Source organism: Nycticebus coucang, chromosome Y (genome assembly GCF_027406575.1).
Source record: "Nycticebus coucang isolate mNycCou1 chromosome Y, mNycCou1.pri, whole genome shotgun sequence".
Classification (NCBI taxonomy): Eukaryota; Metazoa; Chordata; class Mammalia; order Primates; family Lorisidae; genus Nycticebus; species Nycticebus coucang.
This window is the reverse complement of record NC_069805.1, coordinates 4,609,619-4,681,707: the sequence shown is the minus strand read 5'-3', so window position 1 is coordinate 4,681,707 and position 72,089 is coordinate 4,609,619. Positions and strand designations below refer to the sequence as shown.

The window sequence follows — 72,089 nt, the reverse complement described above, 5'->3', positions numbered from 1 at the left end:
TCCTCTCAATTAATTTGTGTGCCTCTGTTTCTTGCTGTGTATCTGTTCATTCTCTTTTGCATAATTAAGTGTGTGTGTGTGTGTGTGTGTGTGTGTCTATTGCATGCGAATGAACAACAGCTTTAGAGATTTAGCCAACAAGAGACTTCAGAAGCCTAACTGGCCCTGGTAAATGAAGATTCTGAGTAGCAGGAAAGATGTGACCTTAGTATCAGCATACAGACTTCATCCCAACTCACTCCTGCCTGCCGCTTTGGAATTAAATCCCTGGAAATCAAGTCTGGGGTGCGTCACAGGGCCAAGCAGTGAGAGTCTGATGTCTATAGGGTAGATTCAGACATTGCTGTGTGGGGCTTGTCATCACTTCAGGAGTCATAGCCCGACAGGCCAGGCCTTTCTCTGCTGGGTACCCAGATGTATGAAGTGTACCAGACCCCACAGTTACTGTAGAGCACAGGTTCTCAACCTGTGAGCTGTTACCCCTTTGGGGGTCAAACGACCGTTTCACAGGGGTCGTCTAAATACAGCCTGCATATCAGATATTTATATTACATCATAACAGTAGCAAAATCACAGGTATGAAAAAGCAACGTAAACAATTTTATGGTTGAGTGTCACCACAACATAAGGAACTGTATTAAAGGTCGCAGCATTAGGAAGGTTGAGAACCACTGCTGTAGAGGGTCCCTTAAGTCTCAAATAGGCCAGTGCATACTATCAGTGGACACTCACAAAGGTAATGTCATTCCCAGAACTGTGATCGAAAGAGGAATGCCAATCTTAGCCTGAGCCAAGGAGCCCCACAGTGGCCCATTACCTGCTTTGGTGTGGCTCCTCTCTATGCCCACTTATAGGTGGCAGGATATGCCAAGCCTCGCTCACAATGGGATGCTGGGCAGAGTCCTCTCCCTACCCACCATTTCGCAGCAGAGTGGCACCAAGGATTGAAAAGAGGCCAAAAAGTGTGGTGGGGAAGTAAACACAGGTGAAGGAGGGAGAAAGTGGGATGATGAGTGTCCATGGAGATATATGTCCTGCACTGAGACTGGGACAAAGTCCTAGGGCCCATGATAGAAATGCCCACCTAAGCTCTGGCAGTGTTGAGCCCTAACATCTCCAGGATCATGGTGTTTTGGGGAAGTAGCTCCCTACTTGAGGAGGAACCCCACAAAGCCCTCAGCTCACCAGGAGTAAATCTTGTGACCCCCTTGCTTTTTCACCTGGATGCTCCTCTTCCCTTTACCATGAGATGCACAGTAAACATGAAGACCCTTTTTTGCACTGGCCCCTTCCAGCCTCACACTATCCCAAGTACCACAATTCTGTGGTGAATGAGGGTGGAAAGCCTACACCTGGATACCTACCACCTGGGCAGAATGGCATGCTCTCTGAAGCTGCTCCTCAGAAGACACTTTCACAGGGCCCACTGGTGGCAAGCCCCTTCCCTCCCCACCACTGCCTGTCTGCATGTGCAGCTCCTGTATAAAGGCCACATATACACAAGGAGGCACAGGGACCCATGCCTCAGCAGATAACTGCCACTTCCTGGCAACTCTCCTCACCACTAACTCCAGAAGGATAAAGCAAGGAGGCCTTTCTCATTGTCCTCAGGAACTTAGCACTTGCACATCCAGAACAACAGCTACTTGGAAGTCTGTCCTAAGGTCTTGGTGTGTGGGACATGGAGGCAGTGTATTCCACATCCCTCTGTAGTACCCCAGTCCCAAACCATCCATATTTGTTTCTTTGTTTGTTTTTTTGTCCTGTCAGCCCTGTGAGAGATCCAACTCTTGATCCCTATCAGAGTACTGAGCAGTTCCCAGCAACACTTAGGGCTGTCACAAACTGCTTGACTTCCAGCTCCCCATGTGCAGTCTGCAGAGGGCCAGTGCCCTGGTCAGTCTTTGCCTCACCCACCTACACTTCCCATGTTAGGCACAATGCCAGCATCTCTGCACAGTATGCTCTGCTGGGCCCAGGGCCTCCACTTTGTGGCTCCCTTGGCTTTACAGAGGGATTCCTACAAAGAAATCAAAAGTTTCAAATGCTTTCTTTCATTCACTGCGTCATTCCCAGACCTCACATTCACACAGGGACACACAAACATTTGGTAGAGTTTATTGCCACTCCACATCTAGGGAATATCCTCTGTGCATTTTACACTAGACAACATTTTCTCCATTCTGCCTCTTGGTTATTAGAAACACACAGAAACTTCATTGCCCGCAGCCACTGAAGTCTGTCAGACATCCGAGGCCATCATGCAGAAAGCTGTGGTTCAAGTACAGACAACACACACAACACACCACACACAACGTTTCACATAAGAGAATGAACACATACACACCAAGACACAGAAGAACACATACACATTGAGGAGATACTGTGAGTCTCTGAACAACATGCAAACCCCGGGATGTGGATGCTGACATTCATCCCCTGGGCAGGCACAATGTCCGTTGACATTTCCCACTCCTTTCCAATTATTGCTCCTGGGCTCCCAAGTAACAACCCCAGTTCTTATCAGGACACTGGCCAAAGTTGGAGCTTGAAGTATAGATACAAAAAGCCAGATGGATGGAAACCTGGGAGGGTAATAAGTGGCATAACAATTCTGCAAACAATTATAGATGTATCTGGAGGCCCGGACAGGGGGATGAAGGAGAGGAGCCCCACTGAATGGGTGGGAGAGGCCTAAGGGTGGCTTGAAAGCCAGCACATGACCATTCAGGGAAACACACTGACTGAGCCTTGTTACCTCCCCAGTTATTCTGAACCTCTGTTAGGCTTGAGCTTCCCAACATGACATTTGACCTTCTCACTTTCCTTTCACTTCTAACCACAGGCTGACCTGTGGTGGCCACTCTACAGACTAACTACAGACAGTCACTCTACAGACTAACCTCCACTATGCCTCAGACACCAGACAAGCAGGTGTCCAGGCCAAATTCTGAGCTGCTCACCTGACTGCCTCTCTCTTCTTGGTCATGGTTCCTTCCTCTCGGGTAGTAGTCCAGGGGATTGAGCCACAGGTCATCGAAGATGATCTGGAAGCAAAAGAATTACACGCTGTGCCCTGAAATAAACCCACATCCCAAAATCTTACAAAGGCTCGCCAGTCACTCCTAGTGATGACTAAAGGGTTCCCACCTCAGCAATCTGGTTTGACCCAGGGCAGTTATGTTTTGACAACCAGCTGATGAAGCTCCGGACACTGCTGTCCTTCCTGATGTAGGGTGCTTCGTCATCATCAGCCCAGAACCACTGGATGGCAGAAGAGCAAGATGCCTTGTACCCTGGAGGAGAGGCAATTAGGGAAGGATTACAGCAGCCTAGGAATCATCACTCCCCTTTCCCATCATCCAAGAGCCACATCCCACCAGCAATAGTAAGGAGATAATCCTTGGCAATCACTTCATTCTTGAAGTAGGGGTTCAGATGGAAGAAAAACTTCAACCTCCAGCAGTCTTTTGGAATGGTGACTTCTTCCACCTGCCAGGGAACAATGGGGGATAGCACTGAGAGGAAGGGAGATCAGTCCTGGGTGAGCTATGGTAGGTAGGCAGGTTGCTGGTGGTTGGGTCACTTCTTCACAGCACTGCCCCTCAAATGCCACCACAACTACCCATGCCAGGCCAAACTCAGCCTCTCTGGCCTACCTCCAAATTGGTCATGTAGGCAAGCACATCTTCATCTTGCTCTGTGATTATAGTCAATATCTGAGGATGGTTCATTATCTGCCTCAGGTTAAGGACCTTTTCCTAGGCAGGGAATAGAACTAGGCACCATGACATGAACCAGGTCTGGGGGGCATTGACAGTGTGGGAGTTTGGGGGTGGGGCACCCCAAAGGATTCAGGCTTCCACAGCTCACATGTGTACCTCAGACCTGCCTTTTGTGAGACATGCTCAGGCCTAACCTTCCACTGTGGTTGTATGAACCAGTGACTGAGGGACTGAATTGTGGAGGGTGGCTTTCCTAGGCCTCCAGTATCCCAGATGGAATCTTGGTTCTGCTGTTGTACCCACACTTCTGATATCTGGGTGATCTCTCCATTTTCTAGATACCTTTACCCCTGCTTCCTCTGAAGTGGGTAAATTGTCTCTTGAACCAAACACTGTGCTGTACAGGATGCTTGGCTGGGCCTGATGCTTCTAGAGCATCTTGGGCTGCAAGTGAGGGCATATATCCCTGCCTCTGGGCTGTTTGTCTAGGACAGCAGCAGCTTGTCAGAAAAAAAGGAGACTCTGGGGAAAGCTAGTAACTTTCAGAGGACAACAGCTAGTGCAACACCCAGGGCTGGACAATCTTGAGTGTATGTGGCCAACTCCTACAACCAGGCACAGTCTTTATATCACAGGATTGGCATCATGCCAGTCATCCAAGGCCTTCTCCAAGAATGTGCCTTCAGAGTTATGCTGTCTAAGAAGGGCCCTTTTTGCATCTGTCCTTTTTTAGAGCCATAACCATTGTCCCCAGTTCCCACCACATACTCACTCACTACCAGCAGGTCGCTAAGATCCCTACATACTGACAACAAGTGGCTATGAGAAAAGGGCCCTAGTATTACCCTGAATACTATTATCTCTTTTGCCATGGGCATAGTCTTACTCCCTTCCGTGTGCTACCCTTTCCCTTTGTCCCCAGCCTTGCCCAGTACCAGCCTCATGAAGGAGCAGCAATAAGGATACGGCTTTGGCCCTGAAGGCAGGGATGCTCCGGATGATGGTGCTTCTGTGCTCAAGATGTGCCTTCATCCTCTGCTGGACCTTGCGCTTCAGCCAAGCATAGTCCATGCTGCCTCGGGCACTCACTCTGCTCAGGTCCTGCTGGATCTGTTGCAGGGCTCCCAGAGCAGGCTGGGGCCTGGGGGCCAAAGGCCCCTCTGCTGCCTGCCCATTCTCTTCCTCCTCCTGGCCATCCTCTTCATCTTCATGCTCATTATCTTGAGCCAGCTGAGGCATCGCCTGCCTTCCCTCTATGGCCTCCTCTATCTGCACCATCAGGATCACTTCGGCCACCACTCGCTCTGACTCCATCCCCAGAAACACCGAACCCTCCTGCTCCGCCTCGGTAAAGCTCTCTTGCACAGCCTGCTGCATCAACACCCTGGCTTCCTCAGCGAGCCCACGAAGCACCACATGAACTTCCCAGCCAAAACCTCTGTAATCACTGTCCTCTGGAGCCGGCTCCCCTGCCAGCCCCTGAGCCTCGCTCTCCAGAAGGGCATTTCCCTGATCTAAGTCCTCTAAGGCTTCCTGGGGAGGCTGAGCACCACACCGCTCTGCCTGGCTCGTCATGAGGCCCTCCCGTCAAACTGTAACTGCGGTTTTGTGAGCAGAAGGCAGCGCTGGTATTGCACACTTGGGCCAACACACACAGCACCTGAAGACTGCACACTCTACCTGACCGCAACGTGCCCCAGCTCCGGCTTCACTCAACTGCAGCAAGAGCGGGCGAGGCTCTTTACGCACGCGCGCGCGCACACACAGCACAGCGATACCTAGCCTTGGGATTGGCTGGAGGGCGTTAGGGCCGCTCACAGACCTCCCCTTTCCAGCACAAAAGCCAGCAGCTGAGAGGCTCAGGGCACAAACCCTGTGGGTTCGCCCTCTGGCGGCACAGGAGGAGGCAGCATGCCCCAGTCCTCCCAGCAGGCCTCTGGTGTTGCCACATGCTGTATGTCCTTGGGGAACATTAAAAGTACACATCTGCTCCTGCCTCTCTTGTTGAATCCCTGAGAATGATACCTTGAGGAGCAGGAGAGAACACAAAAAAACTTTCATGATAGAAAGGAACAAGAGTCCCCAGCACCATCTCATCTACAGCAGGAGCACATGAGCATGAGGATTGCCTCTCTGCCCACAAGTTTCTTGAGGGCTTTGTAAGACTAACGTTGACTAGGCGTGACAGCTAGCAGGGCTGCCAGGGTCAGGATCAGGCAGCCCCTGGGTCAAAGGTGCCAGTCAAAAAGGCTCACCACGGGCCATCCAGCAGGATCGCTGATTGTTCGTGTGCACAGCTCTGTGCAGCCAAGTCTCCAAGAGGAGGAACGAGTGAGGTAGAGGAAGATTGCTAGAAGATATGGGTTCTGGTTCAAGAAAACCAATGGTGTCACTCTCACCTGGGGCTGCCTTGTAAAAAACTGGTCCTAATCAATAAGAGAAAGAGACACTACAGCTTCTTTTAGGTGTGTGCTATTAAAAATAGTGAAAGGCCAATGTCTATAGAAATAGGAATGAAGAATTTTATGAATACAAAGCCTGGCACAAAGAGAGCCCATGCTGTGGAGAATAGCTGAGGCACATGCCAGAGGTAGGAGAAGATCTGTCCCCATTCTCAGTGTCAGGCTGGCAGGCTGAAGGATGAGGCACTGTGACAGTGGCAGAGGCAAAGGTCAACAAGGACAAGACAAGGACAGAATGAGAAGGGCAGCGGAGAGTGGAAGAGGGATAGAGGGACACAGACAGCTCCTCCCAGCAGGCTACAAGTTGGACACAGTTACTATAGTTTTCTTTGACTCCTGGTGGCCATGAAAAAAGGTAGGGACCAGACAGCAGCCTTCACAGGGGCCCACTGTCTGGAGCACATTCCGGGGATGGGAGGTTAATATACCAAGCATGCCCCTGGGAATGGCAGTGGTTCATTCTGCATGCCTCCCTCACATCTCAAGGAAGACCTGCCTCCCTGTCTTCTGCAAAGCTGGGAGGCTTTGAGCAGAGGACCAGGGGCAACCTGGTGCTGAATCATCTTGAATAACACTTCAGATGCCTTCACTAGAGCAAAAAAAAAAAAAAAAAAAAGGGTGGGGGGAGAGTATTTTTAGCACTAAGGATGTGGGAAATCAAAACACAGATATATACTACGGATGGGGGATGCACCCTTCCTCTTGAACAACCTTCGACAGGAGGCACATTCAACAACCAAGACCATCCCCCTGGATTTCAACAGTGAGTTTAAGTGTGTTAGGAAATTTTGGTTGTTCTGGTTGTATGATTGTCAGTTCCACATATGAGGCGTGTTCTTCATGCCCCCACTTTCTGGCTCCTGTATTTCCCCTCTGTCCTCACATAGGCATAGAGGCTATTGAGCAGAGTTACAATGGTAGTGGCATGGCCTGGATGAACTTTGCCTAACTAGTGTTATCGCTGATGTGCCCCCATGTTCCAGGCAGAGAGCTGGCCTGTCCCTCACTAGTTGTGGATATTATATGTCTACACCTCCATGGACACAAGTAGGGAAGATGAGTTTTCCTTTGACAGGAAGAGAAGGTACAAGAGACCTTGTCAGCCATGGTGGGAAGCTGAAGGTACAATCTGTCCATTGACTTGTTGCCAAATAGCTTCACCTTGCTGCTTTGTGCCTGTTCACCAGGACAGGGTTACAACATAAAGTACACACATGACACTATTGTTGCCTTGCAGATCCTTCTAATCTCAGAATAGCACCCCGGACAGGGCCTGCAGTTTCTCATATCACCTTTTTCCTGGTGAAGACCTTCATAATCATTATACCTCTTCCCAAGAATCCCTGGAAACATCCTCCTGCCTTCTGTGTCTGTCAGCATCACTCCCCATCTGAGTCCTTATCTTCCTAGGATGCCAGTGAACCAACTCTCTGGACACTTCCCACTGGATCCAGGGAAAGCACACTGCCAGCTGGCTGGGTCAGTATCTGACAGGGAGAGTTGGGGAAAGTGTGGCCTTGCAGTCCATGGAAACTACAGATCATTTGAAATGGTGAGAACTTCAAAGGAAATGTCCACCTCTATCCTGAGAATGCATAAAGAAAATCAGAGACATCAGACTATGGCCCTTCTATGGAGCCCTGTCCTCCCTCCTCCAGGACCCTCAGTGCTGATTCTTCTACTTAAAGCCTGTAGGAGAATGCTCCATGGAATGCTCGACATATGCTTCCTCTCAGGTTTCCCAGAACAGCAACTCCATTTTCCTGATAGCAATATTGAGGATTTTGTAGGCCATGACCCAAAGCTTAGAAGCCCTAGTAGCATACCCTAGACAAAGTAGCACCTGCAACAGTTAGTTTAACTGAGATAAAAAAGTTTCTCCCTGTGTTTAAAGAAGGATGCCACAACACCTTGATGCTAACAGGGATAGTGGCAGAAGCCATAGCAGCCAAAAAAGGATAATTGCATTAACGCAGACATGGGCACACAGACCTGGATGTTAGCATGCAGGGCATGGAAGACTTCAGAGAGATAGAAGTATTTGTCAGGCCCAACAATAGCTTTATACTTCATGAGAGAGTGGGAGACATAAAGTAATGGAATAGGTAACTGTCACACAGAGTGGTACGTTGTGAGTGAGACACACAGACATGGGGTGTCAGAGGGAGATAACAGATGGAAGACTTGGTTGGGAAAAGAAGGAAAATAGAGAGAGGGCTGAGAGAAGAGAGAGAAATACACAAGGTTCCCTTGAAGTAGAAGGAGACACACAGAGACAAATTGTGGTGGGATAGATGGACGCCAACATACAGAGATCTCTAGAGGCCAAGGGTGAAACAGAGAGTTGTCTGCTGTGGAGGAGAGACAGATAAGGTAGTGTGACAAAACAGACCCAGGGAGAGAGAGGGGGCCTTTTAAAGCAGAAAGACACACAGAGGGAGGTGTTTTGCCTAGACAAACAGAGAACAGTTTCTGGTAGAGAGAGACACAGAGGGAGCCTTCTGGGTAAGCGACACACAAAATGTGGCCAGAAGAGAGACACACACATACAGGACCATGAGGAGAGAGAGGCACATATAGAGACACACTACACAATGGGACCTTTGTATCAGCACACAGATTCCACCCCACCTCAGACCTGCCTATGGCTTTGGAATCAAGTCTCTGGGCCCTTTCTCTGGTGTGGGTCACAGGGCCAAGCAATGAGAGAACGACTTATACAGGGTAGATTAAGGCTTTTTGTTTGAGGCTTGTCACATACCTTCAGGATTCAGGAATGGCAGGCAGGACTCTAGTCCACTGGGCAGCCAGATGGATCAGGAATTCTACACATCACAAGTTTACCCTAAAGCAGTGGTTCTCAACCTGTGGGTGGAGACCCACAGGAACTGTATTAAAGGATTGCAGCATTAGGAAGGTTGAGAAACTTCATTGCTGGTAGCCACTGAGGGCTCTCAAATCTCCATTGCCAGCTTCTAGTTAACCGTGATTCAATTAGGGCCTAAAGGGTCCCTGTAGTCTCAAGTAGGCCAGTGCTTAGTATCATTGGACACTGAGAAAGGAAATGCTTTTCCCAAGACTGTGATAGAAAGAGGGATAGTAATCTTGGGCATGGCCACACAGTCCCAACACTGGTCCATTGCATGCTTTGGTGGGGTTCCTCCCTGTGCCCTGTGAAAGCTAGCAGGATCTGCCCAGCCTGGGTCACAACCAGGGTAGCATGGGCAGAGTCCTCTCCCTGTCACCCTTGTCACAGCAGAGTCTGGCACTGAGGATAGGAATAGTAACAAGAGTGTTGGGGAAGCAAACACAGGTGAAAGAGGAAGAAAGTGGCATGATGTGTACACATCTGTTTTGCACTGACACTGGGACCAAGTCCTTGGGCCCATGTTCGTAGCGCAAATATAGGCTCTGGCAGTGTTAAACCCTAATATAACCCATGCTCAAGGTGTCTTTGGGAAGTGGTTCCCTACTGCAGGGGGAAAACACCAAAGCCCTCAGCCTACCAGGGGTAAGTCTTATTGCCCCTGTGTGATCTGGTCAGGATGTTCCTCTTCCCTCTACCCTATTTCACTGTAAGCTTGTAAACCCTTTTCTTCACTAGCCCCTTCCAGCTTCACGATATGTCTGGATGTCCATTCCTCCCTGAGTGATTCCTGACCAGTATGTTCACATGGGAGTCAGTCATCCCAAGTGCCAGATTTCAGGCATCTTTATTGCACAGAAGAGGCAGGGTGGAAGGCCTATACCTGGCTAATTGTCACCTGGGCAGAATGGCATGCTGTCTGAGCCTGGGATCCTCGTCCTCAGAAGACACTCACAGGGCCCCTCCCACCACTACCTGTCTGCATGTGCAGGTCCAGAATTAAGGCCACAGATAACACAAGCAGACCCGGGGACCCACATTTCAATAGGGAACTGCCTCTTCCTGGAAACCCTCCTCAGCACTAACCACAGAGGGAGAAAGCAGCGGGGCCCTTCTCCACTCTAACTCTGTGCTCTGGAAGACTTCACTTGCACAACCAGAACAGGTACTTGGAAGTCTGCACCAAGTCTTTAGTATGTAGGACGTGGAGGCAGACTATGAGCTTATCTCTCTGTAGGACCCAATTGCTGGAGCCATCCTAAGATTTGCATTTATTTATTTTTTTAATATTAAATCATAGCTGTGTACCTCAATGCGATCATGGGGCACCATACACTGGTTTTATAAACAGTTTGACACATTTTCATCACACAGGTTAGCATAGCCTTCCTGGCATTTTCTTAGTTATTGTGTTAAGACATTTACATTCTACATTTACTATGTTTCACATGTACCCTTGTAAGATGCACCGTGGGTGTAATCCCACCAATTACCCTCCCTCTGCACATTCTCCCCCCTCCCACCCCTCCCTTTCCCCCTTCCCCATATTCTTAGGTTGCTGGAACATATTCTTCTTAGTAAAGTGTCTCAAGAATGGAAGAAAAAGTATCCAATGTACTCAACCATACTATGAAACTAATTTATGGCTTTCATATGAAAGCTATAACCCAGTTATAACCTAAGATTTTCATTTTTGTTTGCTCTTTGTTCTGTCAGCACAGTGAGAGATCCCAAATTATATTCCTATTCGTGAGCAGTTGCCACCCACACTTGATAACTGTCACAATAACCTTGACTTCCAGTTCCCCATGTGCAAAGTCTGCAGAAGGCCAGTTGTATGGGCTTTATCTTTGCCCATTGTGTTAGGCACAATGCCAACCTCTCTGCACATTATACTCCTGCTGGGCCCAGAGCCTCCACTTTGTAGACCTAATTCATTTTTACATAATGATTTCCAGAAGAAGTACTAAGTACCAAGTGCTTTCAATCATTCACTGGGTCGTCCCCACCCCTCCCATGCATAGAGGGACACAAAACACTTACTAGAGTTTATTGTCACTTCACATCTAGGATATATCCTGTGTGTATTTTACACTACACAACTTTTTCTTAATTTATTTCCTGGTTATGAGGAACACACAGAAACTTCATTACCAGCAGCCACTGAGGCCGCTCAATCTCTGTTTCCAGCTTCTAGATAGCAGTTATTCAGTTACAGACAACAGACACACACACAAACAAAAAAAAAATGTTATACACAAGAGAATTAACACACACACACCAAGACAGAGAAGAACTCGTATGCATTGAGAAGATACGGTGAGTATCTGAATGACATGGAACCTTGAAGTGTGGATGCCCACATTCTTCCCCTGGGCAGTCACAGTGTTGCTTGACATTTCCTATTCCTTTCAAATCACCACTCCAGTGTTTCCAAACAACACCCTCATTTTGTACCAGGACATTGGCCAGAATTGCAACTTTGAGCATTGAGAAAAAAAAAAAAGCAAAAGAGGCTTAGATGGAAACCTAAGAGAGTGACAAGTGGGCACAATGATTCTGCAGACAATCTGCAAATGTCTGTTGAGTTTCAGAGTGAAGGATGCAGGGAGCCAAACTAAATGGCTGGGAGGGGTCTCAGGATGACCTGAAATCCAGCACATGACCATTCAGGAAAACACACTTACTGATTTAGCCCTGCTTCCTCCTCAGTGATCCTGAACCTCTACTGGGCTTGAGATTCCCAGCATGATATGTGGGTCTCTCAACTTTCCTTTCTCTTCTAACTCCAGGGTGACCTTTGGGGGTCACTACAGTCACTCTAAAGCCTCAAAGACTCCACTATTCCCAAGACACCAATCAGACCTCCAGATGCAATCCTGGGCTGCTAACCTGACCTCTTCTATCTTCTCAGTCATGGTGTCTCCCTCCATCAGGTAGTAGTCAAGGGATTAAGCAACAGGACCTCAATGATTATCTAGAAGCAAAAGAATGACATGCTGCACCATGAAAGAAGCCCACATCTCAGAATCCTACAAATGTACACCAGGGACTCCTGGTGATGACCAAAGCGTTCACACCTAAGCAATCTGGTAAGAACCTGGGGCAATTGTGGTTCAACAACCAGCAGACGAATCTCCGGACACTAGTGTCCTTCCTCAAGCAGGGTGCTTTGTCATCATCAGCCCAGGACCACTGAATCAAAGAGCAACCAAATGCCTCATACTCTGGAGAAGAGGAAATTAGGGAAGGATTGAGACCAGCCTAGGCATACTCAGTCCCATTCCAGATCATCCAGGCAGCCTCATTCCACCAGCTATAGTAAGGACATAATCAATGGTGAGCACTTTATTCTTGAAGTATGGGTACAAATGAAAGAAAAACTTCAACCTGCAGCCATATTTAGGAATGCTGAATTCCTCCACCAGCCAGGGAACAATGTGGGGTGTCAGCGAGCGGATGGGAGACCGGTCCCGGGTGAGCTGAGGAAGGCAGGTTGCTGCTGGTTTGGGCTAGTTCTCTTTCACCACTCTGCCCCTCAAATGCCACCACAACCACCCATGCCAGGCCAGACTCAGCCTCCCTGGCCTGCTTCTAAATTGGTCATGACGGCAAGCACATCTGCATCTTGCTCTGTGATTATAGTTGAAATCTGGTGGTGCTTTTTCTGCTTCTTTTAATGACCTTTTCCTAGTCAGGGAAAGAGGAACTAGGTGCCATGCCATGCAGCAGATCTGGAGAGCATTGACCGTGTGGGAGTGTCAAATAAGGGGATGCCCCAGGCTTCAGCTTCCCACAGCTCCCATGTCTTCTTCAGACCCTGCCTTTTATCAGACATTCTCAGGCCTCTCCTTCCTTTAGTGGTGTGTCAACCTATGATGGACTGCACTGATTTCTGGAGGGTTGGCTTACACAGGCCTTTAGAAACCCCTATGGCCCTGGGGTGCTGCTGCTGGATCCACATTGCTGATATTAAGATGGGCTCTATTCACTCCACATGCTGGCTACTGTGCTCCCTGCTTCCTCCCCTATGGGACATCCTCTCTTGAAACTAACACTGAGCTCTAGCGTCTTCCTAGCTGTTCTCCTAAGGTCTCTTTGAGTATAAGGCAGGGCACATATCCCTGTGACTGGGCTGTATATAGGGTATAATAGCAGCTTGTCTGAACAAAAGGAGGCTCTGGAGAAAGTGAGTGTCTTCCAGTGGACTGAACCTGACACAACGGCCCAGGGTTGGACCACCTTCAGTGTCAGTGTCAAGCTCCTACAACCATGCAAAGCCTTTATATCTCTGGCTTGGCGGTCCTACCACTACTGAAAGCCTAATCCAGGAATGTTTCCTTCAAAGTTGTGCTGCCTGAGAAGGGCACTTTTGGCATCTGTCCTACTTTAGAGAGATTACCATTGTTCCCAGTCCCTGGCACAGGCTCTCTCACTACCTGCAGATAGCTAAGATCCGTCCAAACTTTCAGTGAGTGGCTGTGAAAAGAGGGCCCTAGTGTCACCTGACCCAACTCCTCGTCTGCCTTGGGCAGAGCCCTTCTCCCTCCCATGTGCTGCCCTTTCCCTCTGTCCCTGGCCTTGTCCGGTGCAGGCCTTCATGAATGAGCAGCAGTAAGGATACAGCTTTGGTCCAGAAGCCAGGGATATCCAGATGATGGTGTTCCTGCACTCAAGGTGTGCCTTCAGCCTCTGCCAGACCTCACACTTCTGCCCAGCATAGTCCATGCTGCTTCAAGCACCCACTCTGCTCAGGTCCTGCTGGATCTCTTGGAGAAGTCCAAGAGTAGATGGGTGCCTTGGGGCCAAGTGCACATCCGCTGCCTGACCATTCTCCTCCTCCTCTTTGACATCATCTTCACCTTCATGCTTATTTTCCTGAGTAAGCTGGAGCATTGCCTGTCTCCTCTCTATGACCTCCTCTGTCTGTACAGTCAGCATCACTTTGTCCACCATCAGGTCTGTCTCCACTCCCAGAGACTCTGTGCCTTCTGACTGTACCTTGGTGGTGCTCTCCTGCACAAGCAGTTCCATCAGCATGCTGGGATTGCACACTCAGGCCAACGCACAGCACCTGAGGCCCCACACTCTACCTGAACACAATGGACACCCACTTCGGCTTTTCCATCTTGTGTGAGGGATGGGGTGGGTGAGACTCTTCAACAAACATGCTCAGATAGAGCATGCTATTGTGCCTGACATTGCAATTTGCAGAAGGGCACTAGGGCTTCTCTGAGACCTTCCCTTTTTTAGCATTTAAGCCAATAGATGAGGGATTCATGGCACTAGCTCTGGGGGTTCTCCCTCAGGTGACATAGGAAGAGGCAGTACCCCCGAATCCAGCCCCCAGGGAGTTTCTCCAGACCAGTAGCTGGTGTTGCCTCATACTGTTTTCCTTTGGGGAACATTCAAAGATCACATATGATTCTCTTTCTGGTGTTTCCCTGAGAATGATGCCACAAGGAGCAAGTGGCAACACAGAAAGCCTTTCATGAGATAAGCCACCAGCACTGTCTCATCCACCTCAAGAGTACACCAGCCTGAGTGGTAATACACCCTCAGGTTTTTTAGAGGATATTCTGTGCTAAGATGGCTAGGTTCCAGAACCAACAGTGTTGGAAGGTCTGGCTTATGGCCAGGAACAGGGAGTGCCTATGTCATTATCTCCATCCGAAAACATTCATGGCAGGCCACCCAGAGGAATCCCTGATTGCTGGTGTGCACAGTTCCATGCAGCCAAGTCGCCAGAAGGAGGAATGAACAAGGTAGATGAGGATTTCTAGAAAACATGGGTTTTGGTTTTTGCAAGGCAACAGTGTCTCTCTCGCCTGAGTCTGCCTTGGTGAAAAAGAGGGGCTTATAAATAAGAGAAACATACTTTTTCTTAGGTGAGTGTTGTTGCTTTTGTGAGGGGAATACTGTTATAAACAGCTGCATGCCTAGGTCTATAGAAATTGGGAAGAGGCCAGGTCAGTGTTCATTCTTGATATGCTGCAGATACAGTAAATCCCTGTGAATGCCCTCAGGGTTTTCAGAGGATATTCTAGGCTAGGATGGCTAGGTTCCAGAGCCAGCAGTGTACATAGAAATTCATTTCTGTGAAAGAAAGCCTCACATACAGGAGAGGCCATACTGCAGATACTACCTGAGGCCCAAGCAGGTTTTAGAAGATCTTTCTCCACGCCCAGTTACAGGCAGACAGGCTGTGGGATGTAGCTATAGACCAGGAGCAGAGGCAAGGGAAGAATGAGAATGGTGACAAAGTCCAGAAGGAAGAGGGATTGAGGGACACAGAGAGTAGCAGGACAGACAGCTTTTCCCAGTGGGCTAGGTGGACAAACTTACTGTAGGTTGCTTTGAGATCTGGTAGCTCCGAGCAAGGATGGTGCCCACACAGGAGATGTCACAGTGTCACCTGTCTACAGCACTCATACTGAGAGTTTACCCAGCAGGCCCCTGGTATTGACAGTGGGTCTTTCTGCGTACCTGTTTTACATCCCAAGGTAGTCTTGCTTCACTCTGTCTTGCCCTATGTTCAAGGTGTTTTTGGAAGTTCTTCCCTGCTCTAGGGGGTCAAACATCCTTAGCCCTCAGCGCACCATGGGTAAATGTTGTGCTACCTGTGCTGTCTGTGCCCTCCCGTACTCTTCCCTTTACCCTCATGCACAGTAAGCATAATTATTCTTTTCTGCACTGGATCCTTCCTGCCTCACACTATGTATGGATATCTGTTCCTCTCTGAGTGACTCCTGACCAGAATGTCCACATGGGGGTCAGTCATTGAGATGCCACAATTTGGTTATCTGTGGTCTGGATAGGAGGCAGGGTGAAAGGCCTACACCTGACTACCTCTCATCTAGCCAGAAGGGCATGCTTTCTGAGTCCGGGAACCACATGCTCAGCAGAGACTCTCACAGGGCCCACTATTGGCATATGCCTCCAACCCTGCCTCCTCTCTCCTCACCTTTGTCTTTTTTCATGTGCTTATTCAGTCACAAGGCCACTGACACACAAGGAGGCCTGGGGACCCATAATTCAGGGAGGGAACTTATCTTCCTGGCAGCTCTCCTTGGTACTATCCTCAGAGACAGCAAGTTAGGGGGCCCTTTTACCAAGTCACACTGTCACATTCCAGTCCTTCCCCCTTGCACATCCAGAACAACAGCTACTTGGAAGTCATCCATCAGATCTTGGTGTGTGTGGCCTGGAGGCTGACTACAGGCATATCCCGTTAAAGGACCCAGGTCACAAGCCATCCTAGGTTCACATTTGTGTTTTCTTTGTGTCCCGTCAACTCTGTGAGAGATTCCACACTCTATTCCTACCTGGGCAATGAGAGATTTACTGTGTGTTCAGCATGTCCAGATGAACCCTGACCTGGCCTCATCCCAATTTCTGCCTTTCACATCACAAGGCTCTTGACTCCTAGCTCCCCACGTGCAAAGTCTGCAGATGACCAGTCCTGTGGGCTTTATCTTTGCCTCACCTACCAATCTGCCCATGTTAGGCACAATGCCAGCCTCTCTGCAAACTATGCTCCAGCTGGGCCCAGGGCCTCCACTATCAGGGCGAGTCTCAGTGATACACAGTGATTCCCCCCCAAAATTCAAAAGTCTCAAGGGCTTTCATTCATTCACTCGGTTGTCTCCAGCCCTCTCATGCAGACAAGGACACAGCAACACTTGGTAGAATTTATTGTCATTCCATGAAATGGATATCTGCTCTGTGCATTTTGCACCAGACATTCTTTCCTCCATTCCCTCTCCCAGTTGTTAGAAACTTTTCTAATGGCCCCCAGGACTTTTCATGGCCCCCAGCTGGAAAGACTGTTCCAATATCCATTTCTAACATATCCAAAGCTGTGGATCAAGTACAGACAATACATACACACACACACACACACCCCACAAACAGAGAGAAATTTATACATGTACACATACATACACACCAATATTCAGATGCACAGGTATTAATGTAGAGGACACTGTGTATATCTGAAAGACATGCAAACCCTTGGGTGTGGATACCACATTCTTATCCTGGGAAGGTACTTGACATTTGCCAATCCTTTCAAGTCTGGGCCGCTCACTCACCACCCCATTTCCTGTATGGACACTGGCCCAGGGTGCCTGAATAGCCTGCACTGGATATTTGAGCATTAACAGCAAAAACCCAGAAAAGGACTGGATTACAACCTAACAGAGCATTGAGTTGGCACAGCAACTCTGCAGTCAATCTGTAGATGTCTGTGGAGGGTTGGAGGTGGGGAGCTGGAAGCCCCACTGAACGGGTGGGAGGAGTTTCAGACTGGGCAGAATTCTAAGGCATGACATTTCAGGGAAAAGTGGCTACTCATTCAGCCCTGCTTCCTCATAAGTGAGCCTGGACCTCTATTGGGCTTGAGCTTCCTAGGATGACATGTGAGCCTCTAAGCTTTCCTTTCTCTCCTACCTCCTGGGTGCCCTGTGCTGGCTACTGCATTTACTCTAGACCCTCACCTTCACTTACCAAACAGGCCTCTCTGCCCCAACCCGGAACTTCTCACCAGACTCTTTCTCTCTTCTCTGTCATTGTAGTTTCTTCCCTCTGGTAATATTGTATGGGATAGAGCCAGAGGTCCTCAATGATGATCTGGAAGCAAAAGTAGGATTGGTCATGATCTTGAAATAAGTTTACTTCACAAAAGTCTAAAAATGCACTGAGGTCACTCTTTTTTTTTAATTATTTATTTTTATTGTTAAATCATAGCTGTGTACATTAGTGCAATCAAGGGGTACAATGTGCTGGTTTCATATACAAATTGAAATATTCTCATCAAACTGTTCAACGTAGCCTTCCTGCCATTTTCTTAGTTACTGTATGTAGGCATTTGTATTCTGCATTTAGTAAGTTTCGCCTGTACCCATTCTAAGATGCACCATAGGTTTGACCCCATCCATCACCCTCCCTCCACGATAACCTCCCCCCTCCCTTCCCCTTCCTTGCCCCTTTCCCCATAGTCTTGTGCTATAGTTGGATTATAGCCTTGATATGAAAGCACTTGATAATGCCTAGTGTGCCTCACCACAGCAATCTGGTTAGTTCCTGGGCAGTTGTTGTACAACAACCAGATGATTAAGCTGATTCATCTGCTTTCTTGCCTGAAGGTGGAAAATTCAAGGTCATTAGCCAGGAATTGCTTAATGTCAAAGAAGAAGGATGCCTTGTATCCTGGAGAATGAACAGTTATGGAAGGATATGTCTAAGCTAGGCACCCTCAATCCCCTCCCTTACCATCCAGGCAGCCATAATGTACCAGTGATAGTAAGGTGATACTTACTTGGTGATCACTTCATTCCTGACGTAGGTGTTAAGATGGAAGAAAAACTTCATCTTCCATTAGTGCTTGGGAATGCCGACTTCCTTCATCTACCAGGGAATAATAGGTTTGTGAACCAAGAGGGGACGGGAGAAATGCCGTGGGTGAGGTAAGGTGCTCAGATTGCTGGTGGATAGGATCACTTCTCTTTCACAGCTCTCCCACTCAAATGCCACTACAACTACCCATGCCCAGCCAGCCTCAGCCCCCCTGTCCTACCTCTAAATTCCTCATGTAGCACAGAAGGTCTTTGTCTTGCTCTGTGATTATAGTCAACAATTCTGGGTGGTTCATAATCTGCCTCAGGTTAAGGAAATTTTGCTAGCCAGTGAAGTAGGAACTAGGAGCCATGACATTCAACATGTCTGGAAAGCATGTATAGTGTGGGAGTGGGAGGATGCAGTATCCCTGACGTTAAGGCTTCCAGGCTCTCCTAACTTTCTCAGTCCCTTTCTTTCTTCAGACAGCTCAGGGCTACCCTTCCCTTGGGTGTGTGTGCAACTGAGGCTGACGTACTGATTTATGGAGGGTTGGCTTCCTGAAGCCTCTGGAACCCAGAAGGTCCTCACACACTGCTACTAGACCCACCCTGTTGATTACAGGATGGGCCCCTTTCTCTCATGATTTTCACTATGCTTCCTGTCATGTTCCTTTTTGCATGTATTTTCTTGAATGTACCACTGTTGATTTGCACAGGCCATGTCTGGCTGTGTCTCTCACTACCATGGGTTCACTTGACAAAAAGTTAAGACACCTATCTCAGCCTCAGGTTACGGGTTCCCCAACTGTAAACAACTTCATATATGCCATGTGCATTTGGGAATCCTGGTGTCTTTCAGAGGTGCTGTTAGTCCAGAGTTACACCCTTAGTATGTAGGTATTAACACACAGAACAAGGTACAGAATTTCAGTGACTGGCTTGAAGTAACTCATTGTTTTCTTGGATTTCCCCAGGAATGTGTCCTTAAGAGTTCCACTCTGTGTAAAGGGCTCTTTCTACTGCTTGTCCAGTTTTGAAAGTTTACTGTACTTTTAATTTTGCCCTACATTTGGGGAGGATCGAACCCATATTCTGCTAGTAGTTGTATGGCTTTATACTTACTTTCTTCCTCCCCCACCCATTTTCTCTTTTGCCTTTTGCATACTCCCTTCCCCTCTTGTGTGATGTAGTATTTGTCTTTTCTCCAGCCATGCCTGGCAGCAGGTATACTAAATTAACCAGGGTAAGGATACTGCTTTGGCCCAGAACCCAGGAATGCCCTGAATGATGGCCCTCCTACATTGAACGTGAGCCTTCTTTTTCTCCCGAAACTTGAACTTCAGCCAAGAGTAAGCTGTATTGGCTCGGGATTTTATGCCACTCAACTCCAACGGAAGCAACTCCAGCGCCTCAACGGCAGGACTGGGACTCAAAGCACAGCGTCCCACCTCTGCTTTCCTTGTCTCCAGCTCTTAGACTTCATTCTCCTGAGGCAACACCTCCACAACTTCAAACTCTTCCACCATATCTACCACTTCCACCAGCTCCACCACGTCTGCCACCTCCATCATTTCCTCTACCACAAGCACTACCTCGGACCTTATGGTCACTAACTCTTCTGGCTCTGCCAAGGCCAAGGTGTCCTGCAAGCTTCCACCCTGTACACCACGCCCTCCTCAGTGGTCTCAAATACAACAGCCAGTGTCGCCCAACCAACAACACTAGAACCTACTAGGACGTGCTGCCGGGGAAAACCTTGGGCCTCGCCCTTCCAAAGGACCCATTTCTGACCTAAGAGTTCAGGAAGTTCTTGTAAAGAACAACCAATCTGGTCCTCTGCCTCACTGGCCATGTGGCCTGATTACAGAGTACAGGAAGCCCAGACAGGCACCTAAGGAAGAAATGAGAGGTGAAATTGCCGACTACCACCAGTGGCGGCGAGCTCCAGGTCCTCTGTAGGCATGCGCACAAGCCCCTTTGTGACTTCTTGATTCCTGCTTGGTAAAAAAGGTCCTGGCTCCATGCTAGGACTGCTAGGTCTCAACCTTCCATCAATCCAGGAGGAACAGAAGCATCACTGGTGGCGTTTGCCAAAAACATTGATTAATGTCCACTTTCTCCAGAGCAAGCAGAGTGTGTTCTACACAGTAAGCCCCTGTCATGGCAGTGGGTTATTCTGCATGTCTCTCTCACATCTCAAGGCAGACCTGTCCGTGTCCCTTCTGTCCTGCAAACCTGTGAGGCCTTCAGTGGAGGAACCTGGTGCAACCATGTCCTAAATCATCCTTACAAACATTTCAGAGGACTTGTTTGGAGAAAAAAAAAAAAAAGTGGGGTGGTATTTTTCAGTTGACTTGTTTAGGAAAAAAAGCAAAATGGGGGTGGTATTTTCAGATCTAAGGCTGTGAGAAAGCACAACACAGCCACATATGACACATGGGCAATACACACTTCCTCCATCCCCTACCCTCAGGGAAAGGCATCTTCTATATGGTGTAGGGTCCCACCTGGCCATTATAGGGAGTTAGTCAATCAATTCAGTGTAGGATATTTTGATTTTTCCTTATGTTTGTGAGGTCCATACATCATGCTTATCCTTCATGGAACCATCTGCTGGTCCTGTATTGCTCCACTTTTCTCAAACAGGCATAGTGACTGCTGAATAGAATTACACTTTCATACGCAAAGTACCTGGCTAGATCTCTGCCTAGCAGGTGCCATCGCTGATGTGCACTGGTGTTGGAGGGTGAGAGCACCCCGGTTCCTACTTAATTGTGTATAATGTTTGTCCGCATTTTCATAGGTGCAAGTAGTGAAACTGTGCTTCCCCTTGAGAAGAAGAGGAGGTGGAAGAGAGCGTGTCAGTGATGGTGGGATGATGAAGGTAGAAGCTCTTCATGGCCTTGCTTCAAAAAATCTCCACCAATATCCTTGGTGCCAGTTGCCCAGGACAGAGTAACACCACAGAGTACACATGACACTGATGTTGCCTTGCAGGTTCTTCCCCTCCCTGAATAACACACTGGGAGGGGCCTTGAGGATTTTATCCCAGCTTTCCTTATTAAGCTTTTGCAGTCATTGGACCCGGCCACAAGATCCTCTGGCCACATCCTCTGGCCCTGCTGAACTGTAAGCAACTGTCCTAAATCAAATTCTTTTCTTCCCCATCAAGCTGGTGACCACCCTGAGAACAAGCTGTCTGGATGTCTCCCACTAGATCCAGGAAAAGCACAACTGATAATTAACTGGGTCAACATCTGACGGCCTATTGAGAAAAGTCCAGATTTCCAGTTTCTGGAAACTACAGGTTATTTGAATTGTTTGGTGAGAACATTCAAGTAAATATCTACCTGTCTCCTGAGAATTCACAAAGAAGATACAATGTTCTCCTTCTATGGCATTGTCCTGATCCCTCCTTTGGGGAATATAAATACTGATTCCCAGACCATTCCTTGCCAGCTTTCCTGTAGAGGTGAAGCTCAGCTCAGCATGTCTCTCTAAGCTACATGGAATGGTGAATATCTGCATCCTCCTAGAGTTCCTGGAACAGCAGCTCCATTTTTCTGTCAGCAAGGGAAGGGCTCTCTCAGGCCATGCTCCAAAGCCAAGAAGCCCTACTAGCTTACCCAGGCACAAACTATAAACTCTAAGCAGCAGCTTGCTTAATTGAGATTTCAAAAAATTCCACCAGCATCTATGGGGAGATGTCACAAAACCTTTATATTAACAGGAACAGTGATTGGATCCATAGCCGCCAAACAGTTAAGTACTCTGACACAAGTTTGTGCATGCAGAACTGAATGTTACACATGCATTTCAGAGAAGTGGGTGTATTGTGTCTGTCCCAGGAAGTATGAGCCACAGCTAGAGTGTTGAAAGGAGACTTAGTGGTGTTTAGTGGGAAGAGATACACAGAGAGAGTGGTGTGGAACGGGAGACTTAGAGGAAAACAAACAGGGAGGGCTGTGCGGGAAGAGAGAGACACATAGAAAGAGGGTTGTAAAAGGAGACAGAGACACAGAGGGAGGTGTTTTGGGAGAGAAAGACACAGGAGGCTTGTAGGTAGACACACACACAGAGGCCACTGTGGGAGAGAGACACAAACATACAGTGTTACGAGGGAAAAAAAGGCAGAATAGAGACAAACTACAAAATGAGACCTTTGAATTACCACACAGAACCCATCTCAGTCCTGCCTATGGCCATGAAATAAATTCCCTGTTCACTCTGTCTGGGGTGGGTTACAAGACCAAGCAGTGGGACTTCGACTTGCACAGGGCAGACTGAGAAATTGCTGTGTAGGGCTTGTTATCCCTTCTGGAGCTCATGGCCTAATGGTCGGCAGTTAGAGGACTCTGCCCAAGCTTCCCTCTGTTGTATGGCTGCCTTTGTAGATATGGCCACAATCCCTGTGCACCGGCAGAGGAGCTCCATAAGAGCAGACTATGGCCACTTGTCAGGCTCTGTGGCCATGATCAAAATTGGCTCTGTGGCCATGATCAAAATTCTCATAGGATACTATGAGTATCCTAGTATGGCATTTCCTTTCCCAGTGTCCACTGATACTAGGCACTAGGACTCCAAGGAGACCCTAGGGTAAATGAAGAATCTGGAAGATCTGATTTACTTGGGGGCTTTACCCAAAGAAGTGGAAGGGGTTGGCCAGAGGTTAGAGCAGGTGCAAACTCCCTTGCTGCAGTGTCAGCCATTAGCCCTGCTAGGACCTCAAAAGTCATAACATCCAATTTGATGCCCAAGACTGACAATGTGTATATGGTTTCTAATGCTTTTGGTAAGAGAGGAGAAGGAACCCACATGTGGCTGTGACATCCTCATCCTTGACATAGATTCAGAGGCACTGTAGACAGGTACAGGGGTCAAAATATGTGGTAGGGAGGGGAACATAGGGAAGGACGGGGCACATGATGTGTGCCCAAGCAGATACCTGCCTTACACAGAGACTGGGAGAAAGTCCTGGGGCCCATAAAGGAAGTGCCCACCCCCAGATATGGGAGTGTTAAACCCTCACATTTCCCCATGCTCAAGGTGCTTTTGAGAAGTGGCTCCCTGCTTGGGATGTAACTCTCAAATCCCTCAGCCCACTAGGGGTAGGTCTTGTGGACTCTGTTGTCTAGGCCAGGCTGCCTTGTTCTCTTTTATCCTGAAGCACAGTAAGAATGGTGATTCCGGGCGGCGCCTGTGGCTCAGTCTGTAAGGCGCCGGCCCCATATACTGAGGGTGGCGGGTTCAAACCCGGCCCCGGCTGAACTGCAACCAAAAAATAGCTGGGCGTTGTGGCGGGCGCCTGTAGTCTCAGCTACTCGGGAGGCTGAGGCAAGAGAATCGCTTAAGCCCAGGAGGTGGAGGTTGCAAGAGAATCGCTTAAGCCCAGGAGGTGGAGGTTGTGTGATGCCACGGCACTCTACCGAGGGCCATAAAGTGAGACTCTGTCTCTACAAAAAAAAAAAAAAAAAAAAGAATGGTGATTCCTTTCTTCAGAAAGGAATATTCCTTCCTTTCCATAGAGCAAGAAAGGAACTGGTACCCTTCCTTGCTCATACTATGTATGCAGTCTATTGTGCTAGGTAGCCAGTTCCCCTTGAAATGAGTCCTGACCAGAATGTCCCCATGGGACTCAATCATCCCTGATCCCAGAATTTGGGGGTATTTACCCTACAAAGGAGACACGGTGGAAGGCTTACCACTGGCTATCACCTGGGCAGAATGGCATGTTCTCCAAGGCCAGGATACTTCTGCTCAGAGAGACTCTCACAGGGCCCACTCCTGGAATGTACCTCCAACACTGGCCCCTCTCTCCACACCTCTGCCTATCTGCATGTGCAGATACAGACACAAGTACACATATACAAAGGCATAAGAACCATGCCTTAGGGAGGGAATTGCCTTTTTCCTGGCAGCTTTTCTTGGCACTATACCCACAGACATTACGCCAGGGGGCCCTTTTCCCCACTTGCCCTGTCACTCTCCAATCCCGCCCCCAGGCACTTCCCACTTGCACATCCACAACAGCAGCTACTTGGAATCTTCCTGTAGGGCTTGGAGTCTTAGAAGAAGAGAGCATGCACATCCTTCCAAGCGACCCAGCTCCCAGTGGTCCTCACATTCACATTTGTGTTTACTTTGTGTCCCATAACCCTGTGAGAGTTCAGACACTCTATTCCTACCTGGACAATGAGGGGTTGCTAGTGACGCATGATGCCTATCACACAGACCTTGACATCAAGATCCCCATGTGCAAAGTCTGCAGATGACCAGTCTTCTGGGCTTTACCTCTGCCTCACCTACCCACACTGCGCATGTTAGGCATAATGCCAGCCTCTCTGCAAACTATGCTCCTGCAGTGCCCAGGGCCTCCACTTTCAGAGCCAGACTCGGAGGTACACAGGGATTCCCAGTAGCAAATTCAAAAGTCTGAGGTGCTTTCATTCATTTACTGAATTCTCCCCAGCCCTCCGATACACACAGGGACACAGAAACACTTAGTAGAGTTTATCGCCACCCCACATATTGGACAACTCCTCTGTGCATTTTGCATCAGACATCTTTTCCTCCCTTCTCTCCCCTGGTTGTGAGATACATGCAGATTCTTCATCTTCCACAGTAGCTGTGGCTCTCATGTCTTCTTTGGAGACATCTCAAAATATTTTTAAGCTCCAGCAACACAATTACACAGTTATGTACACATGTAGGTTCACAGACACAAACTGAGACAAAGAAGGACAGGTATTAATATAAAGTCCCCTGTGTTTGGGTGCCCACATTGTCCACTTGCCATTTGCTGTTCCCTCCAATCTTCAGCCTCAGGCTTTCCCAGTGACAACCCCATATCCTGTGTGTACAACGACCCATAGGGCCTGCATGGCCAACACTGGGGGAGTGGGCATTCACAGGAAAATCAAGAGGAAGTTTGGAGTACACCACAGAAATTGATGTGCTGGGTATGTAAATTCTGATGTGCATCTGTATACATCTGTGTGGAGGCCGAGAGGAACACAGAAACTGTCAAATGAATTTGGGAAGAATCTGCAGGGAACCTTAGTTACTGATTTAGATTTTCTTTCTGTCCAGTGTGTGCACCTTTCCTGGCTTTATGTTCCAGTACTGACATATGGGCCTCCTAACATTCCTTTCTTTCCCACCCCTGTCTTACCTCGGTTGGTCATTACATTTTCTATAAAGTCTTACTTTCTTCACTGGGTCCCAGGCACATGACAAGCAGGCCTTTAAGCTCCAAACCCATGCTAGTCACCTGATTACTCCTCCATTCTCTAAGATGGTGCCTTCTTCCCTTGGGCAGTAGTACAAGGGATTGAGCCACAGGTCCTCACTGATTTTCTGGTAGCAAAAATAGGATAGGTTGTGCCTTAAAATAAGCCAAATTCCTGGAAGTTTACAAATACACCTGGGTCACTCATGATGATGACAAATGGAGCCCCACTTCAGCAATCCGGTTAGATCCTGGGCAGTTGTGTTCTGACAGCCAGCTGAAGAAGCTTAGGAAGCTGGTGTCCTGCCTGAAGCTGGGGGCTTTACCATTATAATCCCAGAACCACTGGATGGCAGAACGAGATGCCTTTATACCTGGAGAAGAAGGATTTAGGAATGAAATGCCATGCAGCCTAGGCCCTCTCACTCCGCCTCACCCATGATCTAGGCAGTCATATCCCACCAGTGATAGTAAGGTCATAATCCTTAGTGATCACTTGATTCCAGAAGTAGGGGTTGTTTTGGAAGAAAAACTTCATCCGACAGCGGCACTTGGGAATGCTGACTTCCTCCACCTGCCAGGGAAAAGTAGGGTTTTTCAGAGAAAACAAAGGAAACCATTCCTTAGTGTCCTGATGTGGAAAGGTTACTGGTAGCTTGACTCATTTCCCCCTTGTCAGGTGAACCACTCAATTCCCCCCATCACCACCCTAGGCTGACCAGACCCAAGCTCCCCAATCTGACCTCTCGGTCAATCATGAAGCTAAGAAAGTCTTTGTCTTGCTCTGTGATAATAGCTGATATCCGCGGGTGGTTCATTATCTGCCTCAGGTTAAGGACCTTTCACTGGCCAGGGAAGAAAAACTGAGCACTATGCCATGCAGCAAGCCTCGAGAGCATGGACAGTGTGGGAGTGTGGGGTTGGGGTGCTCCCAAGGCTTCAGGCCTCCAGGATTCCACTGTCTTCCTCAGCCCCTTCCTTTCATAAGAAATCCTCAGGGCCATCCCATGTCTTAGACTTCCTTTCCCACAATCTGAGACTGGGACAGACTCCACTGACTTGGGTAGAGGGCTGTTTTCTGAGGCCTACTAAACCCTAGATCCTGCTATTGGACCCCTGCTATTGTAGGGACACATTCTTGAGGAACTCCCTGACAAACTCCCTGGAGCTCTAGGAGTCATATCCATGCCAGACATGGGAATCCAGTGACTTCTTCCAGAAGGTGACTGCCTACACACAAGATAGTCAAATGCTGGGACTGGCCTGTGTAAGCTGCTGACCTTTGGAGAGTGCCACATTTCTTTAGACTTCCTTTTCCTCTCACAAGTTGCTTTCTCTGCTCTTACCTAATGCCATTTGTCATTGCTTTCACTTCCTTTAAACTTACTACTGTGATGACCAGGGGCTGCCTGTCATTCCCATGTCCTCATAGGCCATAAGGGAGGATATTTAACTTGTCCCTGAGCCATACACTGGGAGAAAACAACTACTAGTCCTAGTCCGTACTACACATTCACAAACTACCTAAAGACAGGAAAAGTCCACCCACATGTTGTTATGGAAATTGCAGGAACATAGCCTCAGAATCTCCCTCCTTCTCCCTCCTTTTCCTTTTGACGGTCCCGTCACCTTCCTCTATATTTCCCTGTCCATCCTAACCACACCACCTGCCCATTAGAAGTACATCAATACCCAATAGTAAGGATACAGCTTTGGCCCAGAAGCCAGGGATACCCTGGATGATGGCCCTCCTTCTGTCCAGGTGAGACTTCAGCCTCTGCCCTAGCTTGTACTTCAGCCCAGCGTAGGCTCTGCTGGCTCGGGCTTCACTCCTCTCAGCTCCAGGTGAAGGACTTCCAGGGCCTCCGTGGCAGGCCAAGGAGTGGTGGTCCATCGCTTTGCTTGTGCCTGCCTGTTCTCCTCTGGTTCTTCATCCTCCTCAGCCATCTCTTCCTCAGCCACCACTTCCACTACTTCTATCACTTCCATCATGTCTTCTATCACTAGCACCTTCTCAGCCTCTGTGGTGACCGTGTCCTCTGGCCCCTCAACAGCCAAGCTTTCTTGCACAGCCTCCACCCTCAAATCAACGTCTGCCTCAGGCATCGCAAAGACTAGGGTCTGCACCGCCCACCCGGAAACAATCACACTGTTAGACTCAGGGGCGTGCTCTCTGGGAAGCTCACAGGCCTCACCAGTCTGAAGGACCCTTCCCTCACCTAACTCATCTGAGAGAGTACTGCCGCTCTCAGGCCCCACCTTACACGCCATGCTGAGTCAGAAGCGATAGGAGCCACAAGTAGGTCTCAGCCCTGTACTTTCAGACTCCTACCGGTACACTAGCAAGTGAACGGACCAGTGACGGCAGGGTTCAGGCTGGAGCGTTGGAAAGAGCGAGGCGTGTTGCGCATGCACACTCATCCTATGGGAAGTCTAGCCTCGGCCTTGACGGGAAGGCATCTAGCGCGACACCCGGGCCCCAAGTCTCTTACCAGGCAAATCCATAAGAAGTAGGAGGTTCAAACTTGAATGGCTCTCCTCCTCCAGCCGCCTCCTGCAGCAAATTGTGGAATATTTACACAAAGTCCTGCTGGCTTACGCTGGTACACCTGGGGGTCTGTGCTTGCTGTTTACACTAGCAGGATATTAAAACAGCATTCGGTTTGCCTGGTGAGGTCCTGTACCCACTCCCATGACGTGTCTCGGTGCTACGTGGAACGGTGAATGTCTGCTTCCCCCCAGAGTTCCGGGAACAGCAATTCCATTTTCTTGTAAGCGAGAAGCGCTGTCTAAGCCATGCCCCAAAGCTAGGCAGCTCTACTAGGTTACCCAAGTACAAACTACCAATTACAAGCAACAACTTGCTTAGCTGAGATCAAAAATTCTCCTACAGTGTCTGGGAAGGGGTGCCAGAAAACCTTTAGGTTAACAGGAACAGTGACAGTAGTCATAGCAGTCAAAACGGAATAACTGCATTGACACAGACACCGGCATGGAAGACTTCAGGGAGGTGGATGTATCATGACAGTATCAGCAAGAGATCTAAACTTGAGTAGTGGGAGGCAGAACGAGGCCAGTGATCCGTGACTGTCACACAGAGAGGTGTGTGGTGACAAGAGACAAACAGAGACAAAGAGGTGAGAAGGGAGACAATAGAAGGAGAGCTGTGTGGGGAAGAGAGAGACAATAGAGAGACCGCTGTCGGAAGTGAGAAAGACAAACACACAGAAGCTCTCTGCGGAAGAATGAGACACACAGAAACAAGGCTGTGCTGGGAGAGGGACAAATAGAGACACGACAAAATGGAACTTTTGGATCAGCACACAAACCACACTCCCCTGACTGTGGCTTTTGTAACTAGTCCCTGTGCCCTTTGTCTGGGCTGGGTCACAGGACAAAGCTGTGGGAGTCTTGACTTCTACAGGGCAGATTCAGACTTTGCAGTGTGGGGCTTTTCATCCCTTCAGGAGCTTGTGGCCTGTCAGGCCTTTACCCCATGGGTATGCCGCTCTGCTGTCACATGGTGGAAATTTAGAGGATTCTGCCCAAGCTTTCTTCTGTTGTGTGCTACTTTGGCAGATCCTGTCACCAATCCCTGAGCACAGAAAGAGAAGCCCCCCAGTAGCACAGCATGGGCCACATCTCAGGGTTACTGTCCACACCCAAGATTACTAACCCTTCTTCTTTCAGAGTCCTAGGATTGGCATTTCCTTTCCATGTGTACACTAATACTAGGCCCTAATACTAGGCAGCAATCTCCAGGATCCCCGTAGGGTAAACCGAGCTGTCTGGAAGACCTGACCCATCTGAGTTCTGGGCCTGAGTCAATGAAGGAGGTAAGGCACAGTGTTTACAGCAGGTGCACACTTCCTTGCTAGAAGCTCAGCCATTAGCCCTACTCAGACCTTGTAAGCTATACCATGTGATCTTACGCCCAAGTTTGACAATAAGGTTTCTAGTGCTATTGGCTAAAGAATAAGGATACATGTGTGTGTTCAACACCTTTCACCTGGACATAGTTTTGGAGGCACTGAGAATAGAAACAGGGGCCAAAAAGTGTGGTGGGAAGAAGGTGACATCATGTGTACCCATGGAGATACCTGTCTTGCACAGAGACTGGAGCAAGTCCAAGGTCCCACATTTGAAATGCCCATCCCAATCTCTGACATCATTAAGCCCTCCATTGCCCCATGCTCTAGGTGTTTTAGGGCATCCATGCAGTGAATCCCTGCTCAGGGTGGAACCCCAAAAGCCCTCAGCACACCAGAGGTCAATCTTGTGACCCCCCAACCAATCCCATGCTTTCTGGGTGAGGCCATCTTCTTCCCTTTACCCTGATGCACAGTAAGCATTAAGACTCTTTTCTGCACTGGCCCGTTCCTGCCTCACACTATCTATGGATGGCCATTCCTCTCTGAGTAACTCCTGACCAGCATGTTCACATGGGAGTCAGTTAACAAAAGTTCGACAATTTGGGGGTCTTTACTTTGCAGAGGAGGCAGTGTGGAAGGCCTAAGACTGGCTACCTGTCACCTCAGCAGAAGGCATAGTCTCTGAGCCTGGGATCCCCTTCCTTGGTAGAAACTCTCCAAGTTTCTCTCCAATATGCCCACTGCTGGCATATTCATCTAACCCTATTCCCTCTCTCCCAGGGATGTGCCTGTCTTCATATGAGCCCACATACAGACAAGGTCCAGACATGAGCCACATATAGACAAGTAGGCAGAGGGACCCATGCCTCAGAGGAGGAACTGCCTCTTCCTAGCAGCTCTCCTTAGCATTATCCCCAGAGGGAGATAATGGTGGCCGTTTTCTCCACTGTCCCTGTCAGTTTCTAATTCTGCCTACAGGTACATCACACTGGAACAGCAGCTACTTTGGAAGCCTAATATCAGGGCTTGAAGGCAGTGTATATGCCAATCCTTCCAAAGGACCCAGGTTACAAGCCATCCTAAGATTTACATTTTTGTCTACATTTTGTCCTGTCAGCCCTGTGAGAGAACACACACTCTATTCTTGTTTGGGTACTGAGCAGTTTTAGACATGCTTGACACCTATCACAAGGTCCTTGACTCCCAGATCCCCATGTCCAAAGTCTGCAGAGGGTCAGTCTTCTGGGCTTTATCTCTGCCTTACCTACCCAAGCTAAACATGTTAGGCACAATGCCAGTCTTTCCTCACACTATGCTCCTACTGGGTCCAGGTGCTCCACCTTCGTGGACTCACTTGGTTTTACACAGGGAATCATAAAAAAAATTACAAAGTCCCAAGTGCTTTCATTCATTCACTGGCTTGTCCCCAGCCCTCCCATGCACAGAGAGACACAGTAACACTTGGTAAACTTTATTGCCACTCTACATCTAAGACATATCCTCTGTGCATCTTGCATGTTTCCCCTATTCTCTCCCCTGGTATGAGAACATGCAGAGGCTTCATTCTTCATTTCCTGGAGCTGCAGAAACTACTCAAATCTCTGTTGTCATCATCTCCAAAGCTGTGGTTCAAACACAGGCAATCAACACACACATAGTTAAACACACATGCACTTACACAGACATACTATGACACAGAGGCTCAGGTATTAGCATAGAGGACACCTATGATGTCCCTGAACAACATACAAACCCTAGGGTGTGAATGCCCACAGCCTTCCCTTGACAATCACATTACCCTTTGCTATTTGCTGTTCCTTTCAAATCTCCACTCCTCAGCACCCCACTAACTATCCCCACTTCTTGTCTGGAAACTGGTCCATAGTGCATGGCCTGAATTGCAGGTTTGAACATTGACAGGAAAAATCCACAAAAGGCTTAGATTGAAACCTGGGAGATTGACAGGTGGTCACAGGGATTCTGCAGTTAATATGCAGATGTCCTTTGAGGCTGTATATGAGGATGCAGGGGCCCCACTGAATGGCTGGGAGAGACATCAGGGTGGCTTGAAAACCAGAGCATGACCATTTAGGGAAACACATATCCTAATTCAGCCTGCTTCCTCCTCAGTGATCCTGAACCGCTATTGGGCTTGAGTATCCCAGCATAACATGTGGGTCTCTCAGTTTTGCTTTCTTTGCTAATCCCAAGGTGACCTTTGGTGGCCACCATAGTCATTCTAGAGCCTCACCTTCTCCACTGTGCCCCAGGCACTGGACAAGTGTGACTTTCAGCCCCAACCTTCCAGTGCCCACCTGACTTTACCTCTGGTCTGTCTCATTATTGTGGAAGGCTGACACCACAGCATCTATTTTGTAGGCCAAGTGCTATTTTTGGTACTAACAGGGCTGACACCACAGCATCTATTTTGTAGGCCAAGTGCTATTTCCGGTACTAACAGACTTAAGTTTCTATTTCCCTGCAAACGCCAGGCCTAAGTTTCTATTTCCCTGCAAACGCCAGGCCTCTTCTCGTAAATCACTTGAGCGAAACTTGGAAAATTGCCGTTGGGAACTTATCTCCGCCATGGCCAGGTTGCTTGGATACCTGGTGACGCAAACCTCCTCCTTCACTTACCCTTATATGCCCTGGAAGAACTTTGCAATAAACGAGGGTTGATAAGACTCCTGTCTTGTCTCCATTCTTCATGCCCCTTGTCCCTTCCCATTCTCACCCCCTCCTCCAGGTATCCCTGTCAACTGACCCACAGGCTGGGTCACGTGGTGCCCAACCAGGGACCTGGATACGAGGGAAAACGGTGAAGAAGCTAGTGGAGGCAGCCAGCCGGCTCAGAGAAACATCGGGACCTAGCCATGCAGTAGCCTGCTATGCTGGAACGAGGATATCGGTAAGTAGTAGCAATCATGGGGCAAAAAGTCAGTCAGCATGAGTTATTTGTGGAACAGTTAAGAGATGCACTCAAGACGCAAGGAGTAAAGGTCAAAATTAAACAGCTATTTCAATTTTTTGACTTCTTAAAAGAAGTCTGTCCTTAGTTTCCTCAAGAAGGAACCATAGACGAGAAAAGATGGACAAGAGTAGGTGATGCTTTAAATGATTTTTATCAGATATTTGGACCTGAAAAAATACCAGTCACTGCTTTCTCATACTGGAATCTCATTAATATTATTAGCTATCACAGTGTTTGTCCCGCAGTTGCAGATGTCATAAAAAAGGGAGAAGAACTGTTATATTACCACAAAGAAAAGGATATTAAATCCCAAGATCCATCCCAGGATTTGGGGGCTGCTGGAGGCACTCCTCCTAGCTGTCAGCTTAATGAGCAAGAAGATCTTATCTCACTAGAGAGTGATGAGGAACCCAACAGAGAGGAACAAAAGGCTTCAACTGTTCGGCAGAAAGTTAAGCCAGAGAACAAACCGAGAATAAAATAGCTCAAGGTCAAGGTCCGGGAGCCAAAACGTAGGCTCTACCCAGACTTGAAAGTTTTCAAAATAGACTCTGATGATAAGCTTTCAGATGAGGAATGGAATGAGTTAGAGGAGGAGGCGGCCAAGTATCATAATCCAGATCAGCCCCCACTTGGAAAACGGCCTTCCCCGTACAGTGCAGCGTCCTCCGCACCATCCTCCACACCGTCCGTGGCAATGGCCGCTATAGACCCAAAAAGGGATCTAGAGAACAAAATTGCACATTTATAAGAACAAATAAAACTCAAGAGGGAATATCAGGAGCTAATCAGTGAATTAGAGAGGCTTAAAACAGGCAATTTGGACCGTAAGGAGCAGAGGCCTCAAGAACAAGAATCCGCTGGCCCCATATCCCAATCTTCCATTAGAGATGTAGTTATGAGGAGGCCCCCTGTTAATCAGGAGAGAACAGAGGCATTTTAGGTCACAGAGACCACAGACAATCAGGGTCAGGCATGGAGACATCACAGTGGATTTGATTTTCAGATGATTAAGGAATTAAAAATGGCAGTGGCCCAATATGGAGCCACTGCTCCCTATACACTAGCTATATTAGAATCAGAAGCAGAGAAATGGCTCGCTCCTGGTGACTGATATATTCTAGCCAGAGCTGCCTTATCTGGGGGAGATTACTTATGGAAATCTGAATATGCTGAATTTTGCAAAGACACTGCCAAAAGAAATGCTCAGGTGGGAAATGGCTGGACTTATGATATGCTTCTTGGCGAGGGGCATTTTGCTAGTGCAGAAGCTCAAATGCAATATCATCCGGTCTGTATGCACAAATCCAAGCCATGGGAACCAGGGCTTGGAGAAAACTCCCAGTGAAAGGAGATTTTAGCTCTTCCCTCACCGCAGTGAAGCAGGGCCCTGATGAGCCATTTTCAGAGTTTGTCCACAGACTTTTGACAGCTGCAGGCAGGATTTTTGGTAGAGCAGAAGCTGGAATGAAAATTGGCTTATGAAAAAAATTGGCTTATGAAAATGCCAATGCGGCATGCCAGGCAGCTATTCAACTGTACAAAAAGAAGACAGATTTGTATGGATATATTCGCCTTTGCTCTGACATTGGCACCGCATATCAGCAAGGTCTAGCAATGGCTGCCACCTTACAGGGCTATACTATCAAAGATTTTTTTAGCTCAGAAAACTAAGGGCTGATGTTTTAATTGTGGGGAAACAGGGCACTTTGCTAAAGACTGCAAAAAGGAAAAATCTTCAACTCCTAAAAAACCACACCCTGGCTTATGCCCTAAATGCCACAAGGGCCATCACTGGGCTAATGAATGCAGATCTAAAACAGACAATCAAGGAAATCCCCTCCCCTCTCAGCAGGGAAACAGGGAGAGGGGCCAGCCCCAGGCCCCAAAACCCAAACAAGTTTATGGGGAAGTCAGCTTTCTTCCAGCTCACAGCAATCCGTTTCAGACCTCTGCAGAGCCACCCCAGGAAGCACAGGACTGGACCTCTGTTCCACCTCCCACACAGTATTAACCCCTGAAATGGGAGTGCAAATTTTACCCACAGGTGTGTTTGGTCCTTTACCCCCAAACATCTTTGGGCTAATTATTGGACGCAGCAGTAGTGCCGTCCAAGGACTCCAAATTTTCCCAGGTGTAATTGACAATGATTATGAGGGGGAAATTAAATTAATATCTGCTTCCCCCCAAAATATTTCCACCATACCCCATGGCCAAAGAATAGCTCAGTTATTACTATTACCCTTTTTGTCAACTAATAATAAAATTAAAATAAAGCACCGAGGTGTGGGAGGCTTTGGCTCCTCTGATGTTTCCTGGGCTCAGCCTATCTCACCCCAGAAACTAATGCTTATTCTTAGCCTAGATGGCAAGGAATTTCATGGCCTTGTGGACACTGGAGCTGATGTCACTATAATTAACAAAGAACTATGGCCCAGCCAGTGGCCCCTTTACCCAACCTTAACTCATTTAGCAGGAATTGGTCAAAGCCAAAACCCTGAGAAAAGCACCAAGATACTCACTTGGAAAGAAAAAGACGGCAATCAGGGAACCATACAGCCTTTTGTCATACCTGGCCTCCCTGTCAACCTTTGGGGACGAGATCTCTTGTCCCAAATGGGACTCATAATGTGTAGCCCTAATGATGCAGTGACAGAACAAATGCTTGCCCGGGGTTTTTGAAAAGGAAAAGGATTAGGAAAAGTGGAATCAGGCATTCCCAGCCCTTTACAAATTACTGGAAAAACAGACAAAAAAGGGCTAGGAAATTTATCTTAAGGGTTATTGACATTCCTGCATGCCATGCAGATAGGATCACTTGGAAAAGTGATGATCCTGTATGGGTTGATCAATGGCCCCTCTCAAAAGAAAAATTAGAAGCCACTCAGCAGTTAGTGCAGGAACAACTAAAAGTTGGGCATATAGAGGAAAGCAACTCCCCATGGAACACTCCAATCTTTGTCATAAAAAAGAAATCAGGGCGATGGAGACTATTACAAGATTGAAGAGCTGTAAACTCCACTATGGTCCTCATGTGGGTGTTGCAACCAGGATTACCAACTTCTGTGGCCATCCCTCTTGATTACTCTAAAATTATCATTGATCTTAAAGACTTTTTTTCACTATACTGCTCCATCCATTAGATCAAAAAAGATTTGCATTCAGTCTCCCTTCTATCAACTTCAAGGAACCTATGAAAAGATTCCAATGGAAAATTTTACCACAGGGCATGGACAACAGCCCCACCTTATGCCAAAAATTTGTTGCCACAGCTATTCAGGAAACTAGGCTTTGCTGGAACTCCACGTACAACATTCATTATATGGATGATATTCTTATTGCTGGACAGAATGCTCAGCAGGTTTTACTATGTTTCAGTGATTTATCGTCCTCCCTCACATACCAGGGACTTTAAATAGCCCTGGAAAAAGTTCAGCTAAAAGATCTCTACCTTTATCTTGGTTTCCATCTAACCGGACCCAGAATTACTAGTACTCAAGCTGCCCTCAGATTGGACAAATTAAAAACACTAAGTGATTTTCAAAAGCTCTTAGGGGATATAAACTGGCTTAGACCTTACTTAAAACTAACCACAGGGGATTTAAAACCTTTATTTGCTATTTTACAAGGTGATAGCAACCCCAATTCTTCTAGAACATTAACAGAAGAAGACCATCCGGCTTTAGCATTAGTACAACAAGCTATTCATTCACAATTTGTTACAAGCATAGATTACACTCAGCCCCTGAGCTACATAATCTGTAAAACTTCTCTCACACCCACAGCAGTATTTTGGCAAACTGCCCCCATAATGTGGATCCACTTACCTGCTTCTCCCATGAAAGTTATTTATCCCTATTATCAGGCTGTCATGGATATCATCCTTATAGGAAGGGAAAATAGTAAAAAATTCTTTGGTAAAGAACCAGATATCGTTATACAGCCTTATTCTCAGGCACAAATTAATTGGTTATTTCAAACTACAGAACATTGACCTATTGCTTGTGCTTCTTATTCAGGTAAACTTGACAATTATTATCCACCCAATAAATTATTACAATTTATTAGTACACATGACTTTGTATTTCCTACAAGAACCTCCAATTCCCCATTGCCCAATGCCTTATTAGTTTTCACAGATGGCTCCTCTTTTGGTCATGCAGCTTACACCTTTAATACAGAGATTGTGCAATTTCAGGTAAAATCAAATTCTGCACAAATTATAGAACTTCAAGCAGTTATCACAGTTTTCTTTGCATTTCCCAATCGAGCTTTGAATATTTATACTGATAGTGCTTATTTAGCTCATTCAGTTCCCTTATTAGAGACAGCAGCACAAATCAAACACGTATCAGAAACTGCTACCTTTTTCTTGCAACTTCAAAATCTTATACACCAAAAAACCCTCCCCTATTTCATTGGACAACTTAGAGCTCATTCCAATTTACCTGGCCCCCTAACTGATGGTAACCGCAGAGCAGACGAAGCCACTCACTTAGTCTGTATGCCCAAACCACAGAACCTGATTGGATCACATTAGCTCACCAAATACATCATCTAAATGCTCACACCCTTAGACTCATGTTTCAAATTACCCAGGAACAAGCCCGCCACATTGTAAAGCAATGCCCTTCTTGTGTAATTCTACTCCCTACTCCCCATCGAGGTCTCATACCCAATGCCATCTGGCAAATGGATGTTACTCACCTACCTGAATTTGGAAAACTGAAGTATGTTCATGTAACCATAGATATCTTCAGTGGATTTATTTATGCCACTGGCCAGTCAGAGGAGGCCGGCAAACATGTCATTGCCCATGTATTAGCCACCATGGCTGTACTAGGCACCCCTAAAAAAATTAAAACTGATAATGGTCCAGGATACACAGGACATGCATTTAACACCTTCTATAAACACTCAATATCAAACACGTCACTGGTATACCATTTAACCCACAAGGGCAAGGCATAGTAGAACGTGCCCACCTATCTCTTAAAAACACTCTAGAAAAAATAAAGAAGGGGGAATGGTACCCTGTTAAGGGAACCCCAAGAAATCTCTTATCCCATTCATTACTCATTTTAAATTTTTTCACACTGGACCAAGACAGCCAGTCTGCAGCAGACTGCTTCTGGCACCCAGATACTAAACAGAATTTTGCCACTACCCTATGGAACGATCCATTAGATAATAAATGGCATGGCCCCAATCTGGTTTTAATTTTGGGTAAAGGTTCCGTATGCATATATTCATAGGATATGGAAGCAGCAAACAAGTAGATAAGATCATCACCTCTAAATCCATGGAGCAAGAGACCCCCTGGGAAGGCTTTCTTTCCTTGTCTTTGCAGGTAATTATGAGCACCTGGATGTGGCTACTGCTGGGAATTTCTCTCCTGATACGAAAAAATGAAGGTGTTTTTGGTAATCTCCATGATGCTCAGGCACTCTTACAAAAATTAACTGGTACTCCTTGCAAGTGCTGTGGTGGCACCTGGAATGGTGAGACAACCCCTCTCCTAAATGTAGATTGTGGTGATAAAACAGCATACTTAGTAATGAGACAAAATGTTCATGGAGCACAGGCATGGGTCTGTAGCAAAAAGGCTAAAATTATCCCTACCTTTAATAACAAGCCTGGATCATGCCCTCGTATAGAATCCCATCCATCTGTACATAATACCTATTTGAGCAGGTTCAACTATGTACTGGTACAGATAATAATACCTATTTTACAGTAATCGTGACCAGACATTTTTCGGGGACATTTGGAGGTGAGTGGGACACAGTCCCTCAGTCCAAGGGACCTCAAATAAATATGCCCAATCTGGCTGTCCCGATACAGTAAAAAAAACAGTTTGCTGAGACTCCACCTGTGCATGTCTCTGATGGAGGTGGACCCCAAGATCAGGTGAGACAGAATATAGTCCAAAAGAAAACATTGTAAACCACGTCTCCTAAATTTAATTACCATCCAATTGCTTTACCCAAAAATAGGAATGCGAATCTAGACCCCCAAAATCTGAAAATGCTAGACATCACACATAGGTTACTTAACCAATCCAACCCTTCTTTGGCTCAAAATTGCTGGTTGTGCCTTCATTTAGGACTATCTATGCCTATTGCCATCAATATTAATTCCATTGAATTATCATCTAATAACTGCATGCTCATCATGCCTTTACCAGTACAACCTATCTTTTCTGAAGCACCCTGTATTCTCTCCCCTTATAAAGACAACAGTTATGCTATTGATATTGGCATACTCTCTTTGACCAATTGCACTGACATCATCAATATTACTTATTCCCCTTGTGCTCCCAATGATATGATATTTGTTTGTGGCAATAACTTGGCATGTACCATTCTGCCCACTAATTGGACAGGATTATGGACTATGGCCCTTTTGCTACCCGATATACATATAGTCAATGGAAATGAATCTTTACCTATACCATCCTTTGATTATATATCTGGCCGTTCTAGAAGGGCTGTCCAATTTCTCCCTCTCTTGGCCATTCTGGGACTCACTGCTGGCATGGCCACTGGTACCGCTGGTATGGGCATTGCTGTACATAAATATACTGAACTATCTCAACTTATGGCAGAATATATACAAGCCCTATCAGGCACAGTTAAAGATCTTCAAGATCAATTAGATTCCTTAGCTGAAGTAGTGCTACAGAATAGAAGAGGTTTAGATCTTCTAACGGCTAACCAAGGAGGCATCTGCTTAGCATTATACAAAACATGCTGCTTTTATGCAAATAAATCAGGAATTGTTAGAGACAAAATAAAAAATTACAAGATATTCTAGAGGAAAGAAAAAGAAAAATTATGGACAACCCGTTTTGGAGTGGACTAAACAGCTTTCTGCCTTATCACCTTCTATTTTTAGGGCCCCTCCTTGGCTTACTAATATTACTGTCGCTAGGACCTTTTCTTTTTAACAAAGTCATGGCCTTTATAAAACAACAAATTGATGCTATTAAAAAGCAGCCCCTCCAGGTTCATTATCACAGACTTGCTATGGAAGATGAACGCGTAACCATAACTACTTAGGGGACTGGCTAGTCAAGGATGGGTAACAAGGACGCTCATCTCAGACTTTGCTTATTCTACCAACCTAAAACAGGAGCCCAGTTAGATAGCTACCATGTATCCCATGACAGGTAAGGAGGATCAGCTGAGATGGTAAGGCGGTCCCAACCTAAGACAGACACAGTCACCCAGTCCTCTCGGTCAAGAGCTGGTAAAACTTTAAAAGTAAAATGTACATTTAAAAATATTATAAAAAAGGGGAACCTGTGGAAGTCTGACACCACCGCATCTATTTTGTAGGCCAAGTGCTATTTCCAGTACTAACAGACTTAAGTTTCTATTTCCCTGCAAATGCCAGGCCTAAGTTTCTATTTCCCTGCAAATGCCAGGCCTCTTCTCATAAATCACATGAGTGAAACTTGGAAACTTGCCTTTGGGAACTTATCTCTGCCACAGCCAGGTTGCTTGGATACCTGGTGATGCAAACCTCCTCCTTCACCTACCCTTATATACCCTGGAAGAACTTTGCAAAAATGAGACTTGATCAAACTCTTGTCTCCATTCTTCATGCCCCTTGCCCCTTCCCATTCTCACCTCCTCCTCCAGGTATCCCTGTCGACTGACCCGCGGGCTGGGACACATCATTACTTTCTTCTTCGTGTAATAGTGCAGGAGATTGAGCCACTGGTTCTCATTTTTTACCTGGTATTAAAAATAAGACAAGTTGCATCCTGTATCAAGCATATTTCTCCCAGAAGCATAGATATCCAATATGTCACTTCTAATGATATCCCGATTGGTCTTACCTCGGCACTCTGATTATACACAGGGCAGCTGTTGTTTCAACAACCAGCTGATATTTTAATCCTTAGGAAAGAAAACCTAATGGCAGTTAGTGAGGAAGAGGATATGAACAGGAGTGTGTCTAACCTCACATTACGTCATGGCTAGGATTTCTGGTTCTCTGGGCTTTCCTTGACCAAAGAGGGTCTGGTTTGGTTGTTTGAGGGGGACTTAGGATTTTATTTTTAACTTCTTTTTCTCTCTCCCCCTCTGCCACATTTTGCCATCTCTTGATTTTTCGCTCCTCTCTATATATATACATACACAATATATATTTATGTATGTGTGTGCATAATTATGTATATTTCTTTATATAACAATATGTGTGATACTTATGTGTTATTTATGTATATTTTTCTAATTATATGTGACTCATACAGGATGACCATAAAGTCAATCTCCCCCCAATCTCTCTCTCTCTGTGCCATGCTCTCTCTTTGTCTGCATACATACACACAAACTACACACACAAGAGGTGCCAAAATTGCATATACATTTTAAGACATCTTATTTAAAGTAAAATCACTCCTTCTCCAAAAGTGTACAAACTGCAGTTAAAATGGATGTGTGTAGAATATCTAGGTACCCTTGACCAGTACAGTACCATCAATTCAACTTCAAAAAGCCATACACAGGTAACATCTTTTAAAAGGTACATATATTTCTGGCACTTTCATATACAAATGAGACTTATATAAAAACAGGGCACAGAAATATTGTCCTATTTCTATTATTTTTTATTCCTTTTATTTGTGTTTCAACATGTATTTTATGGCTCTATATTTATGCCCACATGCATCTGCTAGTAGGTATGAAAGTTTCTTAAAGTATACATTTTTCTCCCCTCATTGTCTTAAAATATGAAATGTACTTGCACTACATAATGCTAGTTTTGTTATTATTTAAAGTTGTAATAGTCAAGTCACGTTTGACTTCTGTAATTACAAGAGGGGCTGAATTTTGACTTGTATTAGTCTTGTGTTATCCGTATGTATCACAAATGACAATTTAATACACATTTTCTTTTCTTTAAATGTGTATGCATTTTGACATCCTCCATATAAGAACACATACTGCCCATTTGATAAAGCCAGAATGTACATATCTATATCTTAAGACAGAGCATTAACTTTTACAAACAAGTAGCCAATATAGGAAGGAAAACTGGATTCATAAAAGTAAGTGTGTGGTACCAGAACAAGTGGAATATAGGTCACATGTCATTTCCACATCCAGGTTGAATCACTACATAGTCAGTGATTATACATAGTGTGGATGTTCATCTCCATGGCCCATTCTTTTTAAAATATAGGTAAGTGTTTACACAGCCATGAAGTATCAAAGAAGCTGGCCAGTACTTCAACTAAAATACAGCTTGCACGCCAGTCCATGGAAGGAGCTCACTTTGAACCTTAGGCCATTTGAGCCTAACAGACACATAAAATAACAGTATCAAACAGCATATAATCCAAGGATTTTCTCAAGTGCACAGATAGTACTGTACAGGAGAGGTTATATGCAAGGCCGGAAAACATGTCTTAGAATATTTTAAGAATGAAATTCTGTCAAGTATGTTTTTTTCAATATAATGAGATAAAAGTAGAAATCAACAACAATCTGAAGGACTTCTGTAATTTCCCAGATGTATAGAAAGCAAATAACATTTGACTTAAGCACTCTAAAAACATCACCATCCATGATATAGCAGAATTTATCCCAAGGATACAAAAATGATTCAACATATAAAAATCAACAGAAATGATGGTTACTATAACAGAATGGAGGACAAAACTGTATTTTCATTTCAATAGAGTAAAAAAGAATATTTGATGTAATTCAACATCTCTTCAAAATAAAATATTTCAACATATTAAGTACAGAAAAAAATTACATGAACGCAAGAAAAACAATATATGACAAGCTCTCAGTAAACATCTGATTAAATGGTAAAAGATATAGTTTGTCTAAGGTCTATAAAATTACAAGTTTGGACATTGTCATTACTTCTATTCAGCAGAGTCTCTAAATCCTACACAAATGAATTATAGAAGAGAAAACCATGGATGTATCCAAATAAAAAGAAATAAGTAAAATGTTCCTTGTTTGCATATAATCTGGCTTTGTTTATATAAAAAAACCTAAAAAGTTCAAATTTATAAATTCAGTCAAGTTAGAGAGTACAAAATAAGTTTACAAAATTTGTAGAATTCATACACACAACAGTAATTCATCTGATATAAATAACTGAATGACTATGACTATTTCATGTCAAAATGTCAATAGTGTAAAATTAATTCAAATGATTTACAGTCAATGCAATCTGTCAAAATATCAATGCTATTCTTCATATGAATACAAAATAAAAAATGCTAAACAATGCAAAAAACAAAGCTAAAACCACAAAATTTCCAGAATAGCTAAAGCAATTTGGAGCAAAACGAACAAAGCAGAAGGTTTCATCCTACTTCTTTGAAAAATATACTGTAAAGAAATACTATCGCAATAGCACATCACTGGCATAAAACAAGACACAAGGGCTAAAAGTAAATAATAGCCACAAATAAATAACTACATTTGCAGTTAATCAATTTTTAAGAAAGGACTCAAGAGCATGCAAAGAGAAAAGAACACCTATTCCAATAAATTATTTTAAGGAAATACACATATTTCCTTGATATACATGTAAATAACAATAAAAGTAGACCATACTTCTTGCCATACAAAAATCAGTTCAAAATGGATAAAGACTTAAACGTAAGGCCTGAGACTATAAAAATACTAAAAGGAATCACAAGAGAAAAGTTCCATGACATTAGTTTTAACAATTACTTATCTTAGTACAACCGCAAAAGTATAGTAAAGAAAGGAAAAAATAATGTGTTTATATTGAACTAAATTCTTTCTGTACATTAATGAAGAAATGATAAACAGAGTAAAGAGATGGCTCATAGAATTGGCAAAATTATTTGCAAACCCAAAATACACAAAAATATTTTAACATATAATTAAATATAACAAGAAAACAACCTGAATTTACAGGTTGTAATTAAATATAACAAGAAAACAACCTGAATTTCTCAATAACAAGAAAACAACCTGAATTTAAAAATGGGAAAAGGACCTGAACAAACATTTCTCAAATTGATACTATGAAGGGCCAAAAGATTTAAAATACTCAACAACACTAATCCTTAGGGAAATGCAAATCAAAACCACAAGAAATTTTTTTTTCTTAACTTTTTTTTTTTTTTTTTTGTAGAAACAGAGTTTCACTCTGCCGCGTGTAGAGTGCCATGACGTCACACGGCTCACAGCAACCTCCAGCTTTTGGGCTTACACAATTCTCTTGCCTCAGCCTCCTGAGCAGCTGGGACTAAAGGTGCCCGCCACAACACCCGGCTATTTTTTGGTTGCAGTTCGGTGGAGGCCAGGTTTGAACCCGCTACCCTCGGTATATGGGGCCAGCGCCCTACTCACTGAGCCACAGGCACACAAGAAAATTTTTACGTCATTGCTATAAGAATAATCATCGACAATAAGAGAAAGGATAAGTGTCAGTGAGGATGTAGAGAAATGCATGCAACACTTGGGACATATCCTTTATTTCATTTTTATTTCATTTCACATTGGAGAATATATAAGTTAAGTGCTTCCATTATGAAAAACAATATGAAAATACCTCAAAGACTTAAAAAAATAAAAAAATAGCAAACTATCGTGTATACATCCAAAATAGATGACATCAGTTTGCAGAAGAAATACCTTGACTTCCCGTGTTTATAGTACCATACTATTCAAATTTGGGGTATTGCTAGAGTATGGCAAAAACCTAAGTAGCTCCCATATTTCTCCACTTAATTTATGATTGGATACAAAATATAGTATATTTACAAAATGGAACATTGCATAGACATTAAAAAGAGGACAGCAAGACTGCTGGCAGACGAAGCCTCTCTTGATATAATCAGCTTACCGGCCTTCTGAAGAAGGATCCTTTTTCTGGAAAGCACGGCCCTCCCAGGAAATAATGAATGGACCAATCCATGTCCCCTTAATGGGGGGAGGTCCATTGGTCCTCTTAATGGACCAATCCATGCCCCCTTAACTTTGTACCACTTACCTGCCCTGGTAAAACTATGAACAGACCAATCCTGACTTCCCTAATCCTTTAAATCCCTGTCTGCCTTAGTCCACATGTGGATTTCTCTCTAGTCAGGAATCTCACCCCACCTATACTCCAGATGAAATAAAAGCCACATTAATTGCACTAACTGGAACTACGTCTTCCTTTTGCCTTTTGTCTCAGAATGAATTTATCCTTGGGTCTGGAACCTTTTACCCCACACACAAAGTATGGATTATACTTCTGATTTAAATATAAATGAAGAAGAAAATTCTGGTAATTGTGACAACATGAATAAATCTGGAGGTCATGGTGTGAAGTGAAATAAAGGTTACATGCCATATGAAACAACTCATATATGGAATTTTAAAAGTTGATATTATAGAAACAGAGAATATAATAGTGCTTAATAGTGCCTGTCATGTAATTATCATCAAAATATAATGTTTTCTTGAAAAATTCGGAGCTTACAAGTGCTCTAATCATAAAAATAATTTTATGAAGTCATGCATTTGTTTATGAGCCAGATGTAAATACTTCACATTGTAAATATACATTTTATATGCCAATTTAAAAATAAATGTAGATATAATTTTTAAAAGTAATACATTAAGAATAAATACAGAGGGGTGAAGTGCAAGATGGCCACCTGAGAGCAGCTTCCAAGGACGGCTCCTGTCCAAAACGAAAGATATCATCCAGAAACAGCCCGATTAAGCTGAAGACTGGGAGCCCAGCCGAGAGAGATGATAACTGCAGGTCACCTCTGCTAAGGCAAGCTGGGACTCAAAGAAACCAAGCTTCAGGTAGAAAACTCATTTGGAAGGAGGAGCGTCCATCCCCTACCCCAAGAAAGCTGTGGTTTTCCTTTGTTTTTCTATCTCCTTTCTTTTCTCTCTTCATTTGCTCCTGTGGGTTTTCTATGGTGAACGGTGCACCTCTTGCCTCACCCCATGGGTGAGTGCTGTTGGAAGTGGGGACTACTTCCTCAGAGGGACCTTGCTGTTACTCTGAAAACTGTCTTGTGAGGCAGAAATATCAAACTAAGATCTTCCATGCCACTCTGAACTTCCAGTACACCCTTCCCCCCTTACCTGATGAATCAGAAGCCTAAACCCTGCTGAGACTGAGGGAGGAGGTTCTTGAGAAGTGTCCCCTCTCCCTGTCTTCTGGGCCAAGCGCCCCACCAGCAAGAGACTCTGGAGGCCGAACCCCCCACTGGGATCACCACCAGCAGCTGCGTAGACTCACACCCCACTCCCCACACATGCCCAGGCCTCTATACCAGCCATGCCGTGTTCCCACAACCAGCGACCTGTGCTCCCTCAGGCCTCTGTATGCCGGCCCTGGCCAGGAACTTGCCAGCATCTGCGCAACACCACAACCTGTGCTCCACATCTTCTGGGCCTCTGCATACCCTGACCAGGAACTCCAGGAGCCACGCAACCCCACATCCTCCTTCCCATACACTCCCTAACTCCACACTGTCCAGCTCCTCTGGCCAGGGACTCTGTAGCCGCTTACCCTCTGGAGCCCACCATGCCTCTGCGCAAAGCCCTTCTCCTGGCCACAGACTGCTGGAGACTTGGGCTTTCTGTGCCAAAGTCACAGGGCACCAGGCACTCCAAGAACAGTGTGCACCACCCCATGCCCAGTTGCTGGATCTGGGTGTGTCACACTCCAGAGCTGATCCCACAACCAGAACTCCCTGGCTGGGGAAGCCCCGGAGTAGCTACACAGGGTCACTCACTACAAAAACCCAGCAAAAACAGAGTGATCCTGCTGGGGTCTAATCTTGGAGAGACACGTCCCCAACTCTGAGGACAGCCAGAGGTAACAGTGAAAAACAATCATGAGGTGAAATCAATGAAAAAACACTGGCAATATGAATAATCAGATCAACTCCCCCAAAGAACAATAAGGCAGACATAGCACAAGATTCCATGCACAAACAAATAGCTGAGATGCCAGAAATTGAATTCACAATCTGGATAGCATGTAAGATTGAATTAGAATTCCAAGCAGTAACCCAAAAAAATGTCTCAAGAATACAACAAATTTAAACAGCAAATGACCAAAGATTGTGACACACTGAGACAAGAAGTTGCAGCCTTCAAAGAACTGAGAAACACAGTAGAATCCCTCAGTAACAGAATGGAGCAGCAGAAAAAAGGATTTCTGACATTAAAGACAAAGCTTTCGAATGCTCTCAAACACTCAAAGAGGAAGAGACATGGAAGGCAAAAACAGATCACTCTCTCAGAGAGATCTGGGATAATTCTAAGAAAACCAATATTCATCTTATAGGGATTTCCGAAAGTCACAAAGTGGCTTCAAAAGGCACAGAGTCTCTTCTTCATGACATTACGAAAGAGAACTTTCCAGACATGCCAAGAGATTCTGAAATTCAAATAGAGAGTTTCAGAACTCCAACATGACTCAACCCGAACAAGACATCCCTCAGACACATCATAATCAATTTTACTAAAGTTAATATGAAGGATAAAATTCTGAAAGCAGCTGGACGAAAGAAAACCATAACATACAAGGGGAAGAATATTCCAGTAAAACTACAGATCTCTCTGCTGAAACCTTTCAAGCTAGAAGAGGCTTGTCATCAACTTTTAATCTCCTAAATAACCAAATAACTTTCAACCCAGGATCCTGTATCCAGCTAAACTGAGTTTCATTTATCATGGACAAATTAAATACTTTAATGACATTCTCATGTTAAAGAAATCTTCCATAACTAAACCAGCTCTCTAGGATATTCTTAGACCTATACTCCATAAAGACCAGTGTAATCCTCCACCACAAAACTAAACACACCCAGAAAATTTTGATTAAATTCCAACTTCCACAGTCGCAAAAGGATTAAAAATGTTTACTGGACTCTCGAAAAGCTTATCAATGTTCTCAATTAATGTGAACGGTTCAAATTGTCCTCTAAAGAGGCACAGGTTGGCTGACTGGATACAAAAACTCAAGCCAGATATCTGCTGCATACAAGAATGCCATCATACCTTAAAAGATAAATATAGACTGAAGGTGAAGGGATGGTCATCTATACTCCAGGCAAATGGAAAGCAGAAAAAAGCAGGTTTTGCGATCCTATTTGCAGATACAATAGGCTTTACACCAAAATAAGGAAGGATAAGGAAGCCAAAATAAGGAAGGATAAGGATGGTCACATGATATTTGTTAAAGATAATATTCAGTATGATGAGATTTCAATTATTAATATTTGTGCACCCAACCGAATGCACCACAATTTATAAGAGAACTCTAACAGACATGAGCAACTTGATTTCCTCCAGTTCCATAGTTTTGGAGATTTTAACACCCCTTTAGCAGTGCTGGATAGATCCTCCAAAAAGAAGCTAAGCAAAGAAATTTTAGATTTAAATTCAACCATTCAACATCTGGATTTAACAGACATCTACAGAACATTTCATCCCAACACAACTGAATACACATTCTTCTCTACAGCCCACAGAACATACTCCAAAATCCACCACATCGTAGGCCACAAATCTAAACTCAGCAAATTAAAATAAGTAGAAATCCTTTGCATCTTCTCAGACCATCATGGAATAAAAGTTGAACTCAATAACAACAGGAATCTGCATACCCATATGAAAACATGGAATCTAAATAACCTTATCCTGAAGGATAGATGGGTTATGGATGAGATTAAGAAGGAAATCACCAAATTTTTAGAACAAAACAACAAGGAAGTCATGAATTATCAGAACCTCTGGGATACTGCAAAGGCAGTCCTAAGAGGGAAATTTATAGCACTGCAAGCCTTTCTCAAGAAAATGGTAAGAGAGGAAGTTAATAACTTAATGGGACATCTTAAGCAACTAGAGAAGGAAGAACGTTCCAACCCCAAACACAGAACAAGAAAAGAAATAAGCAAAATCAGATCAGAATTAAATGAAATTGAAAAAAAAGAATTATACAACAGATTAATAAATCCAAAAGTTGGTTTTTTGAAAAGACCAATAAAATAGTTAAACCTTTGGCCAACCTAACCAGGAAAAAAAGAGTAAAATCTCTAATTTCATCAATTGGAAATGGTAAAGATGAAATAACAGCAGACCCCTCAGAAACTCAAAAAGTCCTTAATGAATATTACAAGAAACTTTACTCTCAGAAATATGAAAATGTGAAGGAAATCGACCAATACTTGGAAGTATGCCACCTACCAAGACTTAGCCAGAACAAAGTGGAAGAAATGTTGAACAGGCCTGTATCAATTTCTGAAATATCATCAACTATACAAAATCTCCCTAAAAAAAAAAAAGCCCAGGACCAGATGGCTTTATGTCAGAATTCTACCAAACCTTTAAAGAAGGACTTGTTCCTACCTTACTAAATCTGTTCCAAAATTTAGAAAAAGAAGGAGTACTACCAAACACATTTTACGAAGCAAACATCGCCTTGATCCCTAAACCAGGGAAAGACCCAACAAGAAAAGAAAATTATAGACCAATGTCACTAATGAATATTGATGCAAAAAATACTCAATAAGATCCTAACAAACACATCAAAAAAAATTATACACCATGACCAAGCAGGATTTATCCCAGGGTCTCAAGGCTGGTTCAATATACGTAAATCTATAAATGTAATTCAGCACATAAACAAACTAAAAAATAAAGACCATATGATTCTCTCAATTGATGAAGAAAAAGCTTTGATAATATCCAGCATCCCTTCGTGATCAGAACACTTAAGAAAACTGGTAAAGAAGGGACATTTATTAAACTAATAGAGGCCATCTACAGCAAACATACAGTCAATATTGTATTGAATGGAGTTTAATTGAAATCATTTCCACTTAGATTAGGAACCAGGCAAGGTTGCCCATTGTCTCCATTGCTCTTTCACATTGTAATGGAAGTCTTAGCCACTGCAATTAGGAAAGAAAAGGTGATCAAGGGTATCCACATAGGGTCAGAAGAGATCAAAATTTCACTCTTCACAGATGATATGATCGTATATATGGAAAATACCAAGGATTCCACTACATAACTTTTAGAAGTGATCAAGAAATACAGTAATATCTCAGGCTACAAAATCAATACCCATAAATCTGTAAACCCTTAATATATACCAGCAGTAGCCAAGCTGAAAGAAAGAGTCAAGGACTCTATTCCTTTCACAGTAGTGCCAAAGAAGATGAAATATTTGGGAATATACCTAACAAAGGATGTGAATGATCTCTATAAAAAGAACTATGAAACTTTAAGAAAAGAAATAGCAGAAGATGTTAACAAACAAAAAAACTACCATGCTCATGCCTGGGAAGAATCAACATTGTTAAAATGTCTATACTACACAAAGCAATATATAATTTCAATGCAATTCCTATTAAAGCAACATTGTCATATTTTAAATACCTTGAAAAATAATACTTTATATGGAATCAGAAAAAACCTGGAATATCCAAAACAGAACTCAGAAATAAAAACAAAGCAGGAGGAATCGTGCTAATAGACCTGAGACTATACTATAAATCAATAGTTATCCAAACAGTATGGTACTGGCACAAACACAGAGAAGTTGATATCTGGAACAGAACAGAGAACCAAGAGATGAATGCAGCTACTTACCGTTATTTGATCTTTGACAAGCCAATTAAAAACATTCAGTGGGGAAACAATTCCCTAATTAACAAATGGTGCTGGGTGAACTGAGTGGCAACCTATAAAAGACTAAAACTGGACCCACACCTTTCACCATTAACTAAGATAGACTCTCACTGGATTAGATTTAAACTTAAGACATAAAACTATAAAAATGCTTGAAGAAAGTACAAGGAAAACTCTTGAAGGAATCAGCCTGAGGAGGACTCCCCAGGCAATTGAAGCAGTATCAAAAACACATTACTGGGACCTCATCAAACTAAAAAGTTTCTGCACAGCCAAGAACATAGTAAGTATAGCAAACAAGAAAGCCCTCAAAATGGGAGAAAATGGTTGCAGGTTATACCTCCAATAAAGGTTTAATAACCAGAATACACAGACAACTCAAACTTATTAGCAAGAAAAGAACAAGTGATCCCATCTCAGGGTGGGTAAAGGACTTGAAGAGAAACTTCTCTAAAGAAGACAAATGCACAACCTACAGACACATCCTGCTTAATAATCAGAGAATTGCAAATCAAAACTACCTTGAGAAATCACCTAACCCCAGTAAAAGTAGCCCACATAACAAAATCCCCAAACCAGAGATGTTGGTGTGGATGTGGAGAAAAGGGCACCCTTCTACACTACTGGTGGGAATGCACACTAATATGTTCCTTTTGGAAGGATGTTTGGAGAATACTTAGAGACTGAAAAATAGACTTGCCATTTGATCCTATAATTCCTTTACTAGGTATATACCCAGAAGACCAAAAATCACAATATAACAAAGGCATATGTACCAGAATGTTTATTGCAGCCCATTTCATAATTGCTAAGTCATGGAAGAAGCCCAATTGCCCATCGACCCACAAGTGGTACAGGTATACCATGGAATATTATGAAGCCTTAAAGAAAGATAGAGATTTTACCTCTTTCATGTTTACATGTATGGAGCTGAAACATATTCTTCTTAGCAAAGTATCTCAAGAATGGAAGAAAAAGTATCCAATGTACTCAGCCCTAGTATGAAGCTAATTTATAGCTTTCATATGAAGGCTATAACCAAACTATAGCACAAGAATATGGGGAAAGGGCCAAGAGAGGGGAAGGGATTGGGGAGGTTAGGGTGGAGGGAGGGTAATGGGTGGGGCCACACCTACAGTGCATCTTAGAATGGGTAAAGGCAAAACTTATTAAATGCAGAATACAAATGTCTACATACATCAACTAAGAAAATGCCATGAAGGCTATGTTGAACAGTTTGATGAGAATATTTCAGATTGTATATGAACCCAGCACATTGTACCCCTTGATTGCACTAATGTACACAGCTATGATTCAACAATAATTAAAAAAATAAAAAAATAATAATTACAGATATAAGCCCTAAGAATTTTTAGTTTATTTATCTTATTTTTCATTCTGAAAGGAAAAGAGCAAAGTTAAGGAAAATAGAAAAACAAGAAACAAAACTATAATCAGCAAAAATAAACCACAATTAACAAAAAATAATTTTCTTTCCAGAGTTGTTAGACTACAATATAAAAATGCCTAGTTTTCAAACAAAAATGATGAAGGATGTGAAGACAACTATAAGACACTGAAAGTCTCCATCTTTCTTTATTGCTGAATAGTATTCCATTCATGGGTTAATGAGCACTTGGGTTTTTCCATATCTTGCCAATTGTGAATTGAGCTTCAATAAATATTCTAGTGCAAATGTCCTTATGATAAAATGATTTTTTTTCTTCTAAATAGATACCTAGTAATGGGATTGGCAGGATTAAATGGAAGGTCTATCCTTTATCTCTTTGACTATTCCTTATACTTTCCCCCCAAAAGTCTCTTTAGTTTGCAATCCCATCAACAATGTGTAAGTGATCATTCTCTCTACACCCATGGGGACATCTGCAGCTTCGGAACTTTATGATGTGGGCTATTCTCACTGAGGTTAGGTAATCTCTACAAGCGGTTTTGACTGATATTTCTCTGACAATGAGAAACAATGAGCATTTTATCATGTGTTTGTTGGTCTTCTGCCTTCTTGAGAGAAGGTTCTGTATGTGACTTACCCAGTGATAAATGAGTGTAATTCACTTTCCATAAATACATGAATGGATGAATAAAATATGGTACAAGTATACCAAAGATTACTACAGCCATAAAAAAGTAATCTAGTATCTTTTATAACACCCTAAATGGAATTGGAGACCATTCTCCTATGTCAAATTACCACAAGAATGGATAAACACATGTTATGAATACTAAATCGGGACTAGCTGGTCAATATTTATGTGCTAATATAGAAGCAAAACTCAATGAATTCAAGTGGAGGAGTCAAGAAGAAGAGAATATTGCACACGTGATACACTGCACACATTCTTTTTTTTATTAGTATTAGATCATAGCTGTATACAGAAATGTGATCATGGGGCACATTACACTGGTTTTATATACAGTTCAACACATTTTCATCACAATGATTAACATAGCATTCCTGGCATTTTCTTAGTTATTGTGTTAAGATAATCAAATTCTGAATTGCCTAAGTTTCACATGTACCCGTGTAAGATGCACCAATCACCCTCCCTCTGCCCAACCTCCCTGCCCCTATTCTCTCTCTCCCCCTTCCCCATATTCTTAGGTTATAACTGGGTTATAGCTTTCCTATGAAAGCCATAAATTAGTTTCATAGTAGGGCTGAGTACATTAGATACCTGAAAAAAAAAATATATATATATATATTTATAATGAAGAGTTAAAAGAAATTTGATCTCTGGGATAAACTTTACCTGAGTACATTAGATACCTGAAAAAAAAAAAATATATATATATATATTTCTAATGAGGAGTTAAAAGAAATTTGATCTCTGGGATAAACTTTTAAAATAGTCCAAGTACCAGGTACAGTGGCTCACACCTATAATTCTAGCACTCTGGGAGGCTGAGGCAGATGGCTTGCCGAAGATCAGGAGTTTGAGATTAGCTTGAGCAAAAGGGAGACCCCATCTCTAAAAACAGCACTGTGGCGAGCACCTATATTCCCAGCTACTCAGGGGCTGAGGCAAGAGAATCACTTCAGCCCAAGAGCTATGAAGCCAGAGCAACTCTACCCAGGGGGACAGAGTGAGATTGTCTCAAAAAATTAAAAAAAAAAAAAAATAGTCTAAAGTACCAAAGTGAAAGAGAAAGTACTAAATGTATTAAAAGTACTAAAGTACTAAACTAAAGTTTAGCCTATATCATTATAAATTGAAAGATAATTACAGGTCTGAAAGTTACAACATGTAAGTTGAAACTTTCAATAGACATTTCAAAAGAAGTTCTGAGGAGGAACAAGACAAACTCAGACAAATTAAAGCTAGGTAAATTGAAATTATTTGGCATGAGCAGTGAAAAGAAACAAGAGTTTTTAAAAAATGAACATGAGCTAGTAACCTAAATGACATACATCAAGAATACCAACTTGTTTTTTACATAATGAGAATTCCAGATACAGAGGATAAAAAGACACAGCCATAAGTAACATTTTAAGATGAAATATTCCTAATATTCCAAATCTGTTAAAAGACATGATTGTTTGTGTTTCTTAAAACCTTTAATCACATTTTTTTCTCCGAGTCTCTGACATTCATTAAACTTCCCTATGTTGTGTGTGAAGTACATGATTTGCTCTTTCTGCATATTGCTATTTAGATTATTTTACCCCTCACTTTTCCGTAAGTCATAAGAACAAGAATTTATAAAATACTTTATGCAATGACAGAACTTAACATAAGTTTGTTGACAGTTTTTTAAATAAAATATTATGAAAATAATTGTGAGTACACAATGTTTATTATATGAATCAGCAAACACTAGGGATAAATTATACTCAATTCCTTTCACCATTGCACTAACTTGAAAAATCGTATCAATCAAATATTGATTTCCCCACCTAAAAACCTCTATGATAACTTCCCTTAAAAGTTCTTATACTCATTGTCCCCTGAAAACCATAGTAATTACTCTAACAAAATAACGCTTTTTTTTTCAGATTTCCATTTACATATGTGTATATGTATACATATTTATATGTGCGTGTATATATAAATATATATACTTTTTTTTTTTTTTTTTGAGGCAGAGTCTCCCTCTGTCACCTATAGTAGACTTTTGTGGTGTCAACTTAGCTCACAACAACTTCAAATTCCTGGGTTCAAGATCTCTTCCTGCCTTAGTTCCTCCACTAGAGCTAGGACTACAGGAGCCTCCCACAAGGAGGCAAAAGTTTACATAAATATTCACAGACATCTATACAAAGTGTGAGAGAAGAAACAGGCAGGGAGTAAATTCTTGAGGAAGAAGTAGGACAACTGATGATGGAGTAAATAAAGTTCTGAAAAGCGAAGTTAATTATTTACCTTTGTTCCTGACTGAGTGACTATGGATATACACTACGCTTCTCTGGCTTAACATTCCAGCTAAAACCTGTTATAAACAACAGTCTTCAATGTGCCCACACCTAATGACTTCAGTTCCATTCCTTCCATTCTTCCTTTGCGTATCAATTTGTATGTTTATGAAAATAATTTCCAGGGCCCTGACAACATGCACGTGGACCCCCACCTCCCAGGTGTCTCACCTGGAGTCTCTGTTTCCTCTCCAGGTGCTTTTATTCTTCTGTAGTAGTACAGGGGATTAAGCCATAGGTCCTTAATGATTATCTTCTAGAAAAATTAAGACAAGTCAAGAAAAGGTGCAGAAGAATGTCCAAAGCAGCTGAGAAAACCAATTAGACCATTTATTATATTTCCCATAAAGGTCCCACCTCTGCAATCCTATAAGATTCTGTGACGTTGTGGTCAGAAAACCAATTGAAGAAGTTAAGGCTGCTGTTGTGATGCCTGCGGCTATAGGCCTTAAGTTCATAATCCTGATACCACTGAATTGGAGTAGAATAAGATGCCCTGTATTCTGCAAGAAGAGTGGTATGTGGAAAAGACTTATGATGACAATGATTAGCCCACCATGCTCACCACCCATCCTGAGAGCCCATCCAGTGATTTCAATGAAATATTCCTTGCTAATTACTTTATTCGAGAAGTAGGGGTTATTCCAAAAGAATAATATGATTTTACAGCATCCACTGGGATTCCTGAGTTCCTCCACCTACCAGAAAAAAAGTAAAAAGAGGTTAAGTTTCTTTTCAAGTGACCTGCTGTTTCTTTCTTGCATGAATTATCTCCCTTCCCTTTTATCCCTAAACCCATCAACCTTTCTCCTCGGCCTGACCTCCAAATTTGTCATGTAATGAAGTATGCCCTCATCTTGGTTACTCATCAGAATTGACATCTGGGGATGGTTCACAAACTGCTTGATGTCAAGGATCCTTCACATGCTGAGAAGGAAAAGTTAGAAGCAATGCACCAAATCTGAATGAGAATTCATCAGATCCTCTGATACCTGCTACTATGGTCTCCTTTTCCCTTCCTTCTTCCCTGTGTTAAGGCTCTTTGGATTTCTTATGCCTATGTAAACATGAGACATCCAAACACTAAGGAACAAGGGGATATTTCTTGATAGTTCAGGTTGTTTTCTCTTTTTGTGCTAGGCCTAGCAGAATCAAATTAATATTAAATGTGAACACTTTCCCAGCTTCTACTGACTAGACAGGAAATTCCTACTCCCTTCTCAGGAAATCTTGTTTCAAATACTCCTATTATTTGAAACTCTTTTGTGATATCCACTACCATGATTTAAATGTACTCATCACTTCAAAAAGGGTACCTGTGGTATATACACCTGCAAAAGATTACTTCTCACGTGGTTTACTTTTTTTTTTTTTTTTGTGGGGGAGGGAGGATGGGAGTGGAAACAGAGTCTTTCTCTCACCCAGAATGAAGTGCACTGGAGTCTTCATAGTGCACTGTAACTTCTGAATCCTGGGCTAAAGTAAATCTCTTGCCACAGCCTTCCAAGTAGGCAGGATTACAGGCACCACAACCTCTGACTAGTCCTTTTTTATTTTTTTTAATTAATTATTGTGAGAAGGGGGTGTTAGTGTTGCCCAGGCTTCTCTATAATTCCACACCTCAAGCCATATTACCACTTTACCATCACAAAATGTCATTCATTTTACAATTAAGTTTTGTATTAGTGTGCTGTAGCATGGGCTTTTTCCCCCCACCCCTAGACCCCTCTCTACTTGTGAGATCCCTACCTCCAGGCTACTATCCCTACTGGCCTGTAACCTGTTAAGAAAGGGGGATACACCAGGAATTAAACAGTGGACAGCAAGTGAAGTTTCACACATATTTAAAACCTCCTCCCCACCCCATCACTGGTAACACACCTCAGCTCCTCGTCCTATCTTATCAATAGCATTACATTGATAACCACAGAAACTGAAGTCTGCACGCAAGACATCTTGCTTCCTTCTTATAAAGTCTAGTTCTTCCCATCACACAGCCTCCCCAAGGTGCGTGGAAATACTGTCTACCACGAAACCAGACCACTGTTTTACATGACTTCCACTTACCCTCGTACATGTCTACAATCCAATCATATAAGAATCTAAAGCGGGCGGCGCCTGTGGCTCAGTGAGTAGGGCGCCGGCCCCATATGCCGAGGGTGGCGGGTTCAAACCCGGCCCCGGCCAAACTGCAACAACAACAACAACAAAAAAAATAGCCGGGCATTGTGGCGGGCGCCTGTAGTCCCAGCTACTCGGGAGGCTGAGGCAAGAGAATCGAGTAAGCCCAAGAGTTAGAGGTTGCTGTGAGCCGTGTGACGCCACGGCACTCTACCAAGGGCGGTACAGTGAGACTCTGTCTCTAAAAAAAAAAAGAATCTAAAGCATACCACTTTGGCCCAAAAGCCAGGAATTCCCTGGATGACAGCTCTCCTGTGGTCAAGGTAAGCCTTCCGCCTCTGGCACAGACTGCGCTTCAGCCGAGCGTGGGCCCTGCTAGCTCGGGCATTCACTGGCTCCAAACCTAACTGAAGGACCTCTAGCGCCTCCAGTGCCTGCCGGGATGTCGTAGGGCAGTTTCCCGCATATGACTGCGCGGTCTTTTCCACCTCTTCCGCCTGCAATTGCTTCTCACTCTCACTCTCCCCACGTTCCTTTTCTTGCTTCTCTTCTCGCTCATTATCTTCCTCTTTCTCCTGCACATCCTCTTCTTGCCCAACCTGTACATTCTCCTCCTCCCACTCATCCTCATAGTCAGTCTCTGTGATCACCTCAACCACTTCCTGTATGTCATCCATCGCCAGCAGGTCCTCATCTCCCTGGGCCACAGTGTCCTCTTCTCCGCCACAGCCAAATGTCCTGCACAGCCTCCAACGTCAACACGGTCTTCTCTTCAGTCATCTCACAAACCACGGCCTATGAGGCCCAACCCGCAGCACTGGCACAACTGACCTCTGGGACCTGTTCTCCAGGTGGCAAGTCATCCTCACCCTCCTGAAGGGCCCTTTCCTGACCTAAGTCGATGGAAGTTTCCAGGTAAAGATCGCCACTGCTGTCAGGCTCCTCCTTGGTTGCCATGTGTCCCTGGTACAGAGCACAGTCAGCTGCAAAAAGAGTGGAAGGTAGGTCCAAGCACTGAGATGGCAGACTCCACCAGCAGACAAAGCAAACACATTACGCAAGCAAAAAAGCTCTGACCCGAGCTTCACCTTCCCCTAGGCCTCAAAGCACATGCGCAGGCATGTTTTGTAACGTCCGGAAATGGAGTTGGAGTGAGTGCGCATGGCACCACGCCCATGTATAACACCCACCAATCAGTGGAGAGCAGAGAACTCCGCCTCTGCCAGCCCCAGCCTTTAAATACCCATAGCCAACCGCTATAGTCCGGCACCTACGGGAAGTCCTCCAGGTTTACTTGGTACTGTTTGTTCTAAGCCTCTGATTTGTGCCATTACAAACGTTAAGACTGCTCCTTTCCGGCCTGGTTGTATCCATGAGTGTAATGTTACAAGAGGGGAAAGAGGACAAGAAAGTTTGCGGAGGGAGTAGTGAGACGCACTGAGAGAGACCCACACGGAGAGTGAAACTAAGAGGGTTGTGGGGAGACAGAGACAGAGAGAATGTCTTGGGGGTAAGGAACATGCACAGGTGTGGGAAGGGACAGAGGCACGTACAGACACACCAACAAATCAAACCCTTGATTCAGCATACAGACAGGATGCCCACCTCACTCCTGCCTGTAGCTTCGGAATCACACCTTGTGAACCTCATCTGGGGTAAGTCACAGGAGTGGGACTCTGACAGAGCCCAGGCAGACATAGACCTTTGCTGTGTGAGATGTGTCATCACTTCAAGAGATCATGGCCTGCCGGGTGGGATGTGCTACTCTGCTGAGACATGGTGGGCAATTACAGGACTGCCCAAGTTTCACCCTATTGTGTGTTGCCTGGGCAGATCCTGCACCAATGCTTGAGCACAGGCAGAGCAAGCAATGGGCACCATGTCGGGGATCTGTGGCCAGACGGTAAATTTCTATCCAGAGTCCTGGGAATGGCATTTCCTTTCCCACCATCTACTGAAACTATCCAGTGGCCTGCAGGGGCCTTCAGAAACCCTCTAGGGTAAAACGTGGAGTCTGGAAGTCCTGATCTATGCAGGTGCTGTTCTGGGCATGACGGGGCAGGGCCAAAGCTTAGAGCAGGACCATTCTCCCTTGCTGGAGAATCATCCGTATGTCCTGATCAGACCTCAAAAGCCATGTCCTCTGATCTTAGGCTCAAGCCTGATAGAGGAGAAGGGGTTTATTAGTGCTATTGGCCGGAAAGTGTAAGGACCCAGCAGGTGGTGGATCCAGGAGGTTAGAGGTGACACCTTCTAACTTACATAGCTTCATGGTAACTGAGGATAGGAACAGGGGAGGGGTACACAGGTACCCAAGGAGGAGTACACAGGGAAAGAAGGAGCCAGTATCATGACATGTGCCCATGAAGTTACCTGTCTTACACCAAAACTAGGAAAATGTCCTGGGGCCCACATTGGAAGTGCCCACACCAAGCAGCTGGCAGTGTTAACTCCTGAGATCATTTTGAGCTCAAGGTTTTTGGTAAGCACCCTCCCAGAATAGTGTGGAGCCTTCAAAGCCTTCAGCACCCAGGCTAAAGCTTGCTACTCCTGTACTGTCTGGGAAAAACCATCCTCTTCCCTTTAGTTTGAAACACAGTAAGTATGAAGATCCTTTTCTACACTGCTGGCCTTCCTTGCTCACACTATGTACAGATGTCTGTTGCACCAGGAGGCCAGTTCCTCTGTGAATGACCGTGACCAGAATATCCACATGGGACACATCCCAGATCTCACTGTTTGGGGATCTGTAGGTTCCAGAGTAAGCAAAGAACTAGCCGAGTGCCTGGATATCTATCCACCTAAGCAGAATGACATGCTCTCCCATCTGGGGATCCTTGGAAAAGTCTCTCACATACTGCTGGTATGTACCTCCAACTCTTCTCTTTCTCCCCCCACTGCAGCCTGTCTGCACGTGCAAGTCCTGACACAGCCCACATGTACACAAGGAGGCATGGAGATGCTTGATTCAGGAAGGGAACTGCCTCTTCATGGCACCTTTCCTTGGCACAATCCTCAGAAGCAGAAAGCCAGGAGGCCCTTTTACACATTCTTCCTGTCATTCTCCAATCCTGCCCCTGGACACTTTCACATACAGAACAACAGCTAATTAGAAGCTTGCCCTCAGGGCTATGTGTGTGTGGTGTCAAGGCTGACTGCATGTACATCACTCTGAAGGACCAATGTCCCAAGCCATCTCAGGTTTACATTTGTTTATATTATTTTATGTACTGTCAGCCGTATGAGAAATTACATATCTATTCCTACCCAGGCAACGAGGCATTGCCGAGCACACATTATGCCTGTCACAAGGCCATTGACTTCCAGATCCCTGTGTGCAAAGTCTGCAGATGACCAGTCCTCTGGGCTTTATCTTTGTCTCATCTACCTACATTTCCTATGTTAGGCGGATTGCCAGCCTCTCTGCACACTATGCTCCTGCTGGGTCCAGAGCCATATCCTGCCACACACAGTTTCCCAGTGGCAAGTTCAAAAGTCCCAGGTCCTTTCATTCATTCACCTGGTGCTATCCTTCCCTGACATGCACACAGGGACACAGAAACACTTCCATAGCATTTATTGCGACTCCAGATACAGGACATGTCTGTGTGTTTTGCATGAGATGTACTTTCCTCCCTTCTCTCCCCTGGTTGTAAGAAACACACAGAATCTTCATTTTCCACAGCTACAGAGGCTTCTCAAATCTCCATTGCCAATGTCACCAAAGCTGTGGTTCAAGCACGGGAAACAGACACATATACACAGAGTTACACAGAAGCAAATGTACATGCACAAGCTAAGATGCATAGGCCAGATGTTATTGGAGAGAATACCATTTGTTTCTGAATGACTTGCAAACTCATGAGTGTGGATGCGCATATTCTTCTCTTGGGCATGTAGACTATCCCTTGCCTTTTGCCAGTCCTTTCCAATCTCCACTCCTGGGTGCCCTACTCACCACCCCCATCTCCTATCAGTACACTGGATTGGAGTTTTGAATATTGACAAGAAAAATCCAGAATTGAAACCTAGAAGAGTAATGGGTGGGCACTTGAGAGTGACAGCAATTCTCCAATCAATCTCTAGATGTCTGTGAAGGACTGGAGGAGGATGCAGGGAATTGCTGCATTGAATGGCTGATAGGGGCCTCAGGGTGTCCTAAACCCAGGGAAACACACTTACTTATTCAGCCCTGCTTCCTCCTCAGTGAATCTGGAACTCTGTTGGGCTTCCCAGCATCCTATGTGAGCCTCTCAGCTTTTCTTTACCCAGGGTGACTTGTGGTGGCCAGCACAGTCACTCCTGAGCCTCACCTACTCCACTGTGCACCATACACCAGACAAGCAGGCTTCTAGCCCCAACTCTCGGCTACTCACCTGACCTCCTCTCTCTTCTCAGTCACAGTGCTTTCTGCCCTTGGGTAGTAGTGCAGGGGATTGAGCCACAGGTCCTCACTCATCTGTTAGCAAAAATAGGATTTGGGGGTCCTCTATCAAACCCATTTCCCCAGAAACCTAAGATGTAGTAAGATCACTTTTAATAATTTCTACTGGGGCCCCACCTCAGCAATCTGATTAGACCCCAGACAATTATTGTTCAGTAGCCACCTAAAGAAGGTCAAGCAGCTGCTGTCCTGCCTGCAGCTGGGGGTTTCATCATCATAATCCCAGAAACACTGGCGGCAGATGACCTGTATCCTGGAAGAAGAGCAATTCAGAAAGGATTATGTCTTCACTTATGTATCTCAATATCCCTTCACCACCATTGAAGCAGCCACATTCCACCAGTGAGACTAAGGTGATAATCCTTGGTAATTCCTTCATTCCAGAAGTATGGGTTGTGACAGAAGAAAAAATTGTTATTGCAGTGGCACTTGGGAATGTTGACCTCTTCCACCTGGGAGGGGAAAATAGGAGGTGGCATGGACAGGGACAGAAACATACCCTGGTTGTGCTCAGGTGGGCAGTTTTTTGGTGACTTAACTCCCTTTTCCTTGCCAACACTGCCATTCACATTGCACCCCCATCTCTTTCAGCCAGACTCAGCCTCCTCTGCCCACCTCCAAACGGATCATGTAGCCAAGCATGTCTTTGTCTTGCTTCATGATTATAGTCGGTATATGTGGGTGGTTCATCATCTGCCTCAGGTTAAGGAACTTTTCCTAGCCAATGAAGGAAGAGCTAGACACCATGCCATGTAGCAGGTATGGAGAGCATTGATAGTGTAGGAGTGTGGGGCTGGGTGCTTCCAAGGCTTCCGCCCTCCAAGTCTCCCAAGTCTTCTTCAGACCCTGCCTTTTGTAAGACATGCTCAGGGCTTTCCTTCTCTTAGGAGGGGGTGGGGTTGTGAACCTGAAGGTGTACACTTTTCTGCACCCCAGAAAGGTGGCTTTGTCTCATATGTGCTCCTTGTGGTATGAAAACCTAAGACAGGAAAATTCCATACTCAGCTATAAGAGAGACTCGGAGGTTAATTCTTCCCTGCTTGCTAAAGCCCCAGAGATGCAGGGGTTAATTCTTTCCTGCTATCTGAAAAGGCCTTCAGATATGATTCCCATAGGTCCTTGCCAAGTCATAGCTGGAGATTTAGCACCTGTCTGGAGCTAACGTGTTACTCTTAATTCCCTAACTTCAAATTATAGAAAAGTTTCATTTAACCTGTTAGGGAGGTGGGCAAACAGAAACAGACAGCCTGGTGTCCTTATAGTTTATCTTTAAGTTAAATGCTCTAGACTTAGAAATGACGTGTATGTGCTTTGCAACATTTATGCTGAGGAGAACTTTTAATGGCAGTCTCAATTAATGCTTTTGTTCTTTATTCTTACTTATTCTTATCTGATGAGTTTGGATATATAATACAGGGAATAAAGATGTACAATTGCTGTAGGCCTGAGCGAACCTCAGTCTTCCCTTAATTAATCATTCCATATGCAGTGATATCTCTGTGTCATTGATTGGGCTGGTGGACAGCAACATCTGATGCAGTGAGCAGGGATGGCTGGACAAAACCTGATCGACTGTTCCCTGGATTTCTGGTCATCGAACTTAAGGTAAAAAACCTGGGATGGGTGGAAGAGGTTGGATACCACTGGGCTGAAAGTACTCAGGACTCTCAGCATTAGGGTTAAGGGAAAGAAAGGGGAAAAAATGTAAAGGAACAAAAAAAGGAATAATTAAAGGAACAAAATGGGAAACTCAGTATCTAGTGAGGATGAATATATACAGTTATTATGGTCTCTATTGGACTCCCTGAGAGTGTCATTTAAAACTCAGTCTTTTTGCCATCTTTTTGCTATCATTCACAAATGTTCTTATTGATTTTCTCCTGACTCTAAAATCAATTAAATTTGTCTGTTTAGAAAGATATTAGGCAGAATATGAAAAAGTTTCACCAGCAAGGAAATATTATTGATAAAAATATTTAAACTATGTATAATTTAATTACTATGGCTTTGCAAACTTTTTTCAATGATGCGGAAAAAAGGAGTGTGTCATGATTCCTCTCATGTTTATGATGAATCTCAACCTGACATTAGTAAGCTTACAGTTGCTGCTGTAGTTAAAGATCCAGTTGAGATGATTTTTCTTCCTCCACCTGAGTTATTTCAAGTAGTGGCAAAGCACTGCTACTGGTTTAAAGCTGACAAAAAGAATCAACTAAGGGCGGCGCCTGTGGCTCAGTGAGTAGGGCGCCAGCCCCATATACCAAGGGTGGCGGGTTCAAACCCAGCCCCGGCCAAACTGCAACCAAAAAATAGCCGGGCGTTGTGGCGGGCGCCTGTGGTCCCAGCTGCTTGGGAAGCTGAGGCAAGAGAATCGCGTAAGCCCAAGACTTAGAGGTTGCTGTGAGCCGTGTGACGCCACGGCACTCTACCAAGGGCGGTACAGTGAGACTCTGTCTCTACAAAAAAAAAAAAAGAATCAACTAAATTTAAAATTTAAAATTTGAAATTTAAAAGAACATAAGAAAAGTGCTCATGGGCGGCGCCTGTGGCTCAGTGAGTAGGGCGCAGGCCCCATATGCCGAGGGTGGCGGGTTCAAATCCAGCCCCGGCCAAACTGCAACAAAAAAATAGCCAGGCGTTGTGGTGGGCACCTGTAGTCCCAGCTGCTCGGGAGGCGCGTAAGCCCAAGAGTTAGAGGGCTTAAATGTGATGCCATGGCACTCTACCCAAGGGCGGGACAGTGAGACTTTGTCTCTACAAAAAGGAAAAAAAAAAAAGAAAGAAAAGTGCTCAGACAAACGCACCAGAGACAGGAATTTATAAGCAGAAATATTTGGGGTGCTTATCACTTGCAAATATAAAGAGAACTGTAAATAAAATTTCTCTGAGAAGTCACTCGGGAACAAAGTAAAACAGGATAATGACTGATAAAACTCTGACTAATGTATCAGAAGATAAAATATCAAAACTTAAAAAACTTTTAACTCGTTATTATAAAGTTATTGATAATTGTTTTTCATTCCTTTTGTTTTACTCCACCGCTTCCTCCAACTATTTCAGTTTTGTAACAGTTTCCTCTTATTTTTCCAGATACCAGAGTAAGAACAGTTTCCAATAAAAGAGGCCTTCACCAGCGTTCAAATTCAAAATAATGTTGCAGTAGATCATTATATTAGAATACATAGAAAAGTAGAATTTGGCATTTTTCAAGCTAATTTATTAATATTTGTTCTTAAAGACACAACCATTTTTACTAAAACAAGGTGAAATTAAGAAAATATCCAGTAAATTGCATATATTAATTATTTTTTTTGACATAAAACAACATTTAAGACAATTAGTAGGAAGGAATTCTGAAAAAATTATTGTCCTTTTTAACTAATGCTCAAATTTTGAATTTATTTATGTTAAATATAGAATAACAAATTGTATTATCAGATCATATTAAAATTATAGATAATCATTTTTCTCAAGATAAAAGAATTCAATTTCTTAAAAATACTAATTAGACTTTACCTAAAGTAGTAAAGTTAGAACCGATTTCTAATAAACAAATATTTTATACTAATACTAATAAATTAAAGGTATCTGGTTACATGAATTCTTATTGTCACGAAGTACAACAGTCTCCTTATAACTGTACAAAAAGTAAAATTGTTTACTACTGTTTTACTATAAACAAAGTTTACATATTAGCAGTGATTTTTTTATTTGACTTATACAGCACAAAATATTAAAACACGGGCGGCGCCTACGGCTCAAGGAGTAGGGCGCCGGTCCCATATGCCGGAGGTGGCGGGTTCAAACCCAGCCCCAGCCAAAAACCCAAAAATATATATATATATATTAAAACAGTAACTCTACCTAATAATACTGAAGAGTTCACTTTATTATTCTTATCTCTTCGGCAATTAATTAGAAATACAAATTTTCCAATTTATATTACTCATGTTCGAGCTCATTTGAATTTACCTAGATCTATTTCTATGAAAAATCAGGCAGTTAATCAATTAAAAAATCAGTTTCAACAGATCAGCATGAGAATACTGTACATCACACTAATGCTCAGACTTTAAAAAAATAAAAACACATGATATTTCTTAGCATACAGCATGAATGATAGTATGCTCCTGCCCTACATACCAACCTTTAAAAGCTCCTCATTTATCTAAAAGAGTTAACCCTAGAGGGTTACTGTCTAATCAATGATGACAAATGAATGTCACTCAATTTCCAGAATTTAGAAAGCTTAAATATATTCATCATTCTTTTAATACTTTTTCTCATTTTTCATAGACTTCAGCTTTATCGTCTGAAAAAGGTAATACCATCATGTCTCATTTATTAAAAGCTTTTTTACTTATGAGTAAACCTTCTACTATTAAAATAAATAATAGATCTACCTTTTTAAAATTATATAATATTAAACATATTACTAGTATACCTAGTAATAGTACAAAACAAGCAATGATTAAAAAACAAAATCATACACCAAAAGAAGTCCTTCTTAAAGAAAAAAGGGGGAATGCAGCATAATGTTATTCATAAAACTAGAATATCTTCAGCTCTTTTTACTTTAATTTTTTTTTAAATATAAATGAAAGAAAGGAATCTCCAACGTACAAACACTTGGAGAGTGTTTAATCAATTAAATGGAGAGTCCATTTAATCAACCAATGTACTATAAAAACACCTTAACAAATGCTTGGGGAGGGAGACAAGATGGCGGACTAAAGCCAGCTTTCAACAGAGGCTCCCGTCCAGAAGGAGAGTTAAGGGACAGGAATTTAGTAAGTAGCCTAGTGGACTTGAGCCACACCAAGAGAGAAGGTTGAAGAACGCACATCAACACCGCTGAGGCAAGCTGTGATCACAAGGATGCAAACAAAAGGTACAAAATCCACCACCAAGCGGACGGGAGTCCTCTACCCCCATTTGACTGGCTCAAGAGCCCCACAATTAAACAAACGGGCAGAAATTAAAGGCCCTCCCACTACACTCCACGGGAGAGACATTCTAAAAAAACTGGATCTACTTCCCCTACTTGGGTGCTGTGGCGTTCTCCTGCTGGGCAAAAAACTGAATAAAACTTTAAAAATCCTTTGCCGGCAACCCTGAATCCCAAACACTCCCCTCCCGACCACTGAGGTCTGGAGGCCTGTCCCCCAGGAGTTTGGATTCTTGAGTGATTTCTCAAGGGGAGTGGACAGTCCCCGAGTTGCAACTGGTCAGCATTGACTCTGAGGCACGTGAGTGAGGAGAGGGCACTGGACTGAGGGGGAGTCACGCCTCGGCGGCACTTCCCTGTGGTGCGGTGCATCAATACAGCCAGGCATAAAACTGAATGAAACTCTAGCTTCCACCCCCACTCTCATTCAGGGTCTGGGGGCCTGTCCCCCAGGGGTTTGGATCCTTGGGTCATTTCTCGAGGGGAGCGCACAGTGCCCAAACCACGACTGCTCAGCGCTGACTCTGAGACACGGGAGCGAGGAGAGGGCACCGGGCTGAGGGGGAGTCACGCCTCAGCGGCACTTCCCTGCGATGTGTTGCAGCAACCCACCCCGGGCAACATTATGGCCGGCGGGACACAAAAATCAATAAAACTCTAGCTTCCCCGCTGAGCACCCCTACTCTCACTGGGGCCTGGAGGCCTATCCCCCAGGAGTTCGGATCCTTGGGTGATTTCTCGAGGGGAGTGCACAGTGCTCGAGCTGCGTCAGGTCAGCGCTGACTCTGAGACACGTAAGCGAGGAGAGGACACTCTCCTGAGGGGAAATCAAGCCTTGGTGGCACTTCCCTGCGGTGTGTTGCAGCAGCCCTCCCTGGGCAGGTAACACTATGGCCGGGCATAAAACTGAATGAAACTCTAGCTTCCCCCCCCCCACGAGGGGTCTGGGGGCCTGTCCCCCAAGAGTTCGGATTCTTGGGGGATCTCTCGAGGGGTGTGGAACCAGCATAAACTGCGGCCGCTCAGTGCTGACTCTGGGGTGCGAGAGGGGAGAAAAGGGTCAGCTGAGTGCCCACACCAGAGCGGCAGTTCCCTGGGGGCAGAACAGCTCACTTCTGGATATTCTGAGGCCACACCCCCTGTCTCCCTGGGCAACCAGAGGTGGCCACCGGTGAGGGGGGATTTCCTGACACAGCTCACAAAACCGGGAAGTTCCCAGCGTGGGGCTGAGCCAGAGAGGTGATCGGACCAAACCTTCAGCAGCAAAGAGGACACAAACCTCCAGCAGCAAAGACGTTTGAACTCAGAACAGCCTGTCTTCTGTAGGTGATTTTGACAGGAACAGAGACAGAACCCCGCAAAGTTGTCTGTTCTGTTCTGTTCTATTAACAGCATCCATCAGGGACAGGGCTAAGCCTGAGTGAACACCTCCTTCCAATCACCGGCATCAAGCACACAAAGATGTCAGGCCCTATCTCCTCCTGCTAAATAGTGGCAGTCCGTGGGGATCTGGCAGACTTCCTTGCGATTCAGGCAGGTGAAAACCCCTGGAGTGTCTGTTCACTGCAGGCAACTGGGTTAGCCATCTGCAGAGATACCAGTGACTGGGTACGACGAAGGGGCAAAGTGGGGAAGGAGATCTCAACCTTCCCACACTGCTCTGTTTGCTGGGTGGCTCCTCCTGACTCCACGCTGCACTGGGATGAGCCGTGTCAGAGGAGTCACCAGGCCCCTGTGATCCAGTTCCCAGAGACCTCTTGAACTCTCCCACCTGAGACAGGTGCCAATTGAGACAGTTGATTTGGACCTTTTGAACAGAGCTAATAGACTGAGGACTTTTCAGCCGGTACCCTGGGTGTGCGGTTGTAGGAAGGTTTGATTCTCCTTTTCCAACTGGGGCCAGAAGGGGTAGGTGGGGTGACTTATTTGCTGACTTTTCACACAGCTAAGACTTCAAGCCAGAGTAGAAGTTGCAATAGGATTGAACAGAAACCAGATGAAAACAAGACAGAACCACTTAGCTCCACCACACAAGACAGGGACCCAGTTTCTCAGGCCACAACACAGTATGGGCAGTCGATACAGTCCCAAGGGAAAAATCGAAGGGAGTAAAATAACTATGGGGCGGAATCAGCGGAAAAACTCTAGTAACATGAATAACCAGAATAGATCAACCCCCCCCAAGAAAAGATACGGCAGATGTGATTGAAGATCCCATTCATAAACAACTGGCTGAGATGTCAGAAATCAAATTCAGAATTTGGATTGCAGACAAGATTAATAAAATGGAATTAGGAATTCGAGGGGAAATTCAAAAGTTGTCTCAAGAATTTAATGACTATAAGAAAAAACCACCAAAGACTTAGACACACTGAAGCAAGAATTTACAGCCCTCAAAGATATGAAAAATACAGTAGAATCCCTCAGCAACAGAATGGAGCAAGCAGAAGAAAGGATTTCTGAAATTGAAGATAAAGTCTTCAAACGCTCCAATCTCTCAAAGAGGAAGAGAAATCGAGAACAAAAACGGATCACTCACTCAGAGATATCTCAGATAATTTGAAAAAAAAGCAATTTACGAATAATCAGGATTTCTGAGAATGATGAAGTGGCCTCAAAGGGCACAGAGGCCCTTCTGCATGAAATTATGAAAGAAAATTTTCCAGACATGCCTAGGGAATCTGAAATTCAGATAGCAGACAGCTTCAGAACCCCAGCATGATTCAACCCCAATAAGTCATCTCCCAGACATATCATAATTAGCTTCACTAAAGTTAACATGAAAGAGAAGATTCTCAAAGCAGCCCAGCGAAAGAAAACTATTATGTACAAAGGTAAGAATACTAGAATAACTGCAGATCTCTCTGCTGAAACTTTTCAAGCCAGAAGAGAGTGGTCATCAACTTTTAATCTCCTAAAGCAAAATAACTTTCAACCCAGGATCTTGTATCCAGCTAAACTGAGTTTCATCTATGATGGAGAAATTAAATACTTCAATGACATTCATATGTTGAAAAAATTTGCCATAAGTAAACCAGCTCTTCAGGATATTCTCAGACCTATCCTCCACAATGACCAACCCAATCCTATACCACAAAAGTAAAACTCACTCAGAAACTTCGGATCAAACTCCAACTTCCACACTGGCGAAAGGATTAAAAATGTCCACTGGACCTTTGAAAAACTGCATACCCAAAATTCCACCAGACTTATCAATACTCTCCATCAATGTGAATGGCTTAAACTGTCCTCTAAAGAGGCATAGGTTAGCTGACTGGATACAAAAACTCAAGCCAGAAATTTGTTGCATACAAGAGTCACATCTTAACTTAAAAGACAAATAGAGACTCAGGGTGAAAGGATGGTCATTCATATTTCAGGCAGATGGTAATCAGAAAAAAGCAGGTGTTGCAATTTTATTTGCAGATAAAGTAGGCTTTAAACCATCAAAAGTAAGGAAGGACAAGAATAGTCACTTCATATTTGTTAAGGTTAATACTCAACATGATGAGATCTCAATTATTAATATCTATGCACCCAACAAGAATGCACCTCAGTTTATAAGAGAAACTCTAACAGACATGAGTAACTTGATTTCCTCCAGCTCCATAATCGTCGGAGATTTCAACACTCCTTTGGCAGTGTTGGATCGATCCTCCAGCTAGAAGCTGAGCAAAGAAATCTTAGATTTAAACCTAACCATCCAATATTTAGATTTAGCAGACATCTACAGAACATTTCATCCCAACAAAACTGAATACACATACTTCTCACCAGCCCACGGAACTTACTCCAAAATTGTCCACATTTTAGGTCACAAGTCTAACCTCAGTAAATTTAAAGGAATAGAAATTATTCTATGCATCTTCTCGGATCATCATGGAATAAAACTTGAATTGTGTAACAACAGGAATCTCCATACTCATACAAAAACATGGAAGTTAAATAACCTTATGCTGAATGATAGCTGGGTCAGAGATGAGATTAAGAAAGAAATCGCCAATTTTTTAGAACAAACGACAATGAAGACACAAACTATCGGAACCTCTGGGACACCGCAAAGGCAGTTCTAAGAGGGAAAGTTATAGCACTGCAAGACTTCCTCAAGAGAATGGAAAGAGAGGAAGTTAATGGGACATCTCAAGCAACTGGAAAAAGAAGAACATTCCAACCCCAAACCCAATAGAAGAAAAGAAATAACCAAAATTAGAGCAGAATTAAATGAAATTGAAAACAAAAGAATAATACAACAGATCAATAAATCAAAAATCTGGTTTTTTGAAAAGGTCAATAAAATAGATAAACCTCTGGCCAACCATCAGAAAAAAAAGAGTAAAATCTCTAATATTATCAATCAGAAACAAGAAAGACGAAATAACAACAGACTCATCAGAAATCAAAAAAATCCTTAATGAATATTACAAGAAACTTTATTCTCAGAAATATGAAATTCTGAAGGAAATTGACCGATACTTGGAAGCATGCCACCTTCCAAGACTTAACCAGAATCAAGTGGAAATGTTGAACAGACCCATATCAAGTTCAGAAATAGCATCAACTATACAAAACCTCCCTAAAAAGAAAAGCCCGGGACCAGATGGTTTCACATCAGAATTCTACCAAACCTTTAAAGAGGAATTAGTACCTATATTACTCAACCTGTTCCAAAAGGTAGAAAAAGAAGGAAGACTACCCAACACGTTCTATGAAGAAAACATCACCCTGATCCCCAAACCAGGAAAAGACCCAACAAAACTTGGTAAATGTAGAATGTAAATGTTTTGGCACAGTAACTGAGATAATGCCGGAAAGGCTATGTTAACCACTGTGATAAAAATGTGTCAAATGGTTTATGAAGCGAGTGTATGATGCCCCATTATCATATCAATGTATACAGTTATGATTTAATAAAAAATATATATATATAAATAAATAAATAAATAAAAAGAAAATTATAGACCAATATCACTAATGAATATAGATGCAAAAATATTCAACAAGATCCTAACAAATAGAAGCCAGCAACACATCAAACAAATTATACATCATGACCAAGTTGGTTTTATCCCAGGGTGTCAAGGCTGGTTCAATATACATATATCTATAAATGTAATTCAGCACATAAACAAATTAAAAAACAAAGACCATATGATTCTCTCAATCGATGCAGAAAAAGCTTTTGATAACATCCAACATCCCTTCATAATCAGAACACTTAAGAATACTGGTCTAGAAGGGACTTTTCTTAAACTGATAGAGGCCATCTACAGCAAACCCACAGCCAATATCATATTGAATGGAGTTAAATTGGAATTATTTCCACTCAGATCAGGAACCAGACAACGCTGCCCATTGTCTCCATTGCTTTTCAACATTGTAATGGAAGTTTCAGCCACCGCAATTAGGAAGAAAAGGCGATCAAGGGTATCCATATAGGGTCAGAAGAGATCAAACTTTTGCTCTTTGCAGATGATATAATTGTGTATCTGGAAAACACTAGGGACTCTACTACAAAACTCCTAGAAGTGATCAAGGAATACAGCAGCGTCTCAGGTTACAAAATCAACATCCATAAATCGGTAGCCTTTATATACACCAACAACAGTCATGTTGAAAAAGCAGTTCAGGACTATCCCATTCACAGTAGTGCCAAAGAAAATGAAATATTTGGGAATTTACCTAACAAAAGATGTAAAAGATCTCTATAAAGAGAACTATGAAACTCTAAGAAAAGAAATAGCTGAAAATGTTAACAAATGGAAAAACATATCTTGCTCATGTCTGGGAAGAATCAACATTATCAAAATGTCCATACTACCCAAAGCAATATATAATTTCAATGCACTCCCTATTAAAGTTCCACTGTCATATTTTAAAGATCTTGAAAAAACAATACTTCGTTTTATATGGAATCAGAAAAAAACCTCGAATACCCAAGACCTTACTCAGAAATAAAAACAAAACAGGAGGAATCACACTACCAGACCTCAGACTTTACTACAAATCGATAGTGATCAAA

The 72,089-nt window shown here is 44.0% G+C and overlaps 1 protein-coding gene across 1 annotated transcript; it reads right to left on the bottom strand.

Annotated features, from left to right (window-relative positions):
• Positions 1–33,721: 33,721 nt before the first annotated feature.
• LOC128578969 (testis-specific Y-encoded protein 3-like) lies at positions 33,722–57,355 on the bottom strand. Its single transcript, XM_053581304.1, has 6 exons — positions 56,948–57,355; positions 55,379–55,456; positions 55,126–55,255; positions 54,915–55,060; positions 54,729–54,810; positions 33,722–33,924 (listed from the first exon to the last, which is right to left on the bottom strand). Exons 1-6 carry the CDS (start codon positions 57,353–57,355, stop codon positions 33,722–33,724), a joined length of 1,047 nt encoding a protein of 348 aa, XP_053437279.1.
• Between the last annotated feature and the right edge of the window lie 14,734 nt (positions 57,356–72,089).

Coding starts and splice junctions, on each gene's coding strand:
- LOC128578969 (XM_053581304.1), bottom strand. CDS start 57,355: ATGGATGACATACAGGAAGTGGTTGAGGTGATCACAGAGACTGACTAT. Junction 55,457..56,947: donor CTGGCTTTTGGGCCAAAGTG/GTATGCTTTAGA, acceptor GACATCAAGCAG/TTTGTGAACCATCCCCAGAT. Junction 33,925..54,728: donor AGAGGAAACAGAGACTCCAG/GTGAGACACCTG, acceptor TTTTCATTCCAG/CTTCTGCTCTACCAAAAATC.